Genomic DNA, 72089 nt, shown 5'->3' on the forward strand with positions numbered 1-72089 from the left:
CAAGTTCATCTATAGAAAAAAATGTATAAAAATTATAAATGATCCCTGTTATTATATTACAGAGTCCCTAAAATCAAGCAGATAATAAAAGTTTAGCACTTTATTTTAAAAACTGAACAAGGTGTTTTGTTATTTTGCTGCTAGACCAAACGACTTCTTCAGACATCTTTCCAGTACAACTAAGTGACAATGAGCGCAAATGATGAATATAATACAATTGGAGATGAATTACACACCTATGCTATTACCACAGATGAATAGTCACTTCAGAAGCCAAAGTTACAGTCAAAGATTCTTTGTGTCTAAATCAAAATTATGCCCAAATCAAATGTGGGACACTGAAAAGGTTACTTAAAACAATATTTAATCATTATTCTAATAGTTAACATGTTTTGAAATCTCACATTAGAATAAGTTATTTCCTTTGAAAAAATAAAATTATTAACATTTACGTGATGCAAAAAAACCGAACAACAAAGTCTGAATGTGGTGATCATAAATGCTAATACTATAATTTAAATTAGCATAAATCATTGGGAAAATCTGATTCTAAAAAGACAAAGCAGTTTAACACATGGTCATATTTCACATCATAAATGTGAAATATTATAATTCTATTGTCTATTCTTTTTATGAAAAGTTAGCTCCTTCAGGATGTCTTAATGAATAATAAAACTGACTTGATTTTTCCCACTGCAGTCAACTTTTCTGTCATGTTATTAATGATTAATAATGACTGTATGCTCAACGTTTTTTTCTTCTCCAGATAAAAGTAGTATTCTAACATAAGACTTTTTTTAGCTTTATAGGGGGGTAAAAAAGATACTCTGAACATACAGAGAGCTGAAATAAAAGAAAAATGTCAATCAATATCTCCAGTCTACTCAAAATAATTAACTTATAATACTTAGGCTTCAATAAGTTATTTTATCATGTTCTAGAAGAGATGGCATTTTTTTTTCATGTATTACATTATCTTCATTGGTATTTTTACATTATAATACAGTGGATTTGAACTTAGAGCTAGACTTTTTAAAAGAAGAAAAGTAATACCAATTCAAGAATATCTTAGCTGAATAAAAAAGTGACAATCTCTTTTTTTTTAACTTTAGAATTCATGCTTGTATAAATGTTTCTCTACACTCTTACAAGAACAGCATCCTTTGACAAAGGTCTAAAAATGCCTGTGAAAACCAAACATAATAACATTGTTATTCTGCTACTTATTAACAGAACAGCACTTCCTATAACAATTAGATATGAATATTGCAAACTGAATTTGATATTAAGCTGTCTTTGAAATGCCACTTTGCAGCAGGTTTTCAAATGCTTAAAGCACAGCAGGAGATTAACTCCGTCTTCAAATATTAAATCAAAACCTTTTTTTAACCTGATAAATCTTGCTGAAAGCAAGGGCCTCTTTTCAAGAGAGAATTATTCAACTATCAGAAGAGAAAACTAAACCTCTCAACTATTGTTGGTACATGGTACATTTCCACAATGAAACACAAAGTTAGAAAGATTAGATAAATGGATAGATAGATAACAAAGCAGATGATAGATTGGAGGTAGATAGATGATAGGTGCAACAGTGATCATATTTCTAAATTGGTGTCAATGAACACATGTTTTCATGTACTCTTTTATGACTGCAGCCCAATGTTTACTTTAAAAGGATAATTAAATATTTCATCACTTAGTTTTTGCTGTGTTTACATATTACTTCCCATCTACATATGCTCATTGAAGTTCTCAAATTTCTTTGTATTTGATAACTCTTCATAAGATGTTACAAATACCTCTATGCTCAGTATAAAGATACCTACAAAGTAATTGTCTACCTACATACCTACCTTCCTTTCTATTCATCTATTTAATTAGCTAATTGCTACCAACCTACACATCTATCATAAATTTCCCCTTCTTTGCAAAGTAGAAATTTCAGCCAAAGTGACAGTACTCGGTTCTCAAATTCATCACATGAACTCTTAAGAGTCAACCATCCATCGTGTCACACATGTGTCAAAGGCTAACTCTTAATGCTGACTGGCAGCCTGATGTGGGTAATGCCATTGCTCCACATTAATTAACTCTCCGTGGAGCTAGAATTCTCTTCCTAAACTACTCCTACAGAAAAAACTACCTGGAAACTTGAAATAAATCTTTCACTCGCATGATAGAAAAATGCAATAACCAGCCAGAACAAACACATTGTCAAATATGTCTAAATATCTTAACTAAAGAGTCATATCTAATGCATTTGGGTTTAAGGAAAATTGCTAATATAACGTTCCTAACAACTAAATGACACTATTTTACTTTCTCTGCTTTTGCTAATCCTTACCTTTAATTTTTAAAATTTATTTTATTTACTCATTTATTTCTAATTTTTTTAAATTAAAAGAAACATAATTGATTAACAATGTTGAGTTAGTTTCAGATATACAGCAGAAGGAATTATTTATGTTGCTGTTCTTTAGTCACTAAGTCATGTCCGCCTCTTTGTGACCCTATGGACTATAGCACGCCAAGCTCCTCTGCCCATGGGATTTCCCAGACAAGAATACTGGAGTGGGTTGCCATTTCCTTCTCCAGTGGATCTTCCTGACCCAGGGATCAAACCCTCATCTCCTGCTTGGCAGGCAGATTCTTTACCACAAGCCACCTGTGAATCAGTTTTATGTATGCATATATCCACTTTCTTTTTAGATTATTTTCCCATATAGGTTATCATGGAGTATTAAGTAGAGTTCCCTGTACTATAGAGTAGGTCTTTATTCAGTTCAGTTAAGTTGTTCAGTCATGTCCAACTCTTTGTGACCCAACGGACTGCAGTACACAAGGTTTCCCTGTCCATCACCAATGTTATTAGTTATCTATTTTATATATAGTAGTGTGTATATGTCAATCCTAATATCTCAATTTATCCTTCCTCCCTCCTTTCCTCCCTGATATCCATGTTTGTTTTCTACATCTGTGACTCTATTTCTGTTTTATTAAGTTCATTCGTATAATTTTTTTGGATGGACATGAATTTGGGTAGATTCCAGGAGTTGGTGATGGACAGGGAGGCCTGGCGTGCTGTGGTTCATGGGGTCGCCAAGAGTCAGACGCGACTGAACGACTGAACTGAACTGAACATATAAGTGATACCATATATTTTTTCTTTCTCTGACTTACTTCACTTAGTATGAAAATCTCTGCTTATCTTTAATTTTTTTTCTAGCAGAGAAATGCCCAAATGTGGGCCAACTGAAGAAATTGTTTTTAAGTAGATGTTTATTTCCAAGAATTTATAATGAGATGATCACTTTTATTTCTTAAATCCAAATAGCTCAGTGATAGATAGTGGCAACTCACCCTTAACTCATCAAACAGAGAGAGGCAGATTCACTCCGTACACATGGTTATTTGCTTTCTCTATTTTATGAGCATTGCCACTCTCTTTAAAATTGAGTCTATAAATAATATATAAGTGGAAATCTATCAGATGCTGCTTGTTTACTTGTATAATACTAATAATTCAAGATTTATATCTTGTGTTTTAACTGAGAGGATCTGATTAAATCATAGACCTACTGAACATAATTTTTCAATTCTATAGATTTGGCTAAAAAATTAAAGTTATAGAGACAATAGATTTACTGGTTGAAATAAAATGCCATAGTGGAAATATGAAAGTGGTTTTAGAGAATAATAAATATGATTCCAAATCCTAGCAAAGCCAATTACCACAAAGCGAATATCATGAGTCGGGTTCCTTAACCTTCAAAAGATCCCAGTTTCCTTATCTCTACACCTGGGGGACCAATCATATCTACCTCATAGGAAAGAGGTAAATATTATCAACTTTAAAAAAGCTGATAATTTTTTAATAGAATGTTGAATGGTTTTTTTTTTTTTTTTTTAACATGTCCTGGAACTGATCATTCCTGCCCAAAATTCAGATGGATAAGATACTCAAAAGTCTACTTTCTTAAATCCACTAATACTCACTAAGGAAGAGATAGAATGGGTTCTCCCACCAGTATCACAACTTCTCTGTCTGTATAGGAACAGGCTACAGAGGAGAAATTAGTTGTATTCTGCATTAGAAAATGTACAGTGTTTGAGATGAGTAGCTTCTATTTACCCCTTCTTCTGACCTACGTCTCCACCAAGTCACATTGAGAAGTATTTCAAGAAAATCACTCCTAGAAACCAGGACTTTCTATAGTCATGGAAGCTCTTTGGCTGAGTATGCACTAAGCTGAAATACCTGCTGACCCACTCTGATTCTGTAATCACTAGAGGCCTTCTGGAATTCCCTTGCTTTCTCTGTGCTCCAACAGATGTTGGCAATTTGACCTCTCTAATCACTAGAGGCCTTGAGGGGCTTTCCTGGTAGCTCAGATGGTAAAGAATCTGCCTGCAATGCAGGAGACCCTGGTTCTATCTCTGGGTGAGGAAGATTCCCTGGAGGAGGGCATGGTAACCTACTCAAGTATTCTTGCCTGGAGAATTTCATGGACAGAGGAGCCTGGCAGGTTACAGTCCATAGGGTCGCAAAGAGTTGAATAAGACTGAGCGACTTTCACTTTCAGAGGCCTTGGGAGAGTTGATGACGTGCCTCCAGCCTCCAAATTTAGAGAGAGTAATAATTGTGGTACTGCCACTGCTGCTGCTGCTGTTAAGTCGCTTTAGTTGTGTCTGACTCTGTGTAACCCCAGAGACGGCAGCCCACCAGGTTCGTCTGTCCCTGGGATTCTCCAGGCAAGAATACTGGAGTGGGTTGCCATTTCTTTCTCCAATGTATGCATGCATGCTAAGTCGCTTCAGTTGTCTCCGACTCTGGGCGACCCTATGGACAGCAGCCACCAGGCTCCTCTGTCCACAGGATTCTCTAGGCAAGAATACTGGAGTAGGTTGCCATTTCCTTCTCCAAGTCATGGTACTAGTATCTGCTTAGTGTCTGGATTTAAGAAAGAAATCGGGTCATGAAGTGAGAAGCGACTAATTTAGCAGGTAAGAAAAGAAAATACTGTTGACCTCTATCCCATCTCAGTATTCCCAGAAAACAAAGAAAGAAAACATTATTCATGGTTTCCCTCCTGCCACCAATAAAAGCACAGAGCCCAGAGGAGGAGGGAGAGGTTGTAGGACTGCTTGGGAGATTTCGTCCAGGCATAGAAACTGCCTTCCTGGGGTGTGTATGGGGAACTCAGGACAAATAAAAATGTCTTTTGGCTGCCTCCTCTTCACAGACCCTTTAAAAAATATATATTTATTTCTTTGACTGCACTGGGTCTTAGTTGGGGTATGGGGGGGGGGTCTTTTGTTTCAGCATGCAAACTCTTGGTTGCAGCATGCAAGATCTAGTTCCCTGATCAGGGATCAAACCTAGATCCTCTGCATTGGAAGTACCAAAGCCTTAGCCACTGGACCACCAGGGAAATCCCTCTCCATAGATCTTAGCATCAGAGGTGGGAGGGTTAAACTGAACACCATCCCAGGAAACAATGGGCCACATTAGCAGAGACCAAAAGAAGACATGTGACACAGTGTAAGTAAAGCCAGATTATTTAACAAAAATCATTTGAAACCTTCACTTGTCAAGCAGTAATCCATTTCAAAACTGTAAGTGATAAGGATAGAAAATTGCGAGGAAAGAATAGTGTGGGAAGACTAGTATTTGGGTTAGTCCAGCAACAAAGTTCAAGACATTTTCAGTGCAAATTGCATGACATCCATGTGGCAGACATATCCACCTTAAATGTTTATGTGTTGAGTGTATGTAATGTCACCATTCAGAGAACTAACAATTACTAGTTCCTCATTACCAAAGCTAGACATTTTACATTTCATTGTTTCCATATTATTATTACTACTTCATGCTTGCTATTGTAAATCAGGCATTTTGCTAAGTGCTTTAGTTATATCATTTTACTTTTTTTACTGTCTTCAAAGATGAAGTGAAAGTGTTAGTTGCTCAGTCAGGCTAGTCTGTCCCTTGTGTTTCCCAGGCAAGAATACTGGAGTGGGTTGCCATTCCTTTCTCCAGGGGATCTTCCCGACTCAGGGGTTGAATCTGGGTCTCCAGAATTGCAGACAGATTCTTTACTGTCTGAGTCACCAGGGTACTTGGTGAGGATAAGAACATTGTCCAAGATTGCACAGTTAGTAAGAGCAGACTCAGAAACTAAACTCATGTAATTCAAAACATCCATGTTCTTAGCCAAGATGTGTCCTGCCTCACAATTTTTTTCTCTTAACCCTTAAATTTAACACTCCTCAGAATCAGACCAGATTTAGGACTGATGACTGTCTCATCTTAGTTCATGTTATTCCTTCTACCTGAAATATCATTTCCCCTTCTTATGCACTGTGCAAATCTTAGCCATTACTCAAAGTTTATCTTAAGCCCCATTGCTCTTTTAAGACTATTTACAAAGCACATAAATTATATATAGAAAGTAGAATGTGGTATACACACATACAAATATATTCAGAAAATATATATGACTGATTCTACAAAAATAAAATATTTTCAATTGTTTCCATTCATTAAATTACATTTTTCCCATCATCCTAACTCCTGTTTAGTCTTACTATTTTTTTCTATATAATTTTGAAATTTCTGATGTTTACTAATAGCTTTCTGATTAACTGGCTTTATGTATTCTTCTGTTTGCAAGAAATTTCTTTTATGGGCTCTCCATTATTCAGAAAATTTTATAGACAAGGTTATAATTTATGAAACAAGGAGATCATTCTTGAAAAAGACTGAACAGATTTTTAACTACTTCATTAAAGCAATCCATAAATAAAACAAAATACAATGCCAAGATAACTTTTGTAGTTAAGTTTCTAGCAATTACCTTTTTTTCCCTTTAGTGGTACTGATGTAACATAAAAGATATAATCTTCTTGTTTCATCTCTTTGTAATTCTTTTCTCATAAATATGACTTGCTATCCAAAGTTTCCATATATGATTAAGTGTCAATTGACTTTATTTCTTAATATCTCCTATTTTCCCCCAATCCTTGAAATAGAGCAATTGATGGTGGGAAGCTCAAGAAATAAAGCAAAGTCCTGCTCTATTGCTGTGCCAACATGCCCCACTTAGGTGATCTTGGGTCAATTTCTCCTACCTTTGTGTTTCTATCTCCAAACGGGTAACCTTACTTAATTCGGTTAAATTGTTGGGAGGTTTACTAAAGCAATATGAAGCTTCTAGTAGATTGTTTATCTCATGAGTAAGAGCTTACTGTTTATTGAATCAAGAGTAGCTCTAGTTCTCAGATATTTTCATCAATTTGCTCACTAGATATACGCTTGCATTCATTAGTCACCAGTAACTTAATCACTTGATTCCTTAAGGCTTAGATCATAGGATATTTGGGTCACACAACAAACATGTAGCCCAGCTAATACTTTTTCAGTAGTTGCAAAGTGCTAAGCATCATAGAAGCACTTCTTATAGATTTCTGTTGTTCAGTCGCTAAGTAGTGTCCGACTCTTTGCTAGCGTGACTTAGCAACTGACTATATTATCTTATAGATAATCTTATTTAACTATCATGATAATCCTAATAAAAAAATACTGGCAGAGGCTACTAATAAACACAAAAAATCCATCTCCCTTTCTTTCCAATCAAATATCTTCCTGGATAGACTTTATTTCCCAGACTCCTTTCAGTTAAATATGACCATGCGGTGAAATTCTTGCAAAGGGACTTTTAGTAAAAGTGATATATGCAATATCAGATATATAGGATTTTCCTCATTCGTGTTATCTTTCACTTTTATCCTCAGACGTGGCAACTACTCTAAAAAGAGAAAACATCAGAGGTAAGGGGTTTCTGGCTAAACAACTTGATAGGGTTCTTGCTGGAGTCAGGCCAGGGTGATAAGATACTAAGGGTAGGGGATGGGGAATTTGATCAGATAACAACAGTGGGAGGTTTTTCCAAACTGATCCACAAGATTCTTGCTAAAACTGTACTAAGGGAGCCAAGGACAGAGCCTAAGGATGAGATTTGGTCAAAAGGGGGATTCAGAAAAGCTTGACTGAAATCTGGCTAAGGAGTCTTTATCACTACCAATCAAGTAGTTTGAGTGTGTGTGCTAAGTCGTTTCAGTCGTGTCTGACTCTTGGTAACCTCAGGGGCTGTAGTCTGCTAGGCACCCCTGTCCATGGGATTCCCCAGGCAAGAATACTGGAGGGGATCTTCCCGATCCAGGGATTGAACTGGGGTCTCCTGCATTGCAGGCAGATTCTTTACCATCTGAGCCACCAGGAAAACCCCAGAAGTAAACTATACACCAATTTCTAAGACTTGATATATATAAAAAAAGTAAAATAGTTAATTGATAATTTTAATATTGAGTACATTAAAATAATATTTTGGATATATTCGTTAAATAAAATACATTGTTAATTCACCTAAAAAAAAAAAAAAATACTGGAGTGAGTTGCTATGCCCTCCTCCAGGGAATCTTCCTGACCCAGGGATCGAACCACGTCTCTTATGTTTTCTGCATTGCCTCCTCCAGGGAATCTTCCTGACCCAGGGATCGAACCACGTCTCTTATGTTTTCTGCATTGGCAAGCAGGCTCTTTACCAATAGCACCCCCTGGGAAGCCTACCAATCAAGTAGTTTACCCATATATTATCAATTTTATGGTTGAGAAAATAAGGCTCAAAGAGGTTATATACATTGTCCACTTAGAGCAAGAGACTGAAAACAGTTTCCAATCAAGTCAATTTTATTTCAAAGTCTGTGGTTTTTCTACCATTCGACAGTGCTCTCAAGGACCAGGGAGAATTAAACATGTAAGTGTGCTTGTGTGGACATGCGTGCATGTGCACACGTCCTATTAACATGAATATACTTCCAGTCCAGATCCAAAATTTACTTTCATTTTTTTTCTAACTCTTGTCTTAGAGTATCCCCTCAATCCATGGACTGATTTATATTATAATTTGAAGGTAAAAATTATGAGACCTAATTCTATAATTGTGCACCTCATTTGTGAATGTACATTACCTCTTGTGTCTAGTTATACAATAAAAAAAAAAGATAAAACAATGAAAATGCAATTTGCCACTACTTGAGTAGCCAAAATGTGTAGATTATATAGAAGAAATAAAGCAAATATCAAGAGATAGCATTCTAAATGCTTCCTAGGTAGCTCAGTGGTAAAGAATCTGTCTGCAATGCAGGAGACATGGGTTCAATCCCTGAGCTGGGAAGATCCACTGGAGAGGGAAACGGCAACCTGCTCCAGTATTTTCGCCTGGGAAACTCCATGGACAGAGGAGCCTGACAAGCTACAGGCCGTGGAGTCATATGACAGCAACTGAGCATGCATGCTGATTTCATAGATAAATGTATGAAACAATATGAGTTATTTTGTATGAATAGTACCTAAACATATATGTTTCTTTTTTCATAGCTCAAGAAACATTTAGGGAGTCCCATTTTCTGGACTCTGTAGAGAGTAGAAAGCAAACACAATATATGCACCTGGATAGATTTGGTTTACACTATAGTTTAAACAAAGCAATGAAACCAAGGTATAAACCTAATATCCATAAGAACAAAATAAAACCAATGCAGTCTCTAATTAGCTATAGATGTAAGTCTTCCTTTTAGGGGCATGTTGTAGAGGACAATTTTGCAAAGAGGTTAAAAGAAATTTGGAATCATCCTTTTCTGAGTTGGAATCCTGGCTCTGGCTCTCCAAATAATCAGCAAATTATTTAGTTTCTCTCAGTTTCTTTATGTGTAATGTAAACTTGTTCCAAGTATTTAATAAGATGATATTGATAAAGGACCTAGAATAGGGCCTGGTGCATAGTCAACAATAAATATTGATTGCTGTGCTGTTATTTATGGCAATGCCTACTGTGCTGCATCCAATCTTCCTTCATATATGATCTCTCTAGTCTTTCTACTTCAGCTTGGATGGAGATATGCATGTGTATGCATACTAAGTCGCTTCAGTCATGTAACGACTCTGTGAAACTCTATGGACTGTAGCCCACCAGGCTCCTCTGTCCACGGGATTCTCCAGGCAAGAATACCAAGTGGACTGCCATTTCCTCATCCAGGAGTTCTTACTGAACCAGGGATCAAACCCACGTCTCTTATGTGTCTTGTAGTGGCAGGCAGATTCTTTACCACTAGCGCCACCTGGGGAGATAATGTCTTCTCAACTAAAAACGATCCTATATTTTGATTTTTTAATTATTATTTAAATTATCACCTTTCACCTCCCTTTTTAGCAGCTGTTCGCTCTTTTTAAAAATAAGCTTTTTCTCCCGTAAGATATTATTTTCCATTATCATGGAAGGGAGGGACTGCTCATTTACAAGCAAAAGTAAAAAAATAAAATAAAATGTATTCTGCTAATATCACAAAAAGAGAGGCAGTCAGGCAGCATCCTGAACTAGATAAGGCCACTAAATCCAATTATCAGTATATAAGGACAGAGGACAGAGGAACACATCAAATGATACCATTAAGATGCAATCTGCAAACTCGAGAGAGGATACTCTACAGGCTACAGGACAAGGCTTCTTCAACAAATAAATTACAAGACAAAAGAAAAACATGGATGAAGATCCATAGATTAAAAGACACTTATGGCACATGTCAATCATTCATAACGTATGGACTTTATTTGGATTCTGGTTGGCTAAAGGTTTTGTCCTTTTTTATTCCATAGGATGGTTCTAATAGTGCTTAGTTATCTTTAGCTTCATTCAAAACAATTTTGTTAGATGCTGTCATATCAGTATACGTTTGAAAAAAAGACATGGAAATTGGTGAATGTTTGTGTAGCCATTTTAATATTGAAGGAGGAAGAAAAAAACATTTTCAGTGTTTGTGCTTTATCATTTCAAGAAAGGTAAAAATGCAACTGAAACATACACAAAAAAGATTCGTACAGTGTAGGAAGAAGGTACAGTGACCGATAGAACATGTCAAAAGTGGTTTGCCAAGTTTCATGCTGGGCATTTCTTACTAGATGATGCTCACACACACTCAGATAAACCAGTGGAAGTTGATAGCGATCAAATCAAGACATTAATTGAGAACAATCAATGTTAACCACTCGGAAGATAGCTGACGTACTCCAAATATCCAAATCAAGCAATGAAAATTATTTTCACCAGCTTGTTTACACTCATCACTTTGATGTTTGGGTTTTACATAAATTAAGCGATCAAAGCCTTCTTGACCACATTTCCCATGCAATTCTCTACTGAAAAGTAAGGAAAACATTCCATTTTTAAAATAAATTGTGATGGAAGATGAAAAGTGGAACAGAAGAGATCATGGGAAAAGTGAAATGAACTACCACCAACCACACCAAAGGCCGGTATCCATCCAAAGAAGGTGATGTTGAGTATACAATGGTATTGGAAGGGAGTCCTCTATTATGAGCTACTTCTGAAAAACCAAACCAATTAATTCCAACAAGTACTGCTCCCAATTAGACCAACTGCAAGCAGCACTTGGTGAAAAGGGTCTGAAATTAGTCAATAGAAAATGCACAAATCTTAAATCATGATAACGCAAGACCACATATTTCTTTGACGTCCAGACAAAAACTGTTACAGCTTGGCTGGAAGTTCTGATTCATCCTCCATATTCATCAGATATTGCACCTTCAGATTTCCATGTCTTTTTGTCTTTACAAAACTGTCTTAATGGAAACATATTCAATTCCCTGGTAAAAGCTACCTGGAACAGTTCTTTGCTCAAAAAGATAAAAAAAAGTTTTGGAAACATGGAATTATGAAGTTGCTGAAAAAATGGCAGAAGGTAGTGGAACAAAATGCTGAATACATTGTTCAATAAAGCTCTTGGTGAAAATGAGAAATGTGTCTTTTATTTGTATTTGGAAACCTAAGGAACTTTTGGCCACCCCAGTATGAATGTGGTATTTGCTTAAATTAGGTATGTGGTAGGGAGAAAAATAACTAGATGAAGCAAGCTTGGCCATGAGTTAATCATTGTTACATCTTGGTGATGAATACACAGGGATTTATTGTACTATTTTGTTTACTTGTGTATATGTTTGAAGTTTTCCATTGCAAAAAGATTATTTAAAGAAAATAACTTCTGATCTTATAACAATATAGCATAAAAAAGGTAAAAATCATTTCAAATTTAGAGGATTCTCTGGTTTCCTTGATTACAATTCAAGACATGTTTGAGGATGGCCAATCTAAAACATTTTATGCTGATATTTTGAAGGATACCATTATAAAGTATCTCATTTTTCTCATTTTCTTCCAATATTCCTGGATGGTCAGGTATAAAATAGTGATGGGAGAGATCACTTTCCTATAACTCCCAGGACATTATTGATACTTACATGTCAATAGAAACTATCAAAGTACAGTAAGAGTTAGGTAGTTTAGTATGTTACTTTCCTATTTAACTTTAGCAACATATTCAATATAGTTGTTGAAATGCATTCTGAAACCCAAACTCAATTATATGATAATTACTAATCATTTTGAATTACCTTCAATTACTAAAAAAAAATTTTTGGAGAAAGAATAAAGATGAGATTTAATATAACTTAACCAAAAATATCTTCTATAAAAGACAGATCTTGGAGCAGATTTTGAAAATAAGACATAGATTCGTGAAACAGAAAAGTTGAAGAATGTTTATATATACATAATATATATGCTTAAATTACTGTTTAAAGATGAAGTTTCTATGAAGCTAAAATTAATTATTATAATTTTGCAAGATGTATTAATTTTGTTTCTACTTAATTAAAATTTGAGAAAAATTCAGAAATTTCCTTATTATCCAGACATGCATAAATCAGTTTCTGATCACTGCTCTATCAAAATACCACAAACTTAGTGGATTAAAAATGACACAGAATATCTTACAGTTCTGGGGTACAAAATGGGTCCCATTGGGCTAAAAATCAAGATGTGGGCAGAGCTGTGATCCTTTCTGGAGCTTAAGGAAAACCCTGACTTCTTGTTTTGTCCAGCTTCTAGAAACTGCCTGCTTATTTTGGCTCATGGCTCCTTTATATTTTTAAAGCTACCAATGGCCAATTGAATCTTTTTCACATGGTAACACTCTGGTATCAACTCTTTTGTTTCCCTGTTAGACATTTAGTGGCACTTGTAATTAATTAGGAGGCTTCCTTGGTAGCTCAACTGGTAAAGAATCTGCCTGCAATGTGAGAGACCCGGGTTCAATCCCTGGTTGGGAAGATCCCTGGGAGAAAGAAATGACCACGCGCTCCAGTATGCTGGCCTGGAGAATTCCATGGATTGTATAATGACTTGTTTGGGGGCTCCCTGGTGACTCAGGGGCTTCCCTGGTGGCTCAGAGGGTAAAGTATCTGCCTGCAATGTGGGAGACCTGGGTTCGATCCCTGGGTGGGGAAAATCTCCTGGAGAAGGAAATAGCAACCCACTCCAGTACTCTTGCCTGGAAAATCCCACGGATGGAGAAACCTAGGAGTCACAAAGAGTCGGATACAACTGAGCGACTTCACTTTTCACTTTCTGGTGGCGCAGCTGGTAAAGAATCCGCCTGCAATGCGGGAGACCTGAGTTCAGCCTACCTGGATAAACCAGAATAACCTATTTTAAGACCAACTGATTAGCCACCTTCATCCTGTTTACTAACTTAATTCTTCCTAATTCTTCTTTGCCGTAGAATCTAATATATTCATAGGTTCCTGGAATAAAAACTCAGATGTGGACATCTTGGGAGAGGAGGCCATTTAGTTAACACATAGCCTGACTAAACTCCATAAGATTTAAGGTTTTGTTTTTGTTTTTTTAATGTGAAAAACAGATACTTCTTTTTCACAGTTTACATCACTATTTTGTTGCTGTTTAGTCACTAAGTCATGTCAAACTCCCATGACCCCAAGGACTGTAACCCACCAGGTTCCCCTGTCCATGAAATTTTCCAGACAAGAATACTGGAGTGGGTTGCCATTTCCTACTCTAGGGGATCTTCCTGACCCAGAGATCAAACCTGCTTCTCCTGTACTACAGGTAGATTCTTTACCATTGAGTCACCAGGGAAGTCCCATGTTCCTATTTCACTGGTTAAAAAAAAAAAAGACTGCTTAAAATTAATAGTACTGAGTTCTTTCAGATGACTCAGATCAAAAGATCTAAAAAGGCCATTTTGAATGGATATCCAAGCCCTGAAGAAATGTTTACTGACGTTTTCAAGTGACACATCTATAATTTCCAAATACTGAAGAAGGCACTGTGGACTAAGGAATACCCTTACCTCAGCAGAATTTGTTTATGATTTAGGCATAACGTGTGATGAAATTTCTAAGCTGTGTGATCTATCCAAACATCTAAAAGGAAGACATAACATTGCCAGAAGCCTATTCTAGAGTGTCAAAGCAGATTCGGGTCTTTGCTTCAGTGGCTGACAATCTTGGATCTTTTGCTGCAGAGTCTGTCAGAGCTTTTCAGAACTTGCTCTTTTAACAAAATTCACTACACACAACAGAATGTCTTTTAAAAAGTGATGGAGAAATTCCCATTAGTCCTCAAGATAAAAAGACCAAAGTTCTACACAACTGCTTTCTTTAAAACTGTTATTTTTTTTTTCTAGGTAGCTGTATGCGAAATCATAAACTATATCATGGATTAACATACCTTCAGAAAACTATTTGATACCCAAATTAAGATGGTACACCTAGACTTCTACCCACTTTCTTATTTAGACATGATTTTCTATAACCCTTTCATTTTTAGACTCAACAGTCATAACAACTGCTTTCTGATATATATATATATATATATATATTTACATGGACCCACCCAAGAATCTGCTCCTAAAGTACTTGCGTTTCAGTGATAACTCCTATAGGTCATTTGATGAAGTGCAATCTAAAAACCCATTGTAAGTTCAGCTAAACCCACATTAAGCATTCAGTATATGGGTAAAATACAGAGTAAACTAGTGGATATTCCACTGAAATGAGAAATCCTCTCAATCATTTAGTCTTGTCAGCTATTTCAGGACACCAATCTCCATTCTGTTTACTTTTCCTGTTTTATTCTGGAGAAATCTATCTGATTCATATTCTGAATATACTGTTCAGCTATGCATAGTTATGCTAGCCATTGAATAAAGACAAATTAAGAAAATTATCATTTAATGTAATATATTTGAACTAACTCAACCTTTTGGCCCAGCAGTTCTGTCAATAGCACCACAATTCTCTCAGTTCCTGGGGTAGAAGATATCATTCCTCTCCCATCTCCCTATCTCTTCTTCCCTTCTTTTCCTCATATACAGCACTAATAAAAAAATGATGATCACTGCCATCTCTATTCTAGTTACAAAGCTGTATATTCTCTCTAATTCATACAATATTGCAGGCAAGATATTATTATTCTTTTTTGACAGATGAGGAAAGTGAAGATCAAGAAGATTAAGTGACTTGCTTACAGTCATGTCACTGGGTCACATTGGACCTAAGATTGAAACCCGCCAGGTCTGTTTTGTTCAAAGGAAAAGCCATGTGTGTTGAACAGTGATGCCTCTAATTAGTCAAGTCATATCAATTGTCTCTCTAAAGTTGTCTGTATTGGCTCCTTCCTCTCTAGATTGTTTTTTCCCCTTGTCTAGACCTTTATCTCGTCTTATTTCAACTCTTGAAATAACTCCTCAACTGGTTTCTGCAATTCCAATATTTCAATCCTTAAAAGTCAGATTAAACCACTTTGATCATGCCCATTCCTTGTTCAAAAACCTCCAAAGGTGCCACATTGCCGAGAGGTGGGTTTTCCAGCAGGTTGATCACAGACCTTTGCCAGATGGATCATAAAACCACATTACCACATTCTTTGTGGGCTTCCTTCTCTCCACTGTTGTTGACTCATACATTTGAAATGCACAGGGAGGGCTGCCATGCCAGTCACTTACTTGCATTTCAAGTGCCCCAGATTAAAGAGAATATGAATGATTAGAAGCTTTCAGCATGTCTCTCTTCTCTGCTACATCCCATTCATTTGGGGGAGTTGGCTAGAAACCACACAGACTGAAATACCAATGGCAGCCTGCAAACTTCTAATTCTTCCCTTGATCCATGTGGGATTCTGACAGAACTTCCCTTTTATCAAAATATCTGATACTTTTCTCAATTTCTTTCCTTGAGCAAATACTTAAAAATATCAGACTGCCCAATTCAAAATGCATGCCCCCAAATCTCAGAGATGTTGATTTACAACATACAATGCAAACTCCTTACCCTGTATTCACAGCTCTTTGTAATTTGGCACCATCTCCCATTTAGCTTTATTTTCACTGCTTTCCCAACATTCACTCTTGACTTCAGTGATCCCTGGCTACTGGCTGAAACTTCCCAGGTGGCTCAAGTGGTAAAGAATCCACCTGACAACGCAGGAGACTCAGGATATGCAGGTTCAGCCACTGGCTACAACCTCACCATCATTCGCATGCATTCTTACTGCAACATTTATTCAAAGCATCTCTTCTGCCTGATTTGTCATCTGCATTGTTCTGTATTTACCTGAATGTTAAACAACTCTTTCTGCTTAACTCAAGGTTAAAATAGAGAACTGAAGCTTCCAGTGAAGTATTGGCCCAAATTCTCTCTGTAGTCCATCCCAAGAATACCTGAGTGGGAAGATATCTCGGTGAATATTGTCCAGAAGATCACTCTCCACTGATAATAGCTGGAGCATGTCATGTTCATGAACTTAGTGATACAATTTCAGGATTATAGAGCTTAAAAAATATTAGAGATAATTTTGTCCAATCCTCTCACTCAACTGATACTTATGCTATAATTTTTTGCATTGATAGTTCTTGCATGTATGTGTGTGTGTGATCCCTCATTTAAGGGAGGAAATGGGTCTTATACATTTTTGCATTTCCTAGTGGTAAACTTTTGTGTGTGTGTGCATGCTAAGTCACTTCAGTTGTATCCGACTTTGCAACGCTATGAACTATAGCCCCCCAGGCTCCTCTGTCCATGGGCATTCTCCAGGCAAGAATACTGGAGTGGGTTGCCATACCCTCTTCCAGGGGATCTTCCCAACACAGGGACTGAACCCATGTCTCTTATATTTCCTGCATTGGCAGACAGATTCTTTACTACTAGCACCACCTGGGAAGTCCAGTGGATATTATTTGATATATGATATATTGACTAAGTGAAAATTTCAAGATAACAGGGCTGACTAAATATTATCAGAAATTACATAAATTGCTAAATTTAATTTAAGAGGGAATTGTGGATACAATTAAATATGAAAGTGGCCAAGAAGGAAAACTGCAAGGAAATTAATTCCACAGTTTCTCCAAAAATATCTGGGCATAAGAAATATACAGAAGAAAGCATATGAACAAAGGGTTAAAAATATTTTTTAATTAGATTATTTTTTTCTGAGATAAAGACATTAGGTACAATCACTGAATAACACCAAAATAAGACAATAAGAGCATGACTGTAAAAATTCCTAGTACAGAATCTAGAAAAACATTTAAAAAAATAGAGTAACTTTATAAAGGTTGAAATTATAACAAAGCCACACACTAAAACGTCTAGAAGCCATTATCTATAATTTTCCCTAAACTGCTTATTTTGAACAAATAGTTGCTATTCTAAGGTGAATTAATTAGGAACTATATTTGTTTTCGTTGGATGTACAACTGCAATGAAGTCATGCGTTAAGTTTGTTAAAGCTTAGTAATTTTTTTCAACAGCACTTCAGGCTCTATATTCACTCCAAATACACATATACCAAAAATATCCACCTCTACTTCAAGTTTTAAGTCTTTAAAAGGCTATGACTGTACTTCACTCAACGTTTGTTAAATAAACACTAAAATTTGATTGTCAAAGGTATTATCTTATAAAGAAAAATAAACATATTTTAAAGACAGAGTGTTCCTAATATTGAAAACTAACCAACATAGAATTATGCATCTTCTATCACCGAGTCCTAAATATGGGATACAAGGTAGCAGTTCCCCTTCCTCTTACCTATGCTGCAAGGAATTTTGCACTTGGAAAGATGAGCCAAGAAGATAGCAGGCCACCACTCCCAAGGCCAGCTGGGCAATTGCTATCAGAGTCATTAGGAAAAGAGATGGTGACTACATCCCCTGCAATTTTACAAGTTGAGTTATCATTTCCTGAACACATACAATGGTTAGATTACAATACTTGGTAGCTTTTTTTCCACATATTCCTAATTTCATCCAACAATTTCAGGTGCAGCAATGTTGCCTGACCTGAGTAGTTTCAATACGGTAAATCTGGGAATCTACGTAAAATTTCCAGTTCTTTTTATTAACATGGCAAAAATAAGGTTGGTTGTTTTGTTAACAAAGCTCCATGTTTGAAAATTCCAGTTCCTTGCCTCTCCTGGCCATGCCTGGTTGTGTGCTGGTGTAAAGGGATGCATTTATCTTGCAACCGGTGGGAGTGTTCCCACCTCAACTACAATGTACACATAAAATGTAACTTGCGGGATTCTCACTAATGAATTTCTTCTTGCTCTAGACTCCTCTCCCCTCCCTTACCATTTTAACTGATTAGTAGAAAGAGTACTGAAACTGTTGAAATATTATACAAGAACCATCTGATGGCTCAGTGGGTAAAGAATCCACTGTTATTCTAGGAGACACAGGAAATGCACGTTCAGTCCTGGGGTCAGGAAGATGCCCTGGAAGAGGAAATGGCAACCCACTTCAGTATTCTTGCCTGAAAAATCCCATGGACAGAGGAGCTTGGCAGGCTAAAGGGTCACATAGAGTCAGACACTGCTGAGTGACAAAGCACAGCATAAGCATCATTACCACTGCCACCTGCCTTGAGATAAACATAGTCTTTTTTGAGAAACTTGTGATATTTTGAAGCTCTTTACGATGTCTTTCTTTGTTTCTCCTCTGATGGCCTCCAGATGGCACAAGGAAGACCTGTGTCATCTCACTGTGGGAAGGAAAGAGTATCTTTCCTCTGTGTGGTCCTTCTCTACAGGCTGTTACTTATCTCCACTGGAGATGTCATCTTCTGGATGGCTCTGTGGACATCTTCCAGCAGAAATTATGGCAATTCTCTCTGTATCAACTAGTGTATGGCTTCTGGAAAACTCAGCTGTTCCCACTATGATGAGCCCTTTGAAACTCAACTAAGTCTTGTCTAGTCAGATTTTAGAGTGTCCACCTCAGAATAGTTGCTATGGGATTCACTTGCCCCGCACAGTGACTTCCTCTTGGCTGACACTTCTACAGCATCCCACGACAACCTGTGAATCTTGCATGACATTTGAAGGTCATGAGGAATTAGGAGTGCCCTGTGTCAGGCTCGTTCATGCTCTCTACCCCATGTGCCACCATTTTTGGTTCAGGCTCACACATTGGCATGAGACCTCTCAAATTAATTTAGGTTTTCTCATTCCATCGTCTTGAGGTCAGACGAACTATTTCCGGAATAATCTGAAACCATTCTTTTTATTGTTTGACAGACTTCACTGACGTGAGTAAAGGAATCCAGAGCAAGATATTCATGGCTAATTGGTTATTAGCCTATCTATCTACCTGTCTCTACCTCTGTCTCTTTCTCCCCCCTCCCTCCTAGTTAAAAAAAAAGGCCCTCTATGCCCTTCCTGTCAGGGAAGGATGTTCTTTGTACTGTTTTTATTATTATTTTCTTTATGTTCTTCACCTTTGCCTTAAAGGGAGAAAAGGCTACTGGAAAAGTTGTTAAATTGCTGAGAAGGGAAAATATATGAGGAAATATTTCAAACATATTACTTTCATTAAACATATCTGGGGAATTACAAGTAGTTTGGTATAGTGACCAATTAATTCCTAAAGGCATAGACGTCTGAAATGGGAAATAATGTGCCTGGGCTATTTCAGCTGATACTACAATCAGGAAAATAGCCTCAAGAGTGACACATTTTCTTGATTTAGGGAGATAGTTTCATGGTTAAGAATAAGAACTCAAAGGCATGTTATCTGGGCTCAAATTCCATATCTACTGCCCACTTACCATGTGCCCTTGGGAAATCTACATCCCCTCTTTTTATACTTTAGTTTCCTCATCTATGAAAGCAAGAATTCGAGGATCTATTTTGGATGGTTGTTGTGATGATTCATTGTGTATAAAAACTCAGAAGAATGTTTAGCATACTGGAAAAACTCAAAAAGGGTTATATTTATTAACATTGTTGTATTGAAAATAAAACCTCTTATTTTCTAATCTGGTGAGAAAATCCATCACGACTTATGGTGATTGTGCAGTGGAATGAATCCTTGATCGCTACATTTATCCCTTGAAATTTTAGCCGTTTTATTTTAGCAGAATAAAAACAAATGGTACTATGCTGAGTCTCATTGCTATTTAATCATGCAACCTGAAATGACAATATTTAGTCAATCCCTGTTAGATTTTAGGTAATCAGTGTGTGTTTATTTCCCTAAAAAGGCAGCAATCAATGCAATGCTTTCATTTTCTCCTTATTTCACTTGAAAATAATTTTTTGCTCTGATGTTCATTCATAACTTCCATTAGAGTTCATGAAAATCTTGGGGTCAAGCCAGAAGGCAAAATTTGGCCCCAAGGGACATTGGGCAAGCTGCCACAACAATTGGTTCATATTTAGTCATGTAAGACAACTTGAACAATTATTATTATTGAACAGTTTGTTCCCAGATGCTACTATAACTAGTGAGGCACCTTGAAGTTATGCTGCAAATTATGTTTTAATGAAGATATGAGTTTGACTTGACTCATCCATGATTGGTCTTCCCTCATAGCTCAGTTGGTCAGTCATCTGCCTGCAATGCAGGACACCTGGGTTTGATTCCTGGGTTGGGAAGATCCCCTGGAGAAGGAAATGGCAACCCACTCCAGTATTCTTGCCTGGAGAATCCCATGGACAGAGGAGCCTGACAGGTCCACGGGATCGCAAGAGTCAGACGTGACTTAGCGACTAAACCACCACCACCACCACCATCCATGATTATACTTTAATTTCTCTTTACTACTCCATTTTCTACATGGATTTAGTTTTGAAATCAACCAACTTTTTTTTTCATCAGCAAACTGTAAGAAATTGTTTGTGACAGTATTTTCAAGCATGTTGCTCTCTGAAAAAATGAGAAATGTATTTAATGAAATGTCAATATGGAAACAAATGAAAAAGCTTAATGGCCACTCAGCAACAAACATGGAAAAATGTGATGAGAAACCCCTAAGATGGTCATAGTTAAAGGAAGACAATTAAGTGATGCAATTTACTTTAAAATGCTTAATATAATAGTGATTGGAAAATTAAAAGCCAACACAAAATGTCAAAATAAATACTGTGTATCAAAGGTATATTGAAATTAGGAAACTAGGCAAGTATGATACTTGAATTATCTGTAACAAAATCCAGCAAGCTAGAGCACTCCAACCATAAACAATAAAAGACATTAAGATATGTGAAGCCAAACTTTAAACTTGTAATTGCTGTAAAAACTTACATTATTTCTAGAGAATGGATGATTTGCTAAATAAAAGATTTACTGGGAAGAAGTAGCCTCATGCACACTTAAAGAGGTTTCAGCATGATAAAGTTCTTTCATTCTCACAGAGAGAAATGAAATTCTCAGATTTGACACAGCAGGTTTAGGGTGGGCTGTTTCCAAAGTGTGCTGCTCCCAAAGTGAACTTTCTTGTCTCTGGATCAGTTTTTTTTCTTTGCTAGCATATTTAAAGTGCAACTAAAAGCCTTTGAGAAAGCTTTGTATTTGCTTATGTGAATACTAAAAATTGCCATGTAAAAATGACATAAAGATTACTACTTCAGTCCTTGAGCAGGAAATCAGACTCTTCTTCACTAATATAATTGGTAACGCATCAGAAATAATAATATAGCTCTATTCTTAGTAAAAATAACCACATCTGAAGTGTGTTTGAATGACTGAATGAATGAGGGATATGCATTAAGTTATAGGATATTCATAGTTATAAAATTTAATGTCAAAATACAGAAATATCAAAGTAAGCCACTTCATTTAGAAGATCTACAAGTAACTCTAAAAAATTAGAACTCTAGAGACCAGAAGTATTTTTTGATATGTGCCATGAAAATGCTACATGCTACCCTACTTAATGAGATAGAATGGGCCAATGAGGCATCTTGTTATTAAAATAACTTAAGGCAAAATTTCGATTAATTTCTTAGTGTTTGTAATATCCTGTGAGTTTGCATACAATTTCAAAGTGGACTGGGCACTTATCAAAATATGAGTATGTCAGAACTGATGAAACTGGAAATATCTACTTTTTTTCCAGCTACTTTCTTACCACTTTGCTACTCCTATTCCAAAAAAAGTAGTACAAATGCATTGCGTAAAATTAATGCTCAAATCAGATATTTTATACTAGCTAAAATTTTTGCTTCCACCTGTCTATCTGTGCTCTCCTATAAATATATATATTATTTTCAAATCCCAAGACATAGCACTGTATATGTCAGCCATATACTTTATTCTATAAGCACCCACTCTTGTATAACTTCTTTCTCATCCTATCAGCAGTAATTTCAAAAAAGTCTTAGAAAAGAGGAAGATGTAAATTTAAAAAGAGACATACACGTACATGAACAATGCTGACTGGAAACATCACTTTAAAGAAGTTTAGGGGCTAAAAAACATAGGAAAGGACTTAACTCAAAAATCATTTCTCTTAGTAACATTATTTTTATTAGAAATTGTCCAGAAATACTTTGTATCTAATGCAACATCAGATAAGCTTTTAAATTTACGTCAGAAAAATACCAGTAGAGCAAATTTTACAGAGCAATAAACATTTACCAACAGTGCAACTTTTCAAATTCAGACTAACAGGAAGATGCAGAACAAAGGTGTGGGCAAAACAATGAAACAATTTGTTATGCTAAGTTTATTTGCATTTAAATCAGAAAAGGGTAATTAAAAGAGTAATGAAAGTTGAAGAAAAACACATCTAACATTTTCCTTCCATTTGAAATAATTTTTCTATATTGCATTCAATTTCTGTGAAAAAGTCTCTCTCTATATTCTAAACACAAATAAACTTGACTGTTGTCCCAAGGTGATCATTTTTAAGTATGTAAAAATTAATATTTTTAAAACATTTCTCAAAATCATTTGATAAAACAGTCAAAAACACTAGGAATTATTTCATTGGCTAATCACTCTAACCTTACTTTATATATTACTGCTTGGAGTAACCAATCAAAATGCAAAATATTAGCAAGGTCATAGTAGTATAACAAAACATACACTATATTTCACAGATTACAAAAGACATTAAAATTCTGATACCCCATTCATAAGGAAAAGATTGTAATGAGAATAGAAAATGGCACAACATTAATTCATTGTGTGACAAAGAATATAATGAGAATGGGAAATAGTACAAACATAACTCATTCTTGTTACAGTTTTAAGATTGTAATGTCATGGTTCATATCACATACTTAGCAAGAAGGTGGTAGTCAATGTGTTGCAATATTCAATGGCTATTCTGAATTTAGTAACAGCATTATTTTAAATACATGTATGTATCTATACACACAGTATTTTAAATTGTGTACTTCCAGAAATGGGTATGTTTAAAAATTAAACAATGTTGCTAAAAAGTTTTATTTGAAAAGATAGCCTGTGTATGATTAAAATATGAAGAGCACTATCATAAATCCACTGGACAAGTGAAAATGTGAAACTAAAATGTGCTATTGGATACATTCAAGTTAATATTTTAAAATGGAATAAAATCTATTGGTAAGTAATGGCTTTAAATCATTTTATAAACCAATGCATGATTTCATAAAATATTTAACTATTACATTGCAAAGTCAGGAATGTTTGCAGCGTGGTTACAAGTTTTCACCCAATAATCAGTTCTGCTCTCTGACTTTCCTGAGCACAAATATGGTCTCTAGAACTACTGGAGATTATATTCTAGGAACTGTGAAACACCGAGAAAGAAAAGCTGGTATTTTGTAATAAAAATACAGTCTTTAATAGTAGCATAAAAAGACCAATGAGCACTTTTTAAAATTTTTATTGAAGTACAGTTGATTTACAATATTGTGTAAATTTCTGCTTTATAGCAAAGTGATTCAGTTATACATATATGTATTGTTTTAGATTATGGCTTATCACAGGATGTTGAATATAATTCCCTGTGCAGATATACAGTAGTACTTTGTTGTTATCCATTCTATATATAACAGTCTGTATCTGCTGATCCCAAACTCCCAACCCTTCCATCCTCCTCTTTGCTTTCCCCTAATGAGCCCTTGTGGCTGAGAAGAGATGTTCCCAAAAAATCTAAAAACCTGCTTATTTAAGTAATCATAAGATAAAAATGATAAGTCTATTTCATCAGCTTTAAACTATCCACCCCAGTAGGAGGACACAGGATGGATCATCACAAACATTGCATGTGTCTGTGTGTGTCTGTGTGTAGACTGAAAAATGCAGCCCTATTTTCCCCCTAGTTGATTCTACATTTTAATTACATAAGCAGTAGCTAACATTAAAACTTAGATTTAAACTTATTTGCATTTCTTAAATAAATATCCAATAACATGCTGGGATATGGGGTCAAATTTAATTAACCCAGGATTTTTTAAAATTGACATAAATTATCCCCAAAATAGATAACCCACACATTTTTAATTGAGTAGTTGGCATGGGAATATTCCACTTTTAAACATCTTTAGTTCATGGGGAAAGTTGAATGTAAAAAGAGTTTTTGTAAAATGAATAATTACCTCTATTAAAAATGTGTTCAATGGGAAAGAAGTGCTAGTTTCATTATTAAATCAAAATTCACACCTAAGGAGGTGTCTAAAACTATATTAAATTTTTTTAGAAAAGATAGTTAAATAATCTTTTTAAAAATTTTAAAAAATATGAAGTTCTGATAACTTTCAAGATTTCAGTTATCACTTAGCATACTGAAACAATGTTTAAAATAATGCTTTTGTTATACAAATTAAATTTCTTTGATTTTAGAAAATAATATGGAAATGTAGAAAGAGTGTGTGTGTGTGTGTGTGTTAGTTGTTCCGCTGTGTCTGAATCTTTGTGACCCTACAGACTATAGCCCACCAGGCTCCTCTGTCCATGAGATTTTTCAGGCAAGAATACTGAAGTGGGTAGCCTTTCCCTTCTCCAGGGGATATTCCCAACACAGGAATCAAACCCAGGTCTCCTGCATAGACAGGTGGATTATTCACCCTCTGAGCCACCAGAGAAGCCCCAGAAAGAGAGTTTATTAGCTATAAATAAGAATATTACTCACTTGTTAGTCAGTAAAACTATGATTTGGTGAAACTAACTGGTACTGGTCTAAAGGAAATAATGTCTTAATAGATTTTATAAGATTTTAGAATTTAGGGATTACATTATTTAAAACATTGTGTATCCAAAGGATGGTCAGACTCTCTTTCTTAACAGCTCATTTCATGGCGCAGAAAACTCATATTTAGATTAAGTGCCCCACCCACTCAACTCCAAGCATTGTGATTTTGAAGAAATTGAAGGAAAACTGAGGCATACTATGTTAGATGAGCTTCTTATAATTATCTCAAAGTTTAAACAAATTCTAAAACATGACATGATTTCAATACTTACCATATCCTTTGGAAAAGTAATTATTTGGTCCAAAATTTTTTTAATATCACATAGTATATTCACCTGCATTTTATAATTTATTTAAACTAGTCGAAGAAGGCAATGGCACCCCACTCCAGTACTCTTGCCTGGAAAATCCCATGGATGGAAGAGCCTGGTAGGCTACAGTCCATGGGGTCGCTAAGAGTCGGATACGACTGAGCGACTTCACTTTCACTTTTCCCTTTCATGCACTGGAGAAGGAAATGGCAATCCACTCCAGTGTTCTTGCCTGGAGAATCCCAGGGATGGTGGAGCCTGATGGGCTGCCGTCTATGGGGTCGCACAGAGTCGGATACGACTGAAGCGACTTAGCAGTAGCAGAGAAGAAAAAACTCACCTTTAAAATTTTCTTTAAATTTTTTTAAAAGAGAAATATATTAAAGTTTATTGTGTGATGAATTTAAACAGCTGCAACTAGATCAGGAAATTCAAAGGACAATTTCAAAATATACTTACAAAACTTAAAACTAAATATACTTTTCAAAATTTAACGAGTGCATGTGTTTTGAACTTGCTGTAGACAATTGGACAATTGCTTTGTACTGCAACATATACCTAAGATTTTTATTTCAGTTTTCCTCATTTTTCCAAATAAATGTTTCAGGATGTGTTAATTTAATGCAGAAAACAATGTGATGCTTTCTTAAGCATGGAATGTTGTGCTACAGTTTATGCACACAAGCAGCTTTATCTATCTAACGTGACTTTGGCTCTTTAACTTTTAATGCACCAATTAAGATGTTAAAACCTCAGATTTAAATAGCTGTCTATGACTGCTGTCGGTTGATTTATTTCTTGATAATCATTGGAGCTGCTAAGTGAAAAATCAGAGAATGAAATTCTTTAAAAGATTCTTCTGTGCCGCACTTGCTGAATGCAGACTCTGTGATTGTGATGGCAGTAAAGGGCTAGTGTGACATTTTAAAAATCTGAACACACAATTCTTTTTCTTGTATAATTGTTTTTCATCATCTAACAAGCTTTTTCTGAACCATTTTGAATCTACTAATCGTTGCATGGACTTTGGAAGTTCATACTGAACTTGCAATCGTGAGATTGACGATATTCTACAAGTTTTTAAAATTTTCAGATAAGGGATGAAGGTGGTAGTGTTGAGAAATCAACTTTTCACAAAGAAGCAAAACGTATTCATCCCCTGCAGTAGGCAGAAAAACTAGTTCTCCAAAGATGTCCACATCCTGAACCCTAGAACCTGTGTACATATTACCTGACACTGAAAAAGAGACTTTCCACATGCGATTAAGATAAAGGTCTTGAGATGGGGAGGGTCTCCTGGATGAGCTAATGGAAAGGGAGGCAGCAGGGTCAGAAAAAGATTTGAAGATGCTACTGGGCTTCCCTATAGCTCAGTTGGTAAAGAATCTGCCTGCAATGCAAGAGACCCCGGTTCCATTTCTGGGTCGGGAAGATCCGCTGGAGAAGGGATAGGCTACCCACTTCAGTATTTTTGGGCTTCCCTTGTGGCTCAGCTGGTTAAGAATCTGTCTGCAATGAGGGAGGCCTGGGTTCGATCCCTGGGTTGGGAAGATCCCCTGGAGAAGGGAAAGGCTACCCACTCCAGTATTCTGGCCTGGAGAATTCCATGGACTGTATAGTCCATGGGGTCGCAAAGAGTTGGACACGACTGAGCGACTTTCACTTTCGCTTTCACTGACTGGAGATGGAGGAAGAGGAAGGAGCCAGGGAATGTGGGAGGCCTCTAGAAACTGGAAAAGAGAAGCAAACAGATTCTTCTCTAGAATCTCCAGAAGAAAGAGCCTGCTGATAGCTTAGTTTTAACCAGTGAGACCGATTTTGGACTTCTGACCTCCATAAGCCTTAAAATAATAAATCTTTGTTACTTCAAGGCACAAAGTTTGTGGTTATTTGTTACAACAGGAATAAGAACTAACGACTCCCCAATACTTTTTGAACACTGAGTGTCATTTAAGAGCCAATTTCAACATAACTTTTTAAAACCAAACAAACATATAATTATTTTTTTTAACTACAATTGCACAACAGCTATATTAAAATAGTACAAAAACGTTTTGTATTTTCAAGATGAAAAGTTCTTCTTGGAGTTCAAAAGTGATTTCAAATTAGGTATATTTTAAAATGCCTTCAGCAAACCAAATAGCAATTTTACAATGGCTTCTGTTTCTTTTTTAGCATAATTGTTGAAAGATAATATGATAACAGAATAAACCAACTAAGAAACAAGAGTGTTATTTTTAATTCCTCTGTAGCTGACAAGACTGAGAAATCTTACTATCTTCCTTACTCGTTCGTTGCAATAATCCTTAGTGAATATGTCTCATCACCTGATTGTATTCTTGGTAAATTTCCTTATTTTGCAGTCTTTATAAGAAGAAAGACACCCATCATCATAAATCTTAAATATCTTTGCAAGTACAAGTGAAAATACAAGCCTATATATATGTTAACAGCTGTACAACTGCCTCTTGGGATAAATGTATTATAGATGTAGAACAGTCATAACAGCACTGACAATCTCATTTTTCCCATTTCATAGGTTTTATACCTGTGCCATCTGGGTAATACACCTGGATGTACAACAGGATACTAAAATGGGCTGGATTCCTAAATGGCCTTTCTTGGCCTCTGATTTTTGTGTGACTCTTTTAATTGTTTGATTCACACTAAACCTGAGTGCCTTACATGATGTGTGTAAATGTTAGTATTAGAAGGAAACACATTCTGTGATTTTTTTAAAAAAAAGAATATGGGATATAGTTTTATGAAACACAAGTGTATAAGATCAACCACTTATTTTTTCTTTCTCTTCATTAACAAAGAGACTGTGGCCAACTCATTTTACTCATTTCCTGGCTTCCCTGGTGAGTTAGACAGTAAAGAATCTGCCTGCGATGCAGGAGATCCAGGTTTGATCCCTAGGTTGAGACGATCCCCTGTGGAAGGGAACGTTAACCCACTCCAGTATTCTTGCCTGGAGAGAATCCCATGGACAGAGGAGCCTAGAGGGCTACAGTCCATAGGGTCACAAAGAGTCAGACACGATTGAGCTACTAACACTCTCACAACACTGAAAACTGGAGAAATAATTGAGGTTATTGCTAGGATTAAAGGAGATAAATATGCCTAGAAGGTATATTTTGAAATACTGTTGACATTATTTGTTGTATCATTTTACAGGTGAGATTTCTTCAACTTAATTAAAATATAGTTGAATAGAAGAAATATTTTTATCTCTTTTGCCCCTTTTCTCTCTTACTCTCATTCTTACTCTTCATTCATTGATTTTTTTCCCCTCACCCGATAACTGCATTACTACCATGTCAGTTTTCTATATATTTTGGGTAGAAAAATTACAGTGGTTAAAATACAGGCTGATGTGACTGATGTCAACATAATTCACCATAAAATAATTCTTTGTCATCTATTCTTGTTTACCTTTTTTGAGAGAGGCAACTCTGTAACCTTCAAAGATAGCTGGTCTCAGGATATGTCTAGTGCATCCCAACATGATTGTTATAATAGCATCATCATTTCAATGACACTATGCCAAGAATGACAAAGTCATTCATTCTAACAAAATTGGTCTATAGTGTTTTCCTCCCTCTTATTTGGGTATTCCTATTCTTTTGTGGATCATTTACATCTTCTGGTGCCAATGTCCTCCAATTTTCCTTGAAGTCTAGAGTTACTGCATGACTGTCCACCCAACCAGTCTTCCTGAAGCATTCTGTTTTTATTCGTTCCCCCAGAATAGCTGCATTAACAGATTCTGTTGGAGAAGACTGGTTCTTCAAAATGCTAATTGGTTAACATGAAACATGGCCTATGAGTTATATCCAATCTCATTTCAAGTCTCGGATCCTGGCATAACATATGACCAGCTTTTCCCCACTAGTAATGATTTTAACAAATGTCCTCTAATTTCTAGAGACAAGAAACAATAATAAATAGTGAAAAGTCAGGCTAGTCTGTTAACAAATTACAGGTAGATTAGGGATTCCCAGGTGGCACAGTGGTAAAGAATCCACCTGCCAATGCAGGGGATGCAAGAGATGTGGGTTTGATCCCTGGGTAGGGAAGACCCCAGGGATCTTGTAGAACTATGTCTACTATTATGGAGTAGGAAATGGCACCCACTCCAGTATTCTTTGGAGAAGGAAATGACAACCCACTCCAGCAGTCTTGCCTGGAGGATCCCATGGACATGGGGGCTACAGTCCATGGGGTCGCAAGAGTTGGACACGACTTAGCAAGTAAATCACCACCACCAGTATTCTTGCCTAGAAAATTCCATGGACAAGAAGAGCCTGGCAGGCTACAGTCTATGGGATCACAAAGAGCTGGACATAACTGAGCATACACATATGGATAGATGGATAATTAAGTATTATGTGGGTGGAGGAGAGTATACAAATAGAAAACTGAGTCACCATCATTGTTTTAGTGAAGCATATGTATGTATTAATATATACACATAGTTTTAAATCCAACTTTTAAAAAAGGTATTCACAGAAACACCATTAGATGCTTTTAAAATGTTTACCTTCAGTAGATAATGCTCAGACGAGAGTCAGTCCTGACACTACCTTTTTTTTCTCTGTGCCCCACTGGTTGAGGATGCAATTGCTGGTCATCCTCTCAACCATCTGGACACTATAATGCTGGGAAACACACACACACACACACACACACACACACACACACACAACTTTTATCCCCATTACGTGCAGTTAAGTTCCTGTTTGCAAGTGTTATTTATAAGGAAGGCAGCAAGACTGGGAAACAAACCAAAGAAAATAATGTTAGCATAAATGCTTCGAAGGAGACATGTGTCGCTAATGGCTTTTCAGAAACCATAGGGAGTGAGGGAGTAACACTTCCACTCCATTGATCTGGCTTAATTTTTTTAAGCCACGTGAACTGTTTGAAGAGCTTTGCAGAATTTCACTCCTGAATCAGGACTTCGTTGCTTTGCAAGTGGCTGTTACTATTCTAATATAATAACAGGAATGGCAATAAGAAAATACAAAGATAAAAACATTCAAGATGCAACTTCTGGAAATGCATCTGCCATTTTCATGGTGGTCAGGCACACATCCAGGGCAGCAAGCATTCTTCCATGGTGATAAATATAAAAGACGACTTTGAGGGAAACTATGCATGTAGATGAGGTTCACACTAGGACAAAGTCATAATTTTACATATAGCTTAGGAAGAAGGTAGTAGTTCAAACTTTCCTCGACACCTCTTTTTAAATGAATATACACCATCCAAATCAGTCCTACAAATCATAAAGAAAGGGGGGTTACCTTTATTCAATCTTTAATGCTATTGTAGTTAACATATTTAACTTAGGTGAGGTCAGTTCATGAGACAGTAAATTTTAATCTTTTGTGTGGGGTGCTTATACTTAATATACATTGCATGAGATCTACCTGTTTATCAGCAGGGATGTTTGCACACATTTTACAATTTATCAGCAAGGTATTTGTGGTGAAAAGGAGTCAGGAGGTTTGAGTCCTAAAGAACTGCTGAATGACCACACATACCATGAACCAATGGTCTTATTCTGGGTGAGTCAATTACTTCTCCAGTTCTGGATATTTTCATCTGTGAGATAAACATTTTTAATTCAGTTACCTGCAGCCTCTCTTCCACCTTAAGAATTCTATGGCTATTGTAATAAAGTTACTGGTAGAAATTAGTATAGAAGTTGACTCAGGGCTTCAGAGAGTAAGTTCAGGAAAAAAAGAAAAGAAAACCTTTTGTCAAGCCCTTACGTATAAAGAAGCAGGGTAAAAATCTTTACCTCTCCTGTTTTCCTGGCCCTTGAAATCTTTATCAATACCACACCCCCACCCCAGCTCGGTCATTATTGTCTGTGCTCTACACATCTTGTCAGGTAGTTATAAATAACAGTTATTGTTGTAACTTTCATTTTTTGCTGTGACTTCCCAGCAAGGATTCTGAGACATACTTTATTTGAGCAAAAATTCCAACTTATTTCTAACCCAGACAGTTAACTTTAATTATTCTGAGTGGCTAGCCAGGGTTGTTGTTACCCTCAAAAGCAACTTTCCTTTAGAAAGAGAATTATGGAAAAATCAAGTTAATTTGTTTATAAGTAACCACAGTCTCCTCACAGTCATATATAATCAAAATGAACAACTTCTCAATTTATTTTAAAGCAAATAACTGAGCTGAAAACAATTTAATCTTCTTAGCCCCAGACACATGGTATATTAAAGAGATCTGCAGCCCAAAGGTACAGATTTTTATCTCATTCATTCCCCCAGAAATGCCTGCAACTTTGAAGTGGGCAACTCTTTGAATAATCTGATCACTAACTAGTAAGGCTTTCCTGAATATCCCTTTTGACTTCCAGGTCATTAGTTCTCAGCACTCTGTTCTCAGATACAAAGTCAAATCTGGTAATAGTTACTAAAAAAAAAAAAAAAAGATAGTCTATCTGCAGTTCAAGTGAATATGAACTTTTATGCTTTTATGGAGTGTCTGGAATTTCCTTTTAGTGCTATGCAATGGCAATAATGGCATTCTGGGTTCTGTTAAATGGAAGACAACTGAAGGAATTAGAAGAGTATTTATTCTATCTGGGCTGTGAAAGCTCAGTCTTCTAATCCAAGAAGTGCTTTGATAGTTTGGTGGAACGTTGGGAGCATTTACTTTATGATTTTAATTGAGCTTCTCCAATTGGGTCTACTGAATTTTGTATCTTCCCTCAGTCTCATAAGATCTTTTGATCTTATGGTTTATATTGTTTCCAGAAACTTTTGATAAAGTCAACGCTAACTTTGTTCACTTGCATAAGTTATTCTTTCCTTTTAATAAAACAAAAGGATTTCTCCAAATCAAATAGTTTTTAAAAGGTTAGGAATAATTAAAATGTGACTTTAAAGTTTCACATATACATTAGTGATTAACAAAAATAAAAATGTAAAGTAGAATTATTTTGTTGAGGTTTATGTAGTTTGGGTTTTAAATTCTATTTTGAAATTCTATTTTGAAGCAGATACTATAATACAGGGGTTTTAAGTGGGAAGGGATGGGTGAAAAATACATCCTTCCCAGAGAAGTAGATGGAAGGACAGCAGAATCGTTCAAGTTTCATGTACTTTCCACTTTCCTTTCTAATGTTTTAACACATCTCTCTTTGGGCATCTCCCAACCATCTACCTCAGAATAGAACCCCATCCCGAAGGAGAGTCTGCTCGGGTCTGAAGGCTGACGATGGAGCAGGACAGTTGCCAAGCTCCACCCTCTATGGTACTTGCACGCCAATGCTTGTGAGAACTAGAACTAAAGGAAGGATTTGGGAGACGGAAAACAAAATTTTCTCTTGAAATATGATTTTGTTTGTCCAATTTTGAGAGACCCACGGGGACAAGAAATATTTCCATTTCCTCTCAACTTTACCATTTGAAAAAACTCAGTAGTGACGGTATGAAGGAAATGAGAGTTGCCACTCAGTCTTAGGCTTTCAGACCTAATCAGTCCAAGGTGAACTGAAGGACAAATGTCCTGTCTAAGGAAGGGCAGCTGCTACTCATTTCCTCCTAATGGTTACCATAAGGAAATACTGGCTGAGGATTGCCTGATATATATTTTCTCTGAAAGGATGCTATTGATATGTATTTTTATGTGAAATCTCATACATTTTAAAGGTTGACTACTTATTTAGAAAATATTTGAATAGTATGAACCAAACAAAGCTCAGTTGGAGCTTACTCATTTGGAACTTCTGATCTGTATTTTTATTTGTTATATTAAGTATAAGTATATAGGTAGTAGGTAGGTTATACATCCTCAAAATCAGGGACCAAGGACCAAAAAAATATTGTATAAGAGAAAAGCAAAACCAGAGTTTAAAAAATTGATCTAGGTTATGGATTATCTTAGACCAGAAACAACTTTCTGTGCCTTGATTTCTTTTTCTATAAATGAAAGAGTTGATTTAATGACCTTTAAGCCACAAACCACTCACAAAGTTCTATAATTTTAACATCTCTTGGGAGTTCCCTACAATCATGTAGAAATGCATGCGTGTCTGGGTGAGTGTAAATATGTTAGGTCAGGATTTACAAGCATAGGTATAGTTACAGATGGAATGAATAACTGCTATTGGTCCAAACTACTGTTTTTTTCCTTTGTTTTAACCAATGTTGTATGCCACTTAGACCCATTATCTTAACTCTATGCTTTATTACACTGCCTACTCAAGTGTCTGTGGAAAATAGAGCTACTTTCCAAAATACACCGCTTTGGAGAACAAACCAAAAATTATTTTAGAAAAAGTTTACTCTGTACTTAATTCTATATCCTACATTAAATAACTGCAATATTTAAAAACATTATTTTGTGTATCATTGCTTTAATTTATGATATTCATATATTGCTTTAGAATGACTACCCAGAAATTCCTTTGAAATCGCATTTCTGCCTAACAAGTCCATTTCTTTTCTTTCAAGTACAGCTTCTTCAACAGAAATGCAGAAAAGTATGACTCTGACAGCCATAAGAGAGTAAAAGTGGATTATGGTTGTTTTATTTAAAAATAAATATACTTAATTTGTATCACTGTTTTGTCTAACCTAACAGCTCTCAAGGCTTAATATACAAAGTGCTACTAAAAATAAAAATTATTGGGCCTTACCCCTAGAGATTCTGTTTTCTGGGTTCAAGATGGAGGAGCCACTACCCTAATTTAATACCTTTATTTACAGATGAGGAGTTGGTTTTGCAGATACAGTCAATAGTTTGAAGGTATGAACTGATCTTTAGCTTTTGACATGTACAGGTTATAACTGGATGAGCTGAAATTAGCCTTTTTGGACCTGGGCTAACTTCAAATTCAAATGTTATCTGGACTACTTTCCAGTTGTTTTGTTTTTTAGATCCCCCAAATTAATCCTTTCCAAATGCATCATTTTTAAATGTTACATATAACCTCATTGTACTCAAATGCTTATGGCTATTACTTGGTGTCATAAAAATTGACAAATAAATATAAAATGTATTTATTATGGACTTAATACTCCCAAGATTCACATGTTGAAGCCCTAACTTCCCAGTACCTCAAAATGTGGATATATTTGAAGATAGGGTCTTCATACAGGTGATAAAGATATAATGAGGTCATTAGGCTATTCAGTCTGACTGGTGTCCTTAAAACAAGGGAAATCTGAACACACAAATGGACACCAGTGATGCACAGGCACAGTGGAAGGACCATGCGGATGCACAGTGAGAGGAGAATGTTCTCCAAAGAAACCAAACCGGACAACATTTTGGTCTTGAACTTCTAGAATATAAATCTGTAATAAAATGAATTTCTGTTGCTTAAGCCACCTAGTCTGGTATTTTGCTGTGCCAGGCCTAGTAAATTGGTATCATGTTCTTAGGTAAAATCAACAAGAGGCACGTATATAAATTGTCTTCTCTATTTATCACAATTTTCCTGGGACTCTGAAATTATATTTTACAAAAATACAGTTTTAAAATTGTATTTTTGTAAGGACTCAATATAAAGGACTCACTATAAAATAAAGAACTCAATATAAAATAAAACATAAAGCAAATAGTTCACAATGCAGACAAAGGCACCATTACAAACAAGGCTGGGCCAGGGTATGTGGCTGACAAGAATAGAATTCCTGGGCTTGAGATGCAGGTACAGCCAGAACCAACCAACCCACATGAAGGTTTTTTTAGCCAATTTGTTTTCATTGAAGGGTGTGATATTTTCCCCCATAGGGATTCTCTGATGCACTGAAATTAACTTTTACTACTTTGAAATAATAACTTTGTAACAAAAGCCAAAGCATTCTAGAGGTAGAAGATGGGCTACTAGGTAACTGAGTTAGAAACATTTTGTCTCACAGATAAAAACATCCAGGACAAGAATATTAAATGAATTGCGAGGCTGACACCATCAGTTTGTAGCAGGTGACTTCATCCAGCAAATCCTTAGACACTGTCTCATGATTACTCATTTAAATGTATTCTTCATTTCACCACATACACTTTCCTTATAAATATTTTGTAAAATGGGTACCAATATCCTCCTGATAAACACTCAACGTCTATGTAACTTACATAAAGCAACCGATACAGGTTCAAACTTACAATCCCATTAATGGGCCCCACTTAAATCAAAAATTCTAATTATAGTTGCATTAAAAATGATTTTTCTCTCTTAGAAGTATTAATACATCCCATTGCACTGGAGATGAACTTGCACAGAAATAACTTGGGTGAAAGAAATACTTGTCTGTCCCCTGGGCCAACTGACTTGTTGATGCTTCATCTTGATAAGTACAAGAACAAAACTAACACAAAGGACCACCAGTTCCCTGGCAGTCCAGCGGTTAGGACTCTGAGCTTCTACTGCAGGCAGTGTGGGTTTGATTCCTGATTGGGGAACTAAGATCCCACATGCTGCATGGCACAGCCAAAAAGTTAAATAAATACAATTTCTTTAATAGATAAAAATTTAAAAAATAAAAGTGCTTGGAAAAAAATATGTGCAGAATGGTGAGAAACAACAAATTGCTTTGTTCCGAGACTCTAAATTTCGAGTTACTTGTTACACAACAAAGACTAAATGAAACAGGATTTTAAAAATTTTATAATTAATACTCTCATAAAGATAGCAGAAGATACTTTGACCATTAAATAATAAAAATGTGCTACTGAAAAGGATGATCATAGAATAATAAAAAGTTCTTAGAAGTCATAAAATAACCAAAGTGAGGAGGCGGGGCTAAGATGGCGGAGGAATAGGACGGGGAGACCACTCTCTCCTCCACAAATTTATCGAAAGAACATCTGAACGCTGACCAAACTTCACAAAACTACTTCTGAAGGCTGGCTGAGGACGTCAGGCTTTCACAAAAACTGCGCATTATCTTCAAAAGAGGTAGGAGAAATTATAAAAGATAAAAAGAGAGACAAAAGAGTTAGGGACGGAGACCCGTCCCGGGGAGGGAGTCGTAAAAGAGGAGGAATTTCCAAGCACCAGGAAACCCTCTCACCGGCGGGTGTGGGGGAGGATTTTTTTTTCTCGGAGGGCAACAGAACTGGGAGGGAAAAAATAAATAAAATCCACAGATTACGTGCCTAAAGCAACTCCCAGCAAAGAACCCCAGACGCTCGCATCATCCGCCACCAGCAAGTGGGGGCTGAACGGAGAGGAGCGGGCGGCATTGCCTAGGGTAAGGACCGGGCCCGAGTGCCCCGAGGGCAATCTGAGGGAGCTAACGTGAGATAGTAACCTAAACTGTGGGACAGCGAGAGAGAGAGAGAACTATCCCGCGAAAAGCCCAACTCTAAGGCACTGCCGGCCCGCTCACAGAACAAAGGACTGAGCGATACCAGAGGAGAGCTAGCCGGCTGCGGACCGCCCCATCCCCCGCCGGACACAGCGGGCAGGCGGGGCCCACCAGAGCCGGAAAGGGGCAAACTCGGCTCCAGAGAGGGCACCCCCTACCAAACTGCAAACAGGCTCCCAATTTCTAAGCAAAGACTGCCTGAGATCCCAGAGGGTCGACAGCCGCCGGGAGGGTCGCAGCCAGAGACCAGCTCCCCAGAACCGACACAAAGCACACCGGAGCCGGGCGCGCGCGTAAACCGAGGCGGGGACCAGGGAGGTGATAAGCCGCACCGCCCCAACAGGGGACAGCGCCCTCGCCAAACTCCTGGCCGCCTGGGCAGCTCCGACCGGGAACGGCACAAGCCGCGGGCGAAACCGAGTCTGCGCCTTTGTGGAGTAACCGGGAGCCTGAACCTGAGCGGCTTAGACCTGGGAAGTGCACGCAGCTCAGGGCCCGCTCCCCGGCCGAGTAACCTGAAGCCTGAGCAGGGTAGACGGGGAAAGCACACACGCCGTGAGCGGGGGCGAACCCAGTGCGGCCGCGACACTGCGAGCTTACCACACACACGCCAGAATTGCAGTGTTCCTTCCTCCCCACAGCATGATTGAACAAGCGAACCTAAAGAGATCACCTCCACCGCTTTGTTGCAGGGCGGAAATTAGATACTGAAGAGATCTCCAAACAGAAGCCAAATAAACAGAGGGAAGCGCTTTGGAAGGGACAGGCCAACAGATTAAGATCCCTGTAGTTAATACCGACTGCATTAAAAAGGACCTATAGATCTTGAAAAGTATAAGCAGGAATAAGGATCTATCTAAAACTGAGCAGATCCCACACTGCTCACAACAGCTCCAGAGAAAGTCCGGGATATATATATTTTTTACTATTATTATTATTTTTTTTTTTTTTAATTTTTTTTTAATTAAAAAAATTTTTTTTTCTCTTCTTTCCTTTTTCTTCAAGTCCTCTATTACACCTTTAACTTTCATTTTCATAACCCACTATTAACTTGCAAAAAAAAAAAAAAACCTATTTTTGAAGCAAACTACATACATATATCTTATACCTTTTGTGTTTTCTTTTTTTTTAATGTTTTTTTCCTGTTCTACATTTTTTTACTGTTTCTTTTTTTACTGTTTTACTGTTTTTTTTCTTTTTACACTGTTTCCTTTTTTCTTTTTTTTTTTTTTTTTTAGATTGTAAGTTTTATAAGAGTCTGACCTCTACTCTAGATTTTTAATCTTTGTTTTACATATTTGATATCAACTTTGTACATTTAAGAACCCAATCTTTAGGACCCATTTTTACTCAGGAGTGTGATCACTGGCCTGATCACTCTCTCCCCCTATTGATGCTCTTTCTTCTCCCCCAGGGAACCTCTATCTCCCACCCTCCTCCTTCTCTTCTCAACCCAATTCTGTGAATCTCTGAGGGTGTTCTGGGTACCGGAGAACACTTTAGGAACAGGATACTGCCCAGATCTCTCTCTCCCCTCTTAATTCCTCCCTTTCTACTCATGCTCAGCTCTGTTACCTTCCTCCCCCCTCTCTATGTATCTCTGTGAATCATTCTGAGGGTTCCAAACTGTGGAAAGCACAGAGGGAAGTGCTTACTGGCTAGATTGCTCTCTCCACATTTGAATTCCCCTCTTCCCCTCCTGGTCACCTCAACCCACCCCCCCCACCTCATCTCTCCATGTAACTCAGTGAACCTTTCTGGGTATCCCTCACTGTGGAGAATCTTTTCACCATTAACCTAAAAGTTTTATTATTGAGGCTGTATGGAAGGAGAAGTCTTGAGGCTACTGCAAGAATAAGACTGAAAACCAGGGGAAACATTAATTAATAAGAGACCATCCAATAGCCTCCATAAATTCACTGAAACCAAGCTCCACCCAAGAGACAATAAGTTCCAGAGCAAGACATACCACGCAAATTCTCCAGCAACGCAGGAACATAGACCTGAGCATCAATATACAGGCTGCCCAGAGGCACACCAAATCCATAGACATCTCAAAAATTAATACTGGTCACTCCATTACACTCTAGAGAGCAGAAATCCAGCTCCACCTACCAGAACACCGATACAAGCTCCCCCAACCAGGAAACCTTGACAAGCCACCTGTCCAACCCCAACCGCAGTGAGGAACCTCCACAACAAAGAGGAACTTCATACTACCAGAATACAGAAGGGCCACGCCTAACACAGCAATCTAAACAAGATGAAAAGGCAGAGAAATACTCAGCAAGTAAAGGAAAATGAGAAATGCCCACAAAGCCAAACAAAAGAGGAGGAGATAGGGACTCTATCTGAAAAAGAATTTAGAATAAGGATAATAAAAATGATCCAAAATCTTGAAAGCAAAATGGAGTTACAGATAAATAGCCTGGAGACAAAGATTGAGAAGATGCAAGAAATGTTTATCAAGGACTTAGAAGAAATAAAAAGGAATCAATATAGAATGAATAATGAAATAAAGGAGATAAAAGACACTCTGGAGGGAACCAACAGTAAAATAACGGAGGCAGAAGATAGGATAAGTGAGGTAGAAGATAGAATGATGGAAATAAACGAAGCAGAGAGGAAAAAAGAAAAAAGAATCAAAAGAAACGAGGAAAACCTCCGGGACCTCTGGGACAATATGAAACGCCCCAACATTCGAATCATAGGAGTCCCAGAAGAAGAAGATAAAAGGAAAGGCCATGAAAAAATACTCGAGGAGATAATAGTTGAGAATTTCCCTAAATTGAGGAAAGAAATAGTCACAGAAGTCCAAGAAACCCAGAGAGTTCCAAACAGGATAAACCCAAGGCGAAACACCCCAAGACACATATTAATCAAATTAACAAAGATCAAACACAAAGAACAAATATTAAAAGCAGCAAGGGAAAAACAACAAATAACACACAAGGGGATCCCCATAAGGATAACAGCTGATCTTTCAATAGAAACCCTTCAGGCTAGAAGGGAATGGCAGGACATACTTAAAGTAATGAAAGAGAATAATCTACAACCCAGATTACTGTACCCAGCAAGGATCTCATTCAGATATGAAGGAGAATTCAAAAGCTTTACAGACAAGCAAGAGCTGAGGGAATTCAGCACCACCAAACCAGCTCTCCAGCAAATGCTAAAGGATCTTCTCTAAACAGGAAACACAGAAAGGATGTTTCAACACGAACTCAAAACAACAAAGTAAATGGCAACGGGATCATACTTATCAATAATTACCTTAAATGTAAATGGGTTGAATGCCCCAACCAAAAGACAAAGGGTTGCTGAATGGATACAAAAACAAGACCCCTATATATGCTGTCTACAAGAGACCCACCTCAAAACTAGGGACACACACAGGCTGAAAGTGAAAGGATGGAAAAACATATTCCATGCAAACGGAGACCAAAAGAAAGCAGGAGTCGCAATACTCATTTCAGATAAAATAGACTTTAAAATAAAGGATGTGAAAAGGGACAAAGAAGGACACTACATAAAGATCAAAGGATCAATTCAAGAAGAAGACGTAACAATCATAAATATATATGCACCCAACATAGGAGCACCACAATATATAAGGCAAATACTAACAAGTATGAAAGGGGAAATTAACAATAACACAATAATAGTGGGAGACTTTAATACTCCACTCACGCATATGGATAGATCAACTAAACAGAAAATTAACAAGGAAACACAAACTTTAAATGATACAATAGACAAATTAGATTTAATTGATATTTACAGGAGTTTCCACCCCAAAACAATCAATTTTACCTTTTTCTCAAGTGCACATGGAACTTTCTCCAGGATAGATCACATCCTGGGCCATAAATCTAGCCTTGGTAAATTCAAAAAAATTGAAATCATCCCAGCCATCTTCTCTGACCACAATGCAGTAAGATTAGACCTCAATTACAGGAAAAAAACTATTAAAAGTTCCAACATATGGAGGCTAAACAACACGCTTCTGAATAACCAACAAATCACAGAAGAAATCAAAAAAGAAATAAAATTATGCATAGAAACGAATGAAAATGAAAACACAACTACCCAAAACCTATGGGACACTGTAAAAGCAATACTAAGGGGAAGGTTCATAGCAATACAGGCGTACCTCAAGAAACAAGAAAAAAATCAAATAAATCAACTAACTCTACACCTAAAGCAACTAGAGAAGGAAGAAATGAAAAACCCCAGGGTCAGTAGAAGGAAAGAAATCTTAAAAATTAGGGCAGAAATAAATGCAAAAGAAACAAAAGAGACCATAGCAAAAATAAACAAAACTAAAAGCTGGTTTTACGAGAAGATAAACAAAATTGATAAGCCATTAGCCAGACTCATCAAGAAACAAAGGGAGAAGAATCAGATCAACAAAATTAGAAATGAAAATGGAGAGATCACAACAGACTCCACAGAAATACAAAGGATCATAAGAGACTACTACCAACAGCTATATGCCAATAAAATGGACAACTTGGAAGAAATGGACAAATTCTTAGAAAAGTATAATTTTCCAAAACTGAACCAGGAAGAAATAGAAGATCTTAACAGACCCATCACAAGCACGGAAATCGAAACTGTAATCAGAAATCTTCCAGCAAACAAAAGCCCAGGACCAGACGGCTTCACAGCGGAATTCTACCAAAAATTTAGAGAAGAGCTAACACCTATCCTACTCAAACTCTTCCAGAAAATTGCAGAAGATGGTAAACTTCCAAACTCATTCTATGAGGCCACCATCACCCTAATTCCAAAACTAGACAAAGATGTCACAAAAAAGGAAAACTACAGGCCAATATCACTGATGAACATAGATGCAAAAATCCTTAATAAAATTCTAGCAAACAGAATCCAACATCATATTAAAAAGATCATACATCATGACCAAGTGGGCTTTATCCCAGGAATGCAAGGTTTTTTTAACATCCGCAAATCAATCAATGTAATACACCACATTAACAAATTGAAAGAAAAAAACCATATGGTTATCTCAATAGATGCAGAAAAAGCCTTTGACAAAATTCAGCATCCATTTATGATTAAAACCCTCCAGAAAGCAGGAATAGAAGGAACATATCTCAACATAATAAAAGCTATATATGACAAACCCACAGCAAACATTATCCTCAATGGTGAAAAATTGAAAGCATTTCCCCTAAAGTCAGGAACAAGGCAAGGATGCCCACTTTCACCACTACTATTCAACATAGTTTTGGAAGTTTTGGCCACAGCAATCAGAGCGGAAAAAGAAATAAAAGGAATACAGATAGGAAAAGAAGAAGTAAAACTCTCACTGTTTGCAGATGACATGATCCTCTACATAGAAAACCCTAAAGACTCTACTAGAAAATTACTAGAGTTGATCAATGAATATAGTAAAGTTGCAGGATATAAAATTAACACACAGAAATCCCTTGCATTCCTATACTCCAATAATGAGAAAACAGAAAGAGAAATTAAGGAAACAATACCATTCACCATTGCATCAAAAAGAATAAAATACTTAGGAATATATCTACCTAAAGAAACAAAAGACTTATATATAGAAAACTATAAAACACTGATGAAAGAAATCAAAGAGGACACAAGCAGATGGAGAAATATACCGTGTTCATGGATTGGAAGAATTAATATAGTGAAAATGAGTATTCTACCCAAAGCAATCTACAGATTCAATGCAATCCCTATCAAGCTACCAATGGTATTTTTCACAGAACTAGAACAAATCATCTCACAATTTGTATGGAAATATAAGAAACCTCGAATAGCCAAAGCAATCTTGAGGAAGAAGAATGGAACTGGAGGAATCAACCTGCCTGACTTCAGGCTCTACTACAAAGCCACAGTCATCAAGACAGTATGGTATTGGCACAAAGATAGAAATATAGATCAATGGAACAAAATAGAAAGCCCAGAGATAAACCCACGCACATATGGACACCTTGTCTTCGACAAAGGAGGCAAGAATATACAATGGAGAAAAGACAATCTCTTTAACAAGTGGTGCTGGGAAAACTGGTCAACCACTTGTAAAAGAATGAAACTAGAACACTTCCTAACACCGTACACAAAAATAAACTCAAAATGGATTAAAGATCTAAACGTAAGACCAGAAACAATAAAACTCCTAGAGGAAAACATAGGCAAAACACTCTCCGACATAAATCACAGCAGGATCCTCCATGACCCACCTCCCAGAATATTGGAAATAAAAGCAAAAATAAACAAATGGGACCTAATTAAAATTAAAAGCTTTTGCACAACAAAGGAAACTATAAACAAGGTGAAAAGACAGCCTTCAGAATGGGAGAAAATAATAGCAAATGAAGCAACAGACAAACAATTAATCTCAAAAATATACAAGCAACTTCTGCAGCTGAATTCCCGAAAAATAAACGACCCAATCAAAAAATGGGCCGAAGAACTAAACAGACATTTCTCCAAAGAAGACATACAGATGGCTAACAAACACATGAAAAGATGCTCAACATCACTCATTATTAGAGAAATGCAAATCAAAACCTCAATGAGGTATCATTTCACACCAGTCAGAATGGCTGCTATCCAAAAGTCCACAAGCAATAAATGCTGGAGAGGGTGTGGAGAAAAGGGAACCCTCTTACACTGTTGGTGGGAATGCAAACTAGTACAGCCACTATGGAGAACAGTGTGGAGATTCCTTAAAAAACTGGGAATAGAACTGCCATATGACCCAGCAATCCCACTGCTGGGCATATACACCGAGGAGACCAGAATTGAAAGAGACGCGTGTACCCCAATGTTCATCGCAGCACTGTTTACAATAGCCAGGACATGGAAGCAACCTAGATGTCCATCAGCCGACGAATGGATAAGGAAGCTGTGGTACATATACACAATGGAATATTACTCAGCCATTAAAAAAAATACATTTGAATCGGTTCTACTGAGATGGATGAAACTGGAGCCCATTATACAGAGTGAAGTAAGCCAGAAAGAAAAACAACAATACAGTATACTAATGCATATATATGGAATTTGAAAGATGGTAACGATAACCCTATATGCGAGACAGAATAAGAGACACAGACGCATGGAACAATTTTATGGACTCTGAGGGAGAAGGTGAGGGTGGGACGTCCTGGGAGAATGGCATTGAGACATGTGTATTGTCATATGTGAAACAGAGCACCATTCCATGTTCGATGCATGTGACAAGGGCTCAGGGCCGGGGCAATGGGATGATCCAGAAGGATGGGATGGGGAGGGAGGTGGGTGGGGGGTCCGGGAAGGGGAACACATGTAAACCCATGGCTGATTCATGTCAATGTATGGCAAAAACTATTACAATATTGTAAAGTAATTAGCCCCCAACTAAAATAAATAAATTTATTAAAAAAATAAAAATAAAAAAAAAAAAAAAAAAAAAAGTAACCAAAGTGAAATATTCAATGGAAATTTTGGAAGATGAAACTAAACACACAGAACTAAAAAAAAAAAAAAAATTTGAGGAAAGTTGGAAATAAAACATAATGCATGAATTAATTATGTATTAATTGCAGAGGTCCTACAATTGATTTTGTTAGATGTTCTAGAAAGATAAGTCAGAAAAGAAGCTACCAATGAGAACTGCAGAAAAAAACTTTCTGATAAGGAAGGACTCATTTCTCCAGATTGCAGAAGGACCACACAATTAATAATAATAATAAAGACCTATGCTAAAAGCTTGGCTTCCTTGGTGGTGTTACTGGTAAAACACCATCCTGCCAATGTAGGAAACATAAGAAACTTGGGTTCAATCCCTGGGTTGGGAAGACCCCCAGGAGGAGGGCATGGCAACCCACTCCAGTATCCTTGCCTGGAGAATCTCATGGACAGAGGAGCCTGGTGGGCTACAATCCATGGGGTCACAAAGAGTTGGATGTGACTGTGGCAACTTAGCACACATGCATGCCAAAAGCTATCACCACCACTTTTCCTAAAAGCCTTCAGAGGGGGGAGGGAAACACAAACAACAAAAACAGGGTCATATACATACAATTGTTGATCATAATGGCTTCAGATTTCTCAATAGCTACTCTGGAGTTTGAACTTTGATCTTGGAGCAGTATCTTTAAACTTTGGAGGGAAAGTTATTTTCAACATAAAATACTATATATATCAAAAACTTCAATCAAAAGTGAGTCAATTAAACACAGATTAGCATGCAATGGCTAAAAAGTACCTTGTGTTCCTTTTATTAGGCAGCTGCTAGAGAGCATCTTTTAGCAAAAAAAAAATAAAAATAAAAAACCACCAAGGAGGAGACTATGGGATTTAAGGAACAGGAGCTCAGATACGGAAGATCAGCAAGGAAGATGCCAGGATCTCCACACAGACAAAAGCTGGAGGTCAGAAGATTACAGGAGGATGTCTGGGGAGGAAAATAAAATGCTAGAAGTCATTTGATTTCTTTGAGCATGTGGAAATGGGACTAATAATTCTTTATTAGATCTATGGGCCTTAGAGAGCCACTTCTAATGAACAGAAAAGTGAATGTTATGGTCTGTGGTCTCTCACCAAATTCATTCATATGTTGATGATATTTGGAAAGCAATTAGGTTTATATGCAGTCATGAGGGTAGAGGAGACACAGGAGACGTAGGTTTGATCCCTGGGTTGGGAAGATCCCCTACAGGAAGAAATGGCAACCCACTCCAGTATTTTTGCCTGGAAAATCCTATGGACAGAGGAGCCAGGTGGGGTACAGTCCATAGGGCTGCAAAGACCTCATGATGGGATTAGTGCCCTCAATGGAAGAGGAAGAGAGACCAGAGTTTCTTCTCTCTGCCACATGAGGATACATTTGAGCCAGGAAGAGAGTTCTCAGCAGAACCTGAACATGCTGCATCTTGATCCCAGGCTCTAGAATTCTGAGAAGTCAGTGTTGGTTGCTTAAGCCACTCAATTCATAATATTTTGTTACAGCAGCCCAGGCTGACTAGGACATGGTTGCCAAGGCTAGGTCAGTGCCATTCAGCTTCCTCTTGACTTTGCACCCCTTTCTTAGAACTTATCCATTGGATCCTGAAGCTAAAATGTATGACGTCTGGCAATCCTGAGGCTGCCATGCTGGAAAGACCTGTGGACAGAACACATGAAAACAGAGGTGTGCTGAGGAGCACCAGCTGTTTTAGCTCCAGCTGTTGAAGTCTTCCCAGCCCAAGTGCTAGATTTATAAATGAGTGAGCCTTCAGAGGTTCTGATGCCAGCCTCCTAGCTGCCTCCTCTGACACCAAGTGGAACAGAGATGACCCATCCCAACCAGGTCCTACTCAAATATCAGACCCATTAACAAAATAAATGTGGCTAATGTTCTAAACCAGCAGGTATTGGGGTAGTTTGCTGCACAGCAATAGATAACTGGAATATTGTCTGTGCCTTTGATCTCAGCAGCCCTCATCTTAAGCAGAGAAGCAGACATAATGAAATTTTGCATTAAAAGAGGGTAAGGATACCCTAACAATAAACCCACAATGTTCCTCTATGAATAAGTGTATGACATTTGTGTCTGAATTTTTCAGTAGTGATTCAGATTTTCTGGAACCCTTTTATGCTTGTATGCTAGATTTTCATTTGTTTTAATTTTCTGAGGCATATAGCTAAGTTCTAAATAACAAAATGGTAATATTTTTCTCATTTTCTTTTTTTCACAATAGTTTATTTTTCACACAATACATTTATGATAGTTAACAAACGAGGGGGAAAAATTGAGTGATTTTTTATTATGTAAAAATAGCCTCATGAGAAGAATAATTCCTTAAATATTAGAGCCCACGCAGATGATAATTCTAGCTACCTTTGATTTTTGGAGCAAAGTTCCCGCACCAAGGCTGCAAATGATGAGAGTAGTGAAACCCTTGCTTTTATTCAATTAAGCCTCTTTAAGGACTCAGTTAAAACATGAAAACAGACTAAGAAAAAATAACTTTCCTGTGGGACTCAAGCTCTCCACAGCAGAGTCATTCACTTTTTATGATCGTTATAATTATTAGTAGTGATGGTGATAACAATATATCATTTATATAGCACTTTAGAATTGCACAGAGCTTTCCTACCATCATTTATTAGCTAATCTTCAGAACACTCTTCAGTAATAAGTCAATATTTCTGCCTCCATTTAACAGGTAGGAAATTGAGGCACCATAGACTTGAGCCACTTGTCAAAAGTCAATCAAAAGTCAGCTTGTGGCCTGAGTTGAACAGTCAGTAATGCTACTAAGAGCACCTTCCTCTTAGACCAGCCTGGATCTCACTCAATAACTCCTGCTTGCTGCTTCTAACAGATGTGACTGCAAACTTGATTTTTGAAACAAATTCTCTGATATTTTAGAATGCAGTCTTAAGATTCTCCCAAAGTGAAAGTTCTTTATTGCAAGGATCATTTGAAGATTGAAATGAATGTATAAGTTATACCTCTTCCTGTATAAGGTACATTACTTCATAGGTAAGCCTTTCAAGGTGGACACCAGAACTCTTGAAAATAGGAAAGAGTTGAATTATGCACCTGAAATGTATCAGATATAACCTTGAGAGGTCACGGAATTAACCACCTTAGTAATTTTAGGAATGGCCTTCCTTTCAATGGTGTCTCATGTATAGCTAAATGATACACAACTTTAAATAATAAGATTAAACAGGCGATGTCAAATTCAATAGGAAATATTAACATATTTTCCAGATCCATACCAAGAGGCAAATTTTAAAATCTCTGCTGTCAAAGGTACGAATGCCTTTATTTTACTAATATGGTGCCATGGCTATTAGCCTAATTCTTCATTTCTCTATCAATTATGCAGACATCACAGGTATTATCTTAGGATATATCTCTCTACAGAGAAGACTCTACCTCCCCCTTCTTTACCTCTCCCCTATGTTTTATCCCTTTATCCAACCACTGCAACATGGGCAGTGAGTAGGCAGAGTGGACCACCTTGGTTTTCCCAGTAAACTGATATTTGTTCTCAAACAGTGCAACAGAACAGAACATCTTAATATGCTCTTGCAAAATGAATTGACACTTGGCGTTTGTGCTTTTAGCACAAACATGGCAAACCAAGGACTCATTCTTGTGGGCTTCCTTTAGAGATGCCCATCACCCAGCATCCATTTCATGTCAAGTCCTGACAATTGTGCCCTGTGGCCGACACTAGCCCACACACACACAAGTATGGCACAGTCTGTGGAATCAGAGGACTTCTTTCTTTTGCTGGCTTCTTCATCCTCTGAGCAAGAATTCAAATGTCAATCACTTTTAGTTAGATTTCATAGAGCAGCATCATAAAAATGGTAGCCAATCCAATTGCAAATCATTTGATGAATCTTCTTTGAAGAGTTGCCAATAATGCTAATCATCAAATGGTTGAATCCAGCTTTGTAAAGATGCGTTTGTGAAGAACAGCAATCTCCGTGACTTTGACAAAGGAACTGCTGACTTGCATCACTGTTTGTCTTTTGATGTGAAAGAGCAAATCGATTTATAGAGCTTTTGCTTGCAGATGTAAGATATGATTAGTATGCAGAAAGACCTTTCCACAGTGTCATTTGTTTATTTAGCTGCCTCTGCACTCAGCTCTGATTGTGTATACCTAATTAATGTATACAAAGCTAAGAGAAATAAAATCACAGATCCACAATCACAGGACATTGCAGAGCATGTCATTTGTCATGATTGGGTCGAGGGACACTCCAATTTTACTAACAGCCCACCAAAAAAAGCATGTAGATTTATAAAAAGGTAACAATAAAAGTGCAAGTCTTTTTCTCATCAAAGTGATTCCTGGCTATTTCTAAACTCAGCTATGTGAATTAACCTGTATAAATATGAAAAGGATGTAATTCCTTTCCTGTGTTGCTATTTGAATTTTTATTCAAAGCAGTTGTTCAGTCTTTATGAAAAGTACCCGTGATTTCTCCAGAGGTCAAAGTACTTTGTAAAACATCCTGTGAGGCCTGAATCATCCCGTTCTTCAAGGCCTTCCTGTTCAGAAGCTTGGAAATTTTAGCTGAGAAGGAGTTTCAAGTGAAAAAGTAACGACACTAGAGACCTTCATGTCAATAATGAATGATCAATAGAAGTCACACACTCAAAAATTGACATTCCGTCAGCAGTTGCCTGTTATTCATGCACATTTCACATTGTCTATTCGGGTTTTGAAAGAGACACTGGTAGCACAATGGCAAAGCTGCTGAAATCTTCAGACGACCAGATAATGAAATCCAGAGTGACATCTAGTGACATCCTACATCAGAAGCACTTGCTTTGCATCTTATAAACCCAGCACCATCACCTAGTTAGCCTTTCCAGTACAGGGACCAGCACTTTCTGTCTAGTTACCGAATTTCTAACCTAAACTCTACACTAATTTTCCTAAGTACGTGATACCTCCAATGGTTGCCTCGCTTTGATACAAGGTAGCTTATTTTTCCACCACAAAAACTATGAAAACTTCAATCACTGGCTCCAGTTTAAGGAGTTTTCTGCATTTCTCCACAGCTATTCCATCCATGGCAAGCCAGCCTTTTACTCTTTCCCGCACTGCTCTGTCTCTAGTGCGAACAGCATGCCAGAATCCCTGCCCTAAATCATGCCAGGGAGCTGCCAGAATAGTTCAGACCTCTCCAAGAGCAGAAGCCAAGGGAGCTGTTATCTCATTGCTGAAACCCAGAACATGCTATTCCATCTAAATCACTGGTGTCATGGTCTCATTTGCAATGAAATTTCTTTGATCTTTTTTTCCAATGTATTGGGAGATTTTTTTTTCCAGGGTGGGGGTGGGTGGTTGTTATGAATAATGTGGACATTTTATAAACAGAAAACAGAAAATTTAAGTAGAAAAGATGAAACTAACACAGTGTTTAAAACAAAAAATTCAAATAAAAGTTTTTCATAAAATTTAGGTATTTTATAAGGACTCTCATCTGATGTGAACGTCAATTGGAGTATGGCAAAGGGTGTCCAATGAGCGTCTCAATATAATGAATGTCTTTTTTTTTTTTAAGTAAGTCCCTTTTAAATAGAACTGTTCTCTTTTCCCTACATTTCTCCTCTGAAGGGACATGAAGAATGTGTCACATATAAAATTAAATAAATAAAATTCCCAAATGCAAAGAATAATGGTTTGTAAACAGGAGACATTTCCTGACATAGCCATAATTAAAAACCAACTGATGTAAATCTATCTTGCAATTCCATAATACAAAAAGCATTAAATGGTATCTCCTCCTAAGTATCATAAAATTGTTGGATGAGGAAGACTGTAATGGTATTAAAAATAAGATTTCTCTAGGTTTTCAAGTATGAGATACATGCGATAATCCATAGTAATATGCCCCCTGGTAGGTGCTGAAGGTAAAAGATGAAATAAGCCACACAAGATTGTAAATCAACTATACTGTAATTTTTTAAATGATTAAAAGGGAAAAAAGATGGAATGAGCCAGTCAAGTTCCTTGAATTCCTGTCTTTAAGCTTACATCTCAAGATATCAATTACTGACAGGACTCCCATCAAGAAAGAATATCTAGACTGACTAATGAGCCTCAATTTACCTTTCTATGAGCTCCTTATTTCTGTTTTGAATTTCATAACATTACACTTCACTTCAAGGAATCATCCTAATGTTTTTCACTCCAGTTCATTTCATTCAATTCCTTTGTTCTATAGATGAAGAAACAGAGGTCTGGGAATTTAAACACTTTCCTCTAAGGCTGTAGTTTTAGCAAGGAGCAGATCAGGTGAGAATTTAGGCTTCCTAATTTGCTATCAGCATTTTCCCCACTGTAACACTTTGTTTCCTGTTGTTACAGGCAGAAAGCATAATAATTACTGTCAGTAATACAATAAAAATTTCACAATATTGATAATCTGTTAATTTTTCGCTCTTTTCTGGATTTCCCTGGAACTAATTTCTGGATAACATATTTGAAGCAATCTCCTCTAATTTGAGGGGGGAGTACTTTATAGGGGGAACATATTGTGAAAATTAATAAAGGGAGTTCTGGGAATGAGGAGGTTCTCACACACCTGTCACTAACAGTCGGAATAGATCCCAACAGGAAGAGACTACCTCAAATCTCAGGCAGGAAGTGATACTACCTTACCAGCAGGAGAAAGATTTTCTCCTTGCTTGCCAGTAGCTTAGTCAATGAGAGTCTGTCACATCTCAACCAATGACAAGCCACTACACTTCAAATTTCCATTTTCCTCCAATGGAACTTGTCTTTATAATAGCCCCGCCCAACTTCCCTTTCTCCTTTATGAGAATTTCCTCCCTTTGGCTTTATCAGACTTGCAGGAATTTGCATGTGGTTCACCGTGATTGTATGTCCTTAATTGCAATTCTTTTTGCTCCATTTTACTGGTAAAATAATTGGTTGCTTTATTGTTGTCAGTTAACAATACTGACACAAGAGAAAAAGATACTTAGGTCTTTATTCTTATCCATTTTAGTAAATATTTGGGAGATTCTGAATATCACTTTTATCTGTTCAAGAAAAAAGAAATTCATGCCATGATCTCTAGAGTTTCTTCTAGCTCTAAAAATTTTACTTAAGGTGTAAATATTCATCTTATCATACCTAACTACATTTATTGGAATATAATTCTGTCATTATCCAGTATACAAAAGATTGTTTTCTCACATAATTAGACAATGGATTTAAATTTTATACTATACATTTTAAAACACAGCAGTGCAAGTTTTTAATAACATTAAATAGATCAATTATTGGAAAACTTACTATATTCAAAAGCTTTTTCCTACATAATAAATACCAAGAAGATGTCTTAGGCAGAGAAGGTGTTCTCCCTCATCCTGTATCTTGCCAGTTTTTTTCATCTCTTTCTTGTCAAAATGGTAGTCCACACAGATTCTTGTCAAAGTTTCATGCACTTAATACTTATTTTATGCGATGCCCATTTTTCAGTGTCTTTTAAGGTAAACTCAAAGAGTAGAAGTATCTTTAAACTCTCTTTTCATCTTCACATCTCCACAGTTTATAAGAGTGCTTGTTCTTATACATGGCGGTTACTGTTGTGATGATAAATGTATGCACAAAAATTAGAGATGAAAGTAACATTAGAGGTTCACTAACCCAGTTTCCCCATTTTAAGATCATATAGCCACTGAGTTCCACAGATATTTAATGACTTATCCAGTGTTACCTCATCAGTCAGTTGAAGGATAGGGAGGCCTTCTGACTGGCTGATAATACCATATTCTTTCTAATATTCCTTTACCTTTTTAAAGATATTTTGAAAACATTCTTCTAAAGCATTTACTCTGTAAATGATGTTTGGTTACTTTCTGTCATGATTGGTTCCCATGTATATCTCACATATAATCAACGTAACATCATATGCTCTACAATATATAATTAACAAGCTTATCCATACTGCTTGGGGCATGGCACATGTGGTGGCTGAATAATGACCCCCCAAAGATATCCAGGTTCTAATCCCCAGAACCATTGAATATTCTTATATGACGAAACAGACTTTGCTGGAAGGTGTAATCATCTTGAGATGGGGAGATAATCCTGGATTATTTGGGTGGGACCTAAATGTTAAAAGAAGGTTCATTGTAAAAGTAAGGTAAAGGGTGATTTGGCTATACAGAAGAAGGAAGAGTAGAGACTGAAGCCATGTGAAGATTGCTCTCCTGGCATTGAAGATGGAAGGAGGGGCCAAGATTTGTTTTAAAGATGCTATGCGACCAAAGTTAATTTTCCTCCTAAGGACTAAGTATATAAAAAGTAGTTTTCCATAGAATAAATAAATATGTGGATGAAATAGTCCTGTGATATAGTGATTTGTAATAAATATTTATTTAGCCTTCATCTCATTTCTGACATAGACCTCTTAAAATTCTTGAAATTTCTTAAGTGGTGAAAGCAGTAAAGGTGCAATTGTTACATTAATGAGGTGACTTTTGGACCACACTTAAGCATGGGAAAGGGGCTAAAGATTGAAATGGCCAATGATTTCATCAACCATCCCTGTTATGTTGTTTTCTTGGTGTTCAGTCACTAAGTAGTAATGTCTGACTCTTTGTAACCCCATAGTCTGTAGCCCACCAGGCTCCTCTGTCCATAGAATTTCCCGGGCAAGAATACTGGAGTGAGTTTCTATGTCTTTCTCCAGGGAGTCTTCCAAACCCTGGGGTTGAACCTGTGTCTCCTGCTCGATGGGCAAAAACTGCCATAAACACTGCAAAAGACTGGTTAAAAAACCAAAGGTTTCCTGGTTTGTGGAAAAGTGGAGATTCAGGAAGAGCGGCCCAGAGAGGGCCTGGAAGCTCCACGTGTGTTCCCTCACCGTGCTGTGTGCGTCTCTTCATCTGGCTGTTGATTTGTATCTTTTAATGTTGATTATAATTAACTAGTCATCTAGTGTGTGAGCAGGTTTCCTGAGTTTTGTGAGCAGCTCTAGCAAATTTATTGAACCCAAGTTGGTGGTGGTGGGAACCTCTGATTCATAGTCAGTAGTTAGAAACACACATGAAAATCTGGACTTGTTATCAGTATCTTGAAGTGGGAGCACTTGTAAGACTGAGCCTTTAGCTTGTGGCATCTGAGGCTATCTTCAAGTAGATAGTGTCAGTCTTGGGTTGAATTGTAGGACACTAACCTGGTGTCAGAAAATTGGTGCTGGTGTGACACCTACATGCATTGGAATGAGGCCCATGACACCTTTTAGGTCCTAAGCACTGGGAGACAGAAATATCTATCTATTCTATCCAGAAAGAGGACATTAATACAAGAAGTACATCTCCAGAAGCTGGAAAATTCAAGGAGGTGGATTTTCTGAGGGCCTTGGGAAGGAGCACAGCAGGGTGAATACCTTGACTGGAGTCCAGTGAAACTAATGTTGGACTTCTTGTATCCACAATGGTAAAGAGTAAATGTGTACAGTTTTAAGCCACTGTTAATGGTAATTTGTTACAGCAGCAATAAGAAACTAATACAGTAGACATAGTATTGGTTGGGGAGTCAAAAGTCCTGGTTTGAACTTGGCTGACTCACATCATCTCTAGACGTTAGCTCTGCAAATGTCTAAGTGTAGCTCCCAGGAGTATAATGAAGTTACTCAATCCTTATTTTCATTTAAGCTCAGGGAACCATCTCAGTGAAAGACAATCCTGCCCTGCAGAATACACAGATAGAGTCATTGGCACAGCTGATGTTGCCCTATAGGAATCTTGGTATAAGATTTTAAAAGTTGCCCTTCTGGGAAGAAAAAAAATAAAGACTTCAGAGGAAGAATAAAGTCCCTTCTTCTCTGAAAGAGCACAGTGCTGGAGCAGAGTCCAAGCTGATGCTAATAGAATATCCACCAAATTTTGTAGCCTCTGGACACACAAGCTTTTGTGCAGTGCACACACTGTGCATCCTTCTGAGTGCCCTGATCAGACAGAGAGGCAGAGCTCAACTTAACTTTCTGAGGAAAGACACAACCTCTCTTTCCTGTACCTCTTCCATTAGGAACAAATACTCTTGAGAAGAATTGTCTGCTTCTTAACACCAAATCACAACAGGCCTTCAAGGCATGAAAATAACGTATATCAGGACAATATCAATTATGCAATGTAATTGAAGTCATTCAACATAATTCTTGGTTAAATGAAAATATGCCACATTTTTACCAAGTTGTTTACTTTCGTATATAAAGAAATTATAAAAATTTTAAGCTAGTTAATAAGGACCATATAGTTTTTAAAATAAAGGAAAATGCATACAGAAATTGAAATCCTATTTTAGACGTCTCACTAGAATATAAGCTCTCATATCAGCTAGGTCCCTTTTTCTATCAACTTTCTGAATGTTGTTTTCTTTTTCTTGTAGCTTGATAAGAAACTTTTCTAAATTGCCTTCAACAAGAAATGAATATTGACTATAAACTACTACAGTCACAAAAATACTAACAGCTCTATAATCACCCTGAATATAATTATAATTACACATGGATCAATTCTTACACCATAGTTAATGCTATGGTAAAATACTTGGGAGGGGTTGACTGACACTACTTCACTGTAGAAAATTTACATATATATGTATATATGTGCATATATAAAATTTACATTCATAAATATGACCTGAAATCTTACAGAGAGTTCTTTCGACATCAATTAAAATTTTTTTCTATAATGAAATATAACATGGTCATATTGTTGTTCAGTCACTCAGTCATGTCCAACTCTTTGCAACCTCATGTGCTGCAGCAAGTCACGCTTCCCTGTCCTTCACTACCTCCCAGAGCTTGCTCAAACTCACGTCCATCGAGTCAGTGATACCATCTAACCATCTCATCCTCTGTCACGCCTTCTCCTCCTTCATCTTTCCCAACATCAGGATCTTTTCCAATCGAGTTGGCTCTTTGCATCAGGTGGTGAAACTACTGGAGCTTCAGCTTCAGCATCAGTCCTTCCAATGAGTATTCAAAGTTGATTTCCTTAAGGATTGACTGGTTTGATCTCCTTGCTGTCCAAGAGACTCTCAAAAGAGTCTTGAGCATCAGTTTCAAAAAGCATCAGTTCTTCAGAATTCAGCCTTCTTTATGGTCCAGCTCTCACATCCATACATGACTACTGGAAAAACCATATCTTTGACTATATGGACCTTTGTTGGCAAAGTGATGTCTCTGCTTTTTAATATAATGTACATAAAATCGATATTTACAGTTTAGCAAACAGATATACAGTAAATACTCATGTAATTTCCTAGGTCAAGAAATCATAAATTACTGCCACCCCAGAAAATGTATCTGTTCTGTGTCTCTTTCTTTCACAACCCCTTTCCTCTTCCCCAAAGTCACCACTATTTTGAGCTGTGCCACATTTGTCCCAGCTTCCCTTCTGCTTCCCATCCACATATATATCCTTAAAGCTATTGACGAGCTTCTGAAGTGTATTTAGATGGAGTCACATTGCACACATTCTTGTGTTTCTTACTTATTTTATTCAATGTTGTATTTGTAAGATTATTTCATATTATTCTGTGTTGCTATAGTTTATGTATTTTCATTGCATTATGATATCCTTTTATGAAATATATCACAATTTATTTGCCCATACTATTAATAAGAAACACTGACATATATCTCTCCAGTCTTATTTTACATAAGCATTGTGCAATATATATTAATACTTTTTTAACTTGCTTTTTTCCAGCTAACATTGTTATAAATATCTCTAAGTATGTTTCTACCTTATAAATTTGAATGGATACATAGGCCATTTGGACCACACTTTTAAATTAATCTTTAATCCTGTATGTGGCTATTTCTGATGTTTTATAATTATCAACAGTATTTTAGTTGTCATTGTTATACATACATTGTTTTGTATATCCTTCATTTTCTTAGAATAAATTTTTGCCATTGAAATATTTTCCTTAGGATAAATTCCTAGAGTCAAAGGATGTTAAACATTTTAATGAATATTATTTTCAAATGTTGCACATTTTCCATCTGGAAAATGTATTTATTTTCTCAAGAACAGAATACAAAGTATCAGTATTCTGATTTCCACACTCTTGCCAGCAATAGATATTATATATTTTTATGAGCTTCTCAAAGTTAATATAGGAAACTGACTTGTATTATTTGAAATTGTATCCCCTAGATTCCTGAAAGGTTAAATATATCTTAACTTTAACAGCCATTTGTTATCGAACAATGTCTTTTAACCTATAACGGGCCATTCTTTTGCAAGACCATCACTTCTACACTAAGCAATGAATAACAATTTTTTAAAGTTGTATTTTCCAGAAGGTAGTTATTATTCCCATCACTCCATGACCTGATGGATCTTCCACAAATAGTGTAAAAGAGAGACAGTCATCCCTAGGGGAAATTACACTGATAATTTTGTTGTTATCTGACAAGCTGGGAAGGAAACTTTCCCACTTGATAAAAATGTCATTTTAGCCATCTTCACCATGGCCCCGTTGAATCAGCCTCCATGACTCCCATAGTGGTAACAAGCGTTTAAGGCTTTAGTTCATAGCAACATCTAGCTCTCATGTTTAAAAAGAGGAGCAAATAGCATTTACATAAAGAACACTACTCAAACAGAACACTATTCAAGCTTTACTTTACTGGGGGAGTGTCACCTAGTTCTGTGGAAATGGGAAAAAAATGATTTGTGCTGAGCGCTTCAGTGGTGATTCAGTAGAACTAAACCCTCCTTCACTTTTGGTAAGTTGAATTATGAGAAACCAACAAACCTCAATGGCTAATCTCTACCACGTATTTGTTTTAAAACATTCCATTACTATGGAGCATTATTTCAGAGTGAACTGCTTCAGATAATCAGAGATGTTGGGGACAATTAAATACAACTAACATCTACAAATTTCACAAGTGGAATTAAAATAAGTGCAGACAATTTTAGAATGCAAATATTTTACATATCATAGACAAGGAGCTGTGATTTGAAGACTCTTGACATGGGGCTGAAAATGTACCAAATAGTTTTAAGTAATAGTTCTTTATTATGAAAAATAGGTGTTTTTGTATACAAATTTATATGGGTTTCAGCAAGGCTTATTGACCATATTTCCTGGAAAACTTGATTCCTTCCATGGTGTGGACTGTATGACCTGAAGTACACTATTCTGTTGAATATATTCTTTTGATTATTGCAACCAATTTTAGACCAACGATAATTCTCCCAAAAAAAAACAGTGAAAGAAAAATATTCTTTCCTCTATAAAAGACATCATTATTGAGTTGTTCTTTCATTTTAATATTTTGAATGTCATGGAGAAGTTATTTTACAACTGAATAACATGTTAATATGATTTTAATTCCTCTGACAATTTACAGGCACTCTTGCCACACCTAATTTAAGAAACAAAATATCTAGCAGTTATTTATTCAGTTTTCATTCAATTTTAACAACCTAAAGCGGAAGCTCAGGAGGTCTCATAAAATCAAAATTGATGGAAGAGATGAAAAACATTTCCTGATTACTAGAAATTGTCCCTCCTGAGGGAGAGGAGGAAAGAGGAAAAGGGGGTACATATAATTTATCATCCAAAGTCTCATGGAATCATATTCTAAAATTTTAATGTTAGAAATTGCTAAAATATATACTCTATTTAGGGCTTCCCTGGTGGCTCAGCAGTAAAGAATTCATCTGCAATGCAAGTTCAGTCCCTAGGTTTGGAAGATCCCCTGGAGGAGGGCATGGCAACCCACTCCAGTGTTCTTGCCTGGAGGACCCCATGGACAAAGGAGCTTGGTGGGCTACAGTGCCTAGTGTCGCAAAGAGTCAGACACAATGCAACGACTGAGCACAGCACAGTACACATATTCCATTTAAAGAGTAGCATTGTGACTGAGACGGAAATGGCAACTCACTTCAACGTTCTTGCCTGGAGAATCCCATGGACAGAAGAATCTGGAGGGCTAAAATGCATAGGATCACAAAGAGTCAGACACGACTGAAGCGCTTAGCACGTTGTAGCTGAGTTCTCTCACTCTCGTTCCTTCTCACTGCAGTGTTCTGTTTTGGAGTTCCCTTGGAAAAGAGAAGCATATAACTGAAATAAAGAAATGTGTTTCAAATCAGAAATTTGAGGCTTCATGTTATGTGCCTGATGCGTTTTTCTGTTTTAAATGCTCTTGTAGTTGTTATCTCCCATAATGGTTAGAGTCTGTATGCTCGGCCATATTCTATTCAATTATTCCTAGAGTAATGGAACTCCCTGCAAGATCTTAAATACTGATTTAATATCTAAAATGCTGCATGAAACATAAAGTATTCATGGGTGATGTCTTTAAATAAACACCTGTGAATAGATTAAAACACACACCATGAAAATAAAAGCTGTTCACAAAGAGGCATTTAAATTGGTTGCTGGTATTACTAAAAATTGTGTAATAGGGATCAATAAAAATGTTGAATTTGGGAGACTATATCAAAATTAAATTTTAAATAACCAGAAAAATTGGGGAAAATGCGCTACAGGATACATTCACTTTTATAAAACCGTGGAGAAAAGTTGAGTAAAAGAATACTTGTTAGTATGTGATGTGCTAAGACCTCATCACCTTTTCTGCTCATGGCTCATGTTTCAGGAGCTAAGAAAGACAAGGTGAGAGAAAGTGAGTAAAAAATTGGGACGACACCTTCACTTTGGTGTATTTTATCCTTCCTTATTGTCCTCCACTTCCAGCTTCATCTGTCTTCCTTTTTTCATGTAGTTTTTAGAAAGGTGACAAGACAGAGCCTTAAGACAGGCCCCAGTAAAATGTATTATGATCCTGAAAAATGGTGAAATTAAAGCGGAATGGCCACACTCCTTGACTTATGTAAAGTTTATTTGAACCTGCCTTGCTCTCCTTTTGAACCTGACAGTGCTTGGATTTCTTAATAATGTGCAAATTAAAAGAACTTTATCAAAGGCTCAATAATTATGTAGTCAATGTGAAAATAACTGAAAGAAATTCTATAATAATTTCAGAAGAAATATAATATCCTGCATTATATGGATCCAGAACAAATATTCAAACACAAAATCCCAGCTGAATAATTAAAATGATTGCATTTCTTCTATATAATCACCCTGGAGGTATATCAAAATTAGATATTCCCAATTAGTCTCCTATTTAAATTCCATTCCTTAGATTAATAATAAGAATAAAGACATTTATTTTCTATAGCATTAGATTGAGTTTCCCAGGTAGTGCTAGCGGAATCCACTGCCAACGCAAGAAATGCAAGAGACTCAGGTTTGATCCCTGAGTCAGGAAGATCCACTGGAGTAAGAAATGGCAACCCAGTATTCTTGCCTCAAAAATTCCATGTACAGAGGAGTCTGGTGGGCTACTGTCCATGGGGTCACAAAGAGTAGGACACGACTGAGTGCGCGCACGCGCGCACACACACACACACACACACACACACACACACACACACACACTCACATATAGCACTAGATAACAAAAGAGTTCTGTTTTCAGGAACATACTAGGTGATACTACTCCCTGTGGTTTCACTCTATCATGTAACTGAATTAAGCTTATTTGAATTATCATATTAAAAGAGTGATTCCTAATTTCAATCATATTACATAGAAATGTTCTAAGGGAGGTTGAGAGCATGGGAGAAAAACATGTTTGGTTTCAGAGGCATTCAGCATCATCAGCCACGTAGGAAAGAGTTCACCCAGAAACGTATGTCAGCAAGAATCAAGAATAAAGAGCATGTTCAGCACCATGAAAGAACCAGCAGAGAGACTGGTCAGATGTTTAGAGAACTCGAAAGTGCAGAATCTTAGACGTCAGCTAAGATGGACACCTGCCCCATTCTTTCATTGAGCTTTGACTGTTCAGAACGTGAACCATTTATTGTTCACTGATACTGGGGAATGGATCACTCTGCGGGGCCTAGCAGTTGGCAGGGTCCATTTTCAATACAGAAGATGCAGGAGCATATATTTTTGCCTTGCTAGGTCAGAAATGATAAACTATGCTTGGCAAACCAGAGTTTCCCAACCAGGAGTATGAACTGGGAGTGAGTGGCAAAAAGAAGCAGGCGCTGTTTAAACTCCTCCCCTAGCGGCAATGGCAGTGGTACCTTGTGTTGAGCAGCGGAGTAGCAGCACCGTCTGACCATTCGTTCCCTGGGGTGGGATCTGGACTGAGATTTGAAAAAGAAAGTGAAAGTGTTAGTCACTTGAGACCCCGTGGACTGTAGCCCGCCAGGCTCCTCTGTCCATGGGATTCTCAAAGCAAGTAAACTTTAGTGGGTTGCCATACCCTCCTCCAGGGGAATCTTCCCGGCCCAGGGGTTGAACCCAGGTCTCCTGCATTGCAAGCAGAATCGTTACATCTAAGCCACCAGGACTGGGGTTTGAAGTGTCCAGTAGTTCCTAGCATCTTTCAAGACTATTTCTTGAGGTTTGCCACTGAGCATTAGCCAATCCTTCTGAAAAATTCCTTCTCTGTTTCAGTTTGTAACCCAGAATGCTGAGCAGGACAGGGCCAACTGCAAAATGAAAGTGCAGGGCTTCCTATTTAAAAATTATTCATAATTTTAAGACAGCAACATCTCAGCATTAAAACCAAGGTTTTTCTCAGCACGGATTACTGTGAGGTTGCCCAGGCTGCAAACCCATGAAGCTGGCCCTTCATGGGTATATGAAGGGCCTTTCATGTTGGTATAACACAGAAGGAAAGTACTTATCGATAATATATGGTCAAGAAAAAAATCTCTGAGAAAGAGAATCCTAAAGGGTTTTGGCAAGGGACGCGGTGTTGGTTGGTTGTTTCTATGAGCAGTTGTAGCTGAAGAATGAATGTTATAGCCAGAATCGAGTTATCAGAGCTCATTTCAATCTAACTGAATTGCCAGGGTGTTAGTAAGGTTTGGCAGAATTGCTGTATCTTCACCAAATAAAACCATTTCTTCTGTACATGCATTTTATTTGGAAAGATCTTGGGTGTGATTTATGAACTTTTAGATGAAAAAATAAAAAGTGAGTCAAGGGTGTTTTTAAAAGGTTTGACTCTAATCCCAGGGGGCCAAAGTAGTGGTGCCATCCATTCTTTCACTGAGAAATGGTTGTGTTCTGGCTGTGAACACACACACTGTTCAGGAGTCCTGTACAACGTTCAGGCAGGGCACAAGCCAGATTCAACCAGCATATTTGCTATTTTAGGGAAAGACATGTGTTTAGATTTCTATCCAGTAAAACTGCCCAGTCTCAGTATATTCACCCATAAATTTTGTGTCTGAGCTTCAAAGTCCATGCAACTTTGTATTGAATAGAAGGAAAAATCCCACTAAGTGAGAAAATTGTGGTAACAGCAGCTCAAATCATCTGGTAACAGCAGGTCTGTCTACCCTGGGGCTACCCTCTGGGTTGGCCTCTCACACCACTTGACCTGTGCTGTCCTGGGAAATGGGTGAGCATCAAACAACATGCCAGTGGTCAAAGTAGCCACCATTATACATTCTGTTGCCCAACCAAAGTTTTCTGTTTAGCCAGATATTTTCAGACCAGCTGTCACAATTTTAATGTTAATAGAAAGTACAGGGGAGGAAATCTACAGAGTTGTCATTGGTAGTGGCGTATTAAAGGCAGTGGCAGGTTGGAACGCCCTTGTAGTGACATGGAAAATCCTTTCAGCTACACACTTAGTCTTTCAACACAGCAGCATGGGCTTAGCAGACACATTCAAAGAAACAGTGTTGTAGAAAGTTCTGTTTTGCAATCAGGAACGTGAAAAAAGTTACCATTCCTTGGCCCACTGGCAGAGCTACTGAGATTTTCAACCTAGAAGAGAAAGACTGCCAATGTGCCTATCTAGCCTTTTCCTCTTGCCTGGAAAATCCCATGGACGGAGGATCCTGGTAGGCTGCAGTCCATGGGGTCGCCAAGAGTCGGACACGACTGAGCGACTTCACTTTCCCTTTTCACTTTCCCTCGTTGGAGAAGGAAATGGCAACCCACTCCAGTGTTCTTGCCTGGAGAATCCCAGGGATGGGGGAGCCTGGTGGGCTGCCGTCTATGGGGTAGCACAGAGTCAGACATGACTGAAGCGACTTAGCAGCAGCAGCAGCAGCAGCCTTTTCCTCTCTCTCATACACTTTCTCTGTGTTAATGTTGGTTTATTCGAATTAGCACATAATTAAAAGCAGCTGTTATTTCATAGGTGACTGGAAGTCTTAATATTCTTTGGGAAACACACAAAATTAACTGAATTCATATAAATCAATATTCATTTTTTTAATATTCCTCTTTCTTAAATGGATTTTATAACTATCTTTATAGAGCGTCTACTCCATGCTAGGCATCATTGTATGAAATACCAAATAATTTGGGGGTATTCATCTTCCCAATATTCAAGGAATTAAGTATTAGGTCACTCAAGCAAGTGGGAACTTAAATATACAGAAGATGTATAACTGATCGAAAGTCACATTAAATGTATAGAAGTGGTGGGATTCAAGTTCCTGATATTCTTAAAGCTACCTCAAATATTTTTGGTATCTCAGATAAAAAGTATCATGTAAGGAGCTAACAAAAAAATATCAATACGAAAAATGTCCTAGGCTTCAAAGAGCCTTTAATATATAGAGAGAGTGAAACAAGAACATCTACAAAGCCCCAAACGTTTAGTCAACTGATTCTTGACAAAGGTCTAAAGACAATTTAATGGAAAATGAAGATAGACTTTTCAACAAGAGTTTCTGGAACAATTAAACATCCATTTGCAAAAATTTTGTTAAATGAAAATTAACCCATTAGTTCAGTTCAGTTCAGCTGCTCAGTCGTGTCCAACTCTTTGTGACCCCATGGACTACAGCACACCAGGCCTCCCTGTCCATCAGCAGCTCCCGGAGCTTGCTCAAACTCATGTCCATTGAGTTGGTGATGCCATCCAACCATTTCATCCTCTGTCATCCCCTTCTCCTCCTGCCCCCAATCTTTCCCAGCATCAGGGTCTTTTCAAATGAGTCAGTTCCTCACATCAGGTGGCCAAAGCATTGGAACTTCAGCTTCAGTATCAGTCCTTCCAATGAATATTCAGTGTTGATTTCCTTTAGGATGGACTGGTTGGATCTCCTTGCAGTCCAAAGGACTCTCAAGAGTCTTCTCCAACACCACAGTTCAAAAGCATCAATTTTTTGGCACTCAGCTTTCTTTATGGTCCAACTCTCACATCCACACGTGATTACTGGAAAAACCATAGCTTTGACTATATGGACCTTTGTCAGCAAAGTAATGTCTTTGCTTTTTAACCCATATTTTGAACAATATAGAAAAAATTATTTCAAAATGGATCATATATTTAAATGTGAAACCTAAATGTATAAAACTTCAAGAAAACATAGGAAAAATCCTTTGCAGCTTGTGTTAAACAAAGTTTTATTAGATAGAATACCAAAAGTTAAATTCATAAAGAAACCATAGATAAACACATTTATTAACCATTGATAAAAATTGTGTTTTAATATCACAATTAAAAACTTCAACTTTCACGAGGTACTGTTAAGGAAATGAAAAGATAAGCCATAGACTGGAAGAAAATACTTGCAAACTACATATCTGACAAAGAACATGTATTGCATTTATGTGCTTAAACATATAAACTCGATAATGAGAAAGCAAACACCTCAATAAAAATAATAGGGCAAAATATATGATGGAAACGTCACCAAAAAAAAGATATATGGCTATCAAATAACCAATAGAAAGATACTAAAGCCATTAATCATTAGAAAAATTCAAATTAAAGCCATAGTGGTATTTCACTACATACTTTTTAGAATGCCTATTTTTTTTCTAATGACAATATTGAAGTTCTGGAAAGCCAGTTTGGCGGATTCTTATGAACCTAAACATACATTTATAATATGACCCAACAACCCCACTGCCAGGTACTCAGCCAAGAGAAGTGAGAATTTCAGTTTATACAATCACTTATATGTAAATGGTTATAGCAGATTTATTCATATTCACCCCAAACTAGCAAGACCATTGATGTTCACCAACTGGTGAATGGACAACCACATTTTGGTAGGACAACCACATTTTGGTACAGCTACAGAATGTAATATCATTCAGTGATATATTTAACAAGCCACAGATACTCACTGTAAATACAAGGATCTCAAAAACATTTTGCTAAGTAAAAGAAGCCAGGTTTTTAAAGTGTGCATGCCATATGATTCCATTAAATGACCTTCTAGAAAATGAAAAACTATAGGGAACAGATTACTGGTTTCAGTGGGGGTGGGGGTGGGGAAATGTGTTCACTCAAAAGGAACAAGGGGACATTTGGGGGTGATGGAGATACTCTTCCATCTTGATTTTGGTGGTAATTACATAAATGCTCACATTTGTTTGCCAAAATTCATAGAGCTACATACTGAAATGGGTTACTTTTGCTGTTTGTTAATTACATTTAAACAAACCTGACTTTGAATAATCAGCATGTCTAAAACTGAAGCCATCCTTTTTCTCATTGAGCGTCTTTATTTATTTATTTATTCAGTTCAGAGAAAAGCACCATTTCCAATCCACCCTGAGGATTACCCAGCGGGTCCTCCTCCGTCCCTCACTCTGATCACAGTGTCAGCTTTCTCAACCAGGTAATCTTATCCCTTTATAAACATTCTCAGAAAACTTTCTTCTTCCCCATTTCTGTTGTCACCACTTTATTGGTTCCTTCAAATTTCTAGCTTCATGACAAGTTTTCTCCTCTGGGGTCCCATTTTGCATCAATCAGTCTCCCCTGTGCTCTGCCTTGAGTGATCTTTATAAACCATAACCCTCATTGGGCATATCTGTGCTTAAAATCTTTCAAAAATTTCTGTAGGATAAAGTCCAAGCTCCTTAAACCACAGAGAAATCTTGCCCAGCGTATCCCATGCCTCTCTTACAGGTATAGTTTCTATCTCAGTCATACTGTGACACACCTTGTTCTGGAATGTGCCACATGCTGCTTTTTCTCCTCTGAATCTGTGCAAATTCTGCTCTTTTGCCTGAAATGCCTTTTTAGAAAGCTTGTCTTTAGTGAAATCTATTCATCCTTTGAGATTCTCTTAACATCATTTACTTCCCTGGTGGCTCAGATGGTAAAAATCCACTTGCAATGCAGGAGACCCAGGTTCAATCGTTGGATCAGGAAAATTCCCTGGAGAAGGGAATAGCCACCCAAGCCAGTATTCTTACCTAGAGAATTCCATGGACAGAGGAGCCTGGTGGGTTACAGTCCATGAGATCACAAAGAGTCGGACATCACTTACTCAATGGAAACTTCTCTTCACTGCTCCCATCAGGCTGAATTTGAATGTCCCACGTGTCACAATAACATGTGCTTGAACTTTAAGGATGACACTTATCTCTCTGTCCTGCAACTGTGCATCGACCTAGCAGCCCTCTAAATGATGTGCTACTTAAATAAAGTGCTCATGCATCATATACCTTTAAATCCTCAGCAGCTAGAGGCATTCGGTACATATCTTCCAAATGATTGAGTAAAGGAACATGTAAATAAATATATTACATAGACAGCATCAGAAATCATTGCTTTAACATTTTAGCCTCCTGACCTACATCTCTTGATATTTTGGCCCTGGATAGACTGCTTTCTGAGAAAAGATCCCCTAACACAGGCATCTGCAAAGGCACAACGTGGTCTAAATAAATCCCTCGGGCTTTAAGGGAGCACATGTGTTAAGGCAGGCATAATATATAAAGATCAGTTGTGGGAAAAATTCAACAAGAGTTAGCAAGGTCATTGTCTTATATTTAAAGTCCTCAGTAAAGTTGTTCATGGGCTTTTTGTACTGTTCCTAGGTCACTCCTACTTCTGAGTCAATACAAGGGAGTTTCTGAGCTTGCTATTTGTAGAACTGAGGGATGCAGCCTGGACAGATTCTTGTGGCAAGAATCTTCATCCATCATGCCCTGATAAGCATGAGGGTTTGCTTTTATTTTTTTTTTGGCCTGAGAGAAGAAGTTAATTTTGTTTTCGGTGTGTGCTATGTGGCTGTGCAGTCAAAGAGAGCAAAGTGAGAATCGGGACATGGAAAGACCCTCACTGGAAAAGACCCTGATGCTGGGAAAGATTGAGGGCAAAAGGAGAAGGGAGCAACAGAGGATGAGATGGTTGGGTGGCATCATCGATTCAATGGACATGAGTTTGAGCAAACTCGGGGAGATAGTAAACGACAGGGAAGCCCAGTGTGCTGCAGTTCATGGGGTTACAAAGTCAGACATGACTTAGCGACTGAACAGCAACAAATGCCCTCTGATAGGGCTTCCCAGATGGTGCTAGTACTAAAGAAGCTGCCTGTCAATGCAGGAAATGCAGGTTTGATCCCTGGGTCTGGAAGAACCCCTGGAGGAGGGCATGGCAACCCACTCTAGCATTCTTGCCTGGAGAATACCATGGACAGAGAAGCCTAGTGGGCTACAGTTCACAGGCTTTCAAAGAGTTGAACACAACTGAAGCGACTTAGCATCCACACACATGCCCTCTGAAACTGACCAGCTTGTGCACTGGTTTCCCCCAGTGGAGAGAGGAGTTTGCGACAGACCTTGGATGAAACGTAGTCAGTAAAATCGCTGCATCCTTGTGTACAAACCCAGGACTGCTTCGGTGCCCAAGAGGCCATAATCACAGGAAGAGGGCAGAGCAGAGACTGTCTGTTCCCCTAACTCTACTACAGACCACAGGATCAGATACATACACAATTCAAGTAAATGTTCCACATTCACAGGTTGCTTTTTGGTTTTGTTCTGTTTTTGGAGTGGGGAGAATGGGACTAATTTGGACATTTCAATGAACTATAGAGTGATTGTGGCACACTTTTATTCATATTATTCATTTTTTTCTCTTTATTCTAGAATTGAGGGAGTGTCTTCGCCATCATTTGTGTTGAGATTTCTAATTCATTTTCAGTCAAGATACTCTCACTGTTCATTCACTGAAAATGAAATAGAAATTACAAAAATCTATAGATTACTCGTTTTCAACCAAATCGTTGTTTGAAATGAATGGTTGTGCTGAGAGGCTTGAATTTTAATGAAATTATATTTTATAAAGTTGGAGTCAGTGAAATTGCATTGCATCAATGGCTTGTGGGCAATTTGACTACTGAGGAGTCACTGGGAGCCCTCAGAGTGGCTCCTGGCAAAGCAAAGAGGGCACTAGTGGATATAGCAGCCAAGTTGTGTTATCACAAATGTCCTGGCAACAGGAGGTAAGGAGAACTCCTCATGGAAAGCAAAGCCAAGTTAAGAAAAGGAGAGAGCTTCTTTCTTTCTACATGCAGCGAACCCCTAGGGGACTCCTAAGATTATCTGAGGCAGTCTACATGCACGCTCAGTCTCTCAGTCTTGTCTGACTTTGCGACCTCATGGGCTGTGGCCCACCAGGCTCCTCTGTCCATGGGATTCTCCAGGCAAGAATACTGGAGGGGGTTGCCATTTCCTCCTCCAGGGGATCTTCCTGACCCAGGGATTGAACCCGCATCTCCTACATCTCCTGCATTGGCAGGAGGATTCCTTACCACTGAGCAGCCTGGGAATCCCCTACATTGAAGAAAGTGACCTTATTTTTTTTTACTTCTTCCATGATTTGGCAAGTATTCTAGGCAAGGTTGTAATATGATCTGCAGGGCCCACAGCAAAATAAAAATGCAGAGCCTTTTTTCAAATAGCAGGAAAAACTGCTATTAAAGGTACTAAAATTGAAAGTTTCCCCTTTTTCTGCAGTTTCTCAATTTGTCATAGTATGTTTTATTTGCTATTTAATTTCATTCTAAGCAACAAAAATTTCAAATTTAACATTCTTAGCATGAATTATTACCATTCTCCCTTGTATTGTACAGTGTCATTTTAAAATGCAAATATAAGAATTTATGAAAAAGGCTGAGCACCAAAGAATTGAGGCCTTCAAACTATGGTGCTGGAGAAGACTCTTGAGAGTCCTTTGGACAGCAAGGAGATCAAACCAGTCATTCCTAAAGGAAATCAACCCTGAATATTCATTGGAAGGACTGATGCTGAAACCGAAGTTCCAATACTTTGCACACTTCATACAAAGAGCCGACTCATTAGAAAAGACCTTGATGCTGGGAAAGATTGAAGGCAGGAGGGGAAGGGGATGACAGAGGAAGAGATGGTTGGATGGCATCATCAACTCAATGGGCATGAGTTTGAGCAATCTCTGGGAGATGATGAAGGATGGAGAAGCCTGGCATGCTGCAGTCAATGGGGTCACAAAGAGTCAGACACTACTGAGCAACTGAACAACAACCATTGTGCAAAAGCACTATGAAGTCAGTAGGAACTGTATTTTGAATTTTTATCTTTTCCTGGCTAGTAATATGCAGTAAGATACTCTCTTATGATGCCAGGCAAGTCAGTGAGCCACAGTTCCTGGCCATCTGGGTAATGCTGAGGCTAAGTAACTAATACACTTATAACTAGTCTGTCCTCATACAGCCATTCTGTTTTTCACTTTCAATACCATAATTAATAAACCACATCAAATATTCAACATTTTATGATAAATAAGGCTGTATGTTATATCATTTTGCTCAACTGTAGATGAATGTGAGAGATTGAACACATTTAAGGTAAGCTATGCTAAGCCACACTGTTTGGTAGGTTAGGGGAATTACATGCATTTTCAGTATAGGATATTCTCAATTTACCATGGGTTTTTCAGGACGTAATCTTGTCATAAGCTGAGGAAGATCTTACTGATACGTGCATCAACAAGACTGAATCTCAAAAATATTATGTTGAGCAAATGAAGACAGAAACAAAAGAACAGATACTGTATGATTCCATTTTAATGAGATTCCTAGAACAGACAAACCTAGTCTATGATAATAGATAGTGCAATACTGGTTCCTCAGGAGAGGTTGAAGAATGTCTGGAAAATGTCCTGAGGATACTTTCTGGGGTGATGGAAATTTCTGTGTGTTGATTGGAGTATGGGCTATATATGTATATCCTTTTTTCAAAACTGGTCGAACTCTGAATCTCTGAATTTGACACTATATAAATAATACCTCGGTAAAAAATAAATTACTTTCTGTTTCTTTCCTCCAAATTTGGTTTTCTTTGCAGGTTTTTCTTCTAAGAAAATTTTAAGATCAGATTTGTCAAATGCCACAAGGATTATGTTGGGATTGAAATGGAAAAGCATTCACCTTGTGCCTTTATAAAGGGGAAGAGTCATTCTTATTACATTAAGTGATTCCAATGATTATTTTCTAACGATTAAGATTTTTCTTAGCTTAAATTCTTTAAAGTTACCTCTAAGAGAATTTTCATATTGCTGTTACATTTATTTGTAAGTTATTTACAGATCATCTTATCTTATCTTAATGTATAAATTGATTTCCACCATCTGATTTTCTTATTATTACTAGAAAGCAAAAAAAAAAAAAATTATTTTAAAATATCTGAGCACCTTATTGAATTCTAGTATTGGTTTTGATAGCATGTAACTGGTTCTGTACATAGTAAATTTTGATATCTACAAATAATAATTTTTCTAGTATAGTATTTTCTCTTTTTCATTTTATTGCATTTACTAGAATATAACATTAAATAGTCCAATATTATTTAATAAATAGCAGTGGTATGAGATGACACTCCTGTTTATGAGAATATTTTTATTATTTCACTATTAAGACATTTGATCTGAGGATATAATAAACATATGTAGGGTTTAAGAAATTTCCTTCAATATCTGGGAAGATTTGGAGGGTTTCTTATCAGTTTAATTTAAAAAGATGACAAATTTTATCAAGACTTTTGGGTAACTTCAAATGCTCATATTTTTGTTTGCTTTTTAAAATATTAGTGAAGTCATCTACATTAATGAATATATCGATATTTGAACATTTTGAATACTAACTCTACTTGTTGGTATATATTAGTCTTTTTATATGTCGGCAACTTCTATTCGTTAATATTTTATTTAGGAATTTTCCATTGATTTTCATAGTTTAGATTGCTGTTTGATTTCCACATTTTGTCTCAAACCATGTCTGGCTTTGACATCAAGGCTATGTATGTCCTCAATTGACTATGGGATGCTGCCAATTTTTATCTATTTTTGAAAGAGTTAAAATATTGGAAGAAGATCTGGCATATCTTGTCTGTAAAATTATCTCGATATTGTGTTTTTGTTAGAATTTACCTCCTTCATCAATTTCCCCCATGATCATTGATCTATATAGTTTATTTTACTCTTCTTAATCTATATATTTCTAGGAAGTCCTTCATTTCATCTACCTTTTCAAATCTGTTGAAATATAGCTGCAAGTATGACTGTATCTTTTTTTTTTTTATAATGATACTATTATTTTTCCCTTTTGCTCCAGAAAGTCTTGCAAAGATTAGCATAATTTACTTGTCTTTCTGTAGAGCTTTTTAGTTTTATTGATCAGATCAATCTTTATTTTGTTCTTATCTTATAAAATTCTGTTTTTCACCCAATTACATGTTTCCTTCTAACTTTTCTTTTTACTTTTATTTGTTTAACTGAAAGTCTCCGTCATAAATTTTCAGTCAATTTTAATCGAGAAAATAATATTTCAAGGTTACAAATTTCATCTTGAATACTGATTTGGTTACATTCCATGGGTTTATTAAAGATCACTCTTTTTTTAATTTGATATCTTGACTTCTTGAAATCAAGACTTCTTGAGGAGATTACTTTCAAGAGACTGGATGAAGAAGTTTTATCATTTTATTATTAAAATTTATCTTTCTTATACTTTGGTCACAAAATGTGAATTTTATGATTCAGAACTGCAGAATTTAGCTTGTCTTTTTGATGTAGACTATGTGGAGAGTTTCTCTGACTGTCTCACCATGTTTGAAAAGATGTATATTATCTATTTTTGAGAATTATATAAATCTATATGTTTGCTAATTTGAAAAGACCCTGATGCTGGGAAAGATTGAGGGAAGGAGGAGAAGGGGACGACAGACGATGAGATGGTTGGATGGCATCACCAACTCGATGGATATGGGTTTGGTGGACTCAGGGAGCTGGTGATGGACAGGGAGGCCTGGCGTGCTGCAGTTCATGGGATCGCAAAGAGTCGGACATGACTGAGGGACTGAACTGAACTGAACTGATATGTTTGCTAATTAAGCTATTCAAATACTTTATATTTTATATCATTTCTTTTTTTGTTTTCTTAAAATCCTAAAAATTAATGCTGTTTGAGTGCTGCACTCAATATGTCAGCAAATATGGAGAACTCAGGAGTGGCCACAAGACTGGAAAAGGTCAGTTTTCATTCCAATCCCAAAGAAGGGCAATGTAAAAGAATGTTGAAACTGCTATACAATTGTGCTCATTTTGCAAGCTAACAAGGTAATGTTCAAAATCATTCAAGCTAGGCTTCAGCAGTATGTGAACCAAGAACCTCCAGATGTACAAATTGGGTTTAGAAACGGCAGAGGAACC

Source organism: Giraffa tippelskirchi, chromosome 12 (assembly GCF_054371585.1).
Source record: "Giraffa tippelskirchi isolate mGirTip1 chromosome 12, T2T-mGirTip1v1.2.pri, whole genome shotgun sequence".
Lineage (NCBI taxonomy): Eukaryota > Metazoa > Chordata > Mammalia > Artiodactyla > Giraffidae > Giraffa > Giraffa tippelskirchi.